This window comes from Paramormyrops kingsleyae, chromosome 15 (genome assembly GCF_048594095.1).
Source record: "Paramormyrops kingsleyae isolate MSU_618 chromosome 15, PKINGS_0.4, whole genome shotgun sequence".
NCBI lineage: Eukaryota > Metazoa > Chordata > Actinopteri > Osteoglossiformes > Mormyridae > Paramormyrops > Paramormyrops kingsleyae.
Genome location: NC_132811.1, coordinates 19,225,083 through 19,294,369, shown reverse-complemented (window position 1 = coordinate 19,294,369; position 69,287 = coordinate 19,225,083). Strand labels below are relative to the sequence as shown.

Sequence of the window (69,287 nt, the reverse complement as noted above, 5' to 3'; positions counted from 1 at the left end):
TTTCCACTGGGAACAGTACCTGGTACCTGGTCCTTTTTTAAGTACCACCTCAGCCGAGGTTCCAAGCGCGCCGAACCGTTACCAAAACGTGACGTGTAAACTCTACTGGTCACTGATTGGCCGGAGAAAATCGTCATTACTGCGTCACTGAACTTGCGACACGAGACACAACAGACCCGCTAGATTTTTAGCACAGCCAGCGAAGGTTCGGACGCACCATCAGCCTCTTTTGAAACAAACTCCTTCATCTTGCTGTTAAAAACATCCACATGCCGAGAATGAAGAACACCATTCCGTCGATATGCTCCATTGTTGTGTGTTTGTTTGTGGCGCGTTTACGATGATGTCACGGCAGTAGAGGCGGCGCAACTATAACGACACGTGAATAATCCCGCCCACTCTAAAGCGGCACTAAACTGCAGTCGAAACACAAACCGAGCCGAACTGAGCCAAACCAAGGTGAGCTGTACTGAACCGTGCTGTGCCGTACTATGCAGTGGAAAAGCGCCATTAGTGAACGGGTCGCTGAAGCACGTTAAAGGTAACATCATCACCAGTGCAGGAGGAGATTATAAGGACAGCAACATACTAGGTACTGAAGAGAAACATCAGTTACACCCAAAATCACAGAAAATTACTTAATGTGCGGCCGACATTTTTATCATCTAAGTGGTGCAAGTGAAGCATTATTGTTACAAAGTGAACCAAATTAACAATAACATGAGAGTATAACAGACACGAGATAAGATAGATACAAATTTAGTAAGAAGTCTTTATTAATTGAGTATCACACATTACTGGAACAAGTTATATTACACATGTTTTATAAAATGCAAAGACTTTGTTTTGCTTGATTTGGACTACTATACATCTAAAACCAATTTTTTTGCTATCATAATATGCATAATAATTCTGTTGGCTGGGTTTAACCTGTTTGTTTCACAGGGTGAAGAATGAAACAGCTGCTCACAGCAGTTTGGAGGGATTAATGGCATCCATGCTGCCCCCTACACTCAAAAATCTTCTGCCAAATCCATCCAGCTAGCTTTGTTTATGCATAAAATACAGTCCCCCTGGCCTGGGCCAGCCAGGTTACAGTATCAGTGGCTTCTGAAAAATCACTCAAACCTCCCTGCCCCTATCTACTGCCTTGCACGTCCGCTCCTCCATTAGGTCCCAAACGGGAACACCCCCCCCGCCCGACCGCCCCGGCTGTGGTCAGGCATCCTTACCTGCAGATGTGACACTAATGTGATGACAGAACTGACCAAGGGCGCAAGTAAGGAGCTGTGAGCTTCTGCTCTTATAGTTTTGCATGAGGAGCCATAAACCCGTTTTCCATGATGGAACCTGACACCCCCCTCCGCCCCCTTCCCCTCCTCCGCCCCGTGAGGAGTTGCTGCTGAGAATTCGTCCTGAACTATTTTTGAGTGCTGCTGCAGGCCCCCAACTCACAACTACGTCAGCAGAGGCCATTAAGAAGTGTCTTCCATGAATTTGGCTGATTCCTCTCGACAGATATTACTAGTTAACGTTAAAGTCACTAATTATACCTGTTTGCCTCTTGTATGTAGAGCTATCATTTTATAGGACAATCATGAAACCGACGAAAAAAGGTAAAGTTTGACCGAATGCAATTTTATTTTTACTAATAAAGGCTCGTCACATGCTATACATTCTGCAAGTGACATGTGTTTTATGTTTTTTGGTCATTATAGCTCTAAGTAGAAATGCTACTTAACATAAATGTCACACTCATTCGTCACCTGTCCCCTCAGTCCAAAGATAGATGCCATCGTCAACCATAACAACATTAGCCTATTCCTGAGCTATAACAGGACGCCTGTCTTATTAGACTTCCTTTGCCCCAGGGTTCGAGCAGCACTAAAAGCCCTGTATTACCTTGCCTTCTCCACTGCATTTCTCTTTTGTGACTGATTACCAAACGGACGGATGATGTTAAGGGCGGCAAAACGGCGCTTTACGTTTAGTCAAAGAAAAAGCACCACATTCATCATAAGAATATGTCCCACCGGCACCATAATCTGCATATTTTCACATAATTCCTTTTTAGCTTGGATGGTTTCATACATTTCTATGAAGGTTTCTAAATCGGTTTCGGAGACATGATATTGTTATCTGCATGGCGGGTTAGTGAGTCTTAGCAGGACCTTTGGGCTGGAGTTTGCATGAAATGACTGTAGCCCTACTGAGCTGAGACCGACTGCAGGTGACACAATCAGCTGTGAAATGTCACTCATTAATACTACTCAGTTAGTTAAAGCTCCATTTGTTATATTTCATCTAGTTTGAAAAAAAATCTATAAAACACGCATAATATTGACTATACACACAATATTATGTACATATTGGGCTCCTTATACCTCAGTATAAATTTTATTTCCTATTCATTTCATTCTTAATAGACCTTGACAGAGACGTTGACTAGAATAGTCTTGAAGAGCCATATTACAGAGTAGATCAGCAGTTGTCTAGCTGGTATCTGGATCCAGGACATTGGCATCTTTCCTCCAGTACTGCTCTGGAATAGAGCCCATCTACCCGCAGGCTGAAAATTAAACAAGTCCATCACCAAAGGGCTCATTAGGATTCCAGGAGTGGGGTGGAAATTCAAATTGAGTGCTTCATCTTGAATAGCTCATATCCAGGGCCAGGTTTGCAAGAGGGATGCTGATGAGGTGAGCTGGTTGGTGTTCTATCCTCCCACCAGGAAAACATCTCAATATCCATATCCCACCAAAGACTAAACTGCAAGGACTGCTCAGCTCTCAAGTCCTTCAGGTCAAGGGGGTAAATATGTGCAGCAATCTCCTGTGTGCGATGAGGAACACTGGAATATCTGCATCAGGAGCACTGCAATACTTGCATGCAACTCATTTCCTATAGACTTCCCTGAGCTTGTGATTCGAGACAGTTTTACAGTATATCCAGTAAGCCATCTGTCCAACCTGAAAAGCCCCAGTCCGTTTTCAGCTTGTATTCACCCAAAAGTATCCAAATTTACTTATACTGCTAACAGTTTTACCTGTTTTTAAATGGAATTTTGGTCATACTTTATCTGAATGCCATGTCTAACCTCTTCTATAAACTGCTATGTATGAAACTGAGTAGAGTTCTGTAAACACTATGACTTAATTTGCTGAGTTACATTCCCTTGCAGTAGGATTGACAGGCAAGTCCTTGGCTTCATTCGGCAAATGTTAGTTCAGTCTGATGCCTTTCGGTCTTCCACACGCAAGTAGCTGGTCAACCATTTCTGTAGCTGAACACTGCAGTACACAGCAGCAGCTTCAACTTAATGTCTGCCCACACTGGGTCAGTTTGTCTTCAGTTAGTGAACTGTGCATTCAAAGACCAAAGGCGGTAACAAAAGGCAATGCTGTCTGCTATTACAGGTTGTGTTCAGCTGTCAGGAAGTAAAGGATCACGGCGTTTATGAGACACTCGGGACCTAGAAAATCGCACCATACATTGAATCTTAAGAAGCCTCAAGGAACAAAAGTGTTCTAGCTATTCACATGTGAAATTCTTCCTTTTTCATCAGAAAACAAAGAACAAATTTGGTAGCACTTTAATAGAGACCATTTACCAACGTATTCTAACACCACCTACTGAAGCACATTTTTTTTAACAATACACGAAAATGCACAGGGCCATTTTCCATGAATTATGTGCAATGATTAATCCCCAAAGGCTAAATAACCAAGAGCACTGAGCTTCACTCTGAAATACATGATAATTGAGCACTGTTAGCAGCTGACCTTCTGCTAAGAATCTATGGGCGATCGTGTGCATGGATGGATGTTCTTTATCAATGCTGAAAGCTCCAAATGCTCCTTAAAGTTCTCATTGTTTAAAAAGAGAATCATACTCCTATTATTGCTAAACATTACACAGCCATTTCATAGAGGAAATATATGAAAAATGACAAGTGATTTAGTTCAACTGGTACTTTTGACGCGTTCAGACCAAATATCTCTCTTGAATACCAAATGACTCAGTAACTGTCCGTCTTCTTACATGATAGGGAAAATGTTTTAGTATGTCACTCTCACATAATTCTCATGCTATACATAGTCCTCTTGTTTTTTCTGTACAGCGTTGGTATGGCTCCACCATCTTATATGTGACTGTAGCATCTCCTCTGTGAAGCATAAGTGAAAGGACCAGAAGTTCTCCTCATCCATCTCTTTTATGGTAGGACCCTATAGTGTCGCGGCATGTGGGACGAAAGACAAAAAGGGGGTTTATTTAGCTAAAAGGGAGCAGGGAAACAAATGACAGTTTGAGGGGTCAAAACCAGAAGGCGAACATGGGGAGGGACACAGGCGGACAGGAGGAGTGACGTCAATGACCGGACTGGGGCTGACGAGACAGACGGGAACTTAAATACAAAGACTAACAAGGGGTAACAAGCAACAGGCGCGGCTGATTAGGGCCACTTAAGGGAGGAGGCAGGCGGACAAGATGGGCTGGACGTAACACAAAGAGCTACCTCCAGCGCTGGAGTGGGACTGAGTTCCAGCCTGGGAAGGTCACACCCCCAACTGGTTTTGTTTCCCAACCCTCATCACCAACCCCCAAACAGGACGGCCCCCCACACTGACACTGGCTATATCGCTCTCACTTGTAACTCAGTTAAGAGCTTTTAATGAAGCCACATTACCTAAAATCCATAAGAAGCAGAAAACAGAGGCAAAGTAGTACTGACTTGTACTGAATTGTAGTGAGTGCTACTGAGTGCTTATACATGGCACAGGGTAGTAGTAAGTGGTACTGGGTAGTAATGTATGGGACTGGGTAGTGGTGAGTGGTATTGAGTAGTAATACGTTACTGGATAGTAGTGAATGATACTGAGTAGTAGTAAATCATATTGAGTAGCATTGAGTGGTACTGAGTAATAGTGTGTAGTACTGATAGATATTGAAAGGTACTAAGTAGTATTGAGTAGTAATGAAAAGTAATAAGTAGTGCTGTGGTATTGGGTAATAGTAGAATCAAAGGAAGGTGCTCTTGCAGGGTGCTTTGTACAAGATTGAAAACATACTCAGTTTCTCGGTGGAGTCTGTCTTTCTGATCTTTGCAGATTTGGTGACAAGCTTAGGAAAGATTGTGGAATCACTGTGAAAGTTACTAAGCGATCCACACATTTTTTTTTCAGTTTTGTCTCACTAAATTCTGCATCGTTATATACATACGGTTGAATCTGCCTGAAGCAGTTTGTTTATGAGCAAGGAACTGATTCAAAATGTTTCACCTTTAATATAAAACTGACATTACCATTTTAAAAGATCCGTAAGATTTCAAAAACCTATAAAATGTAAAATGAGGCACTGTTGTGGTAACACAAAATAATTGCTATTTCCCTGATATATTTATTTGCATTTCTTCTAATTATTTTAATTTATGCTATTAAGTATTTAGTAGATGTACTTATTTATATGCATCATATGTTGTGGCACTGGTCAAGCTGAGTCATATTTTTTAGTCAGCCCTTGCCCTTCTGGCTGGATGTTCTGGATGTGAATGATTTGGGAAGAGGGCATAGAATTCATATCACCTTGCATCTGAGCCAGAATTTGTTATTTGCGCCCTGGGTGGGTGTCAGTGGGTGAGGTTTGGTCACGTTAATTCCTAGTGTATGTCACATCTGTCCAGCTCCTGCAAACCAAGGAGAGGAACCTCCCTCATGCTCCCTGATGTAACTGAGATGCGGTTAACAGGTGCCTGTTGTTGCCCTTTGGAAAAGTGAATGCATTTGAAATTTTGTAAGGTGATAAACTGGAACTTTGAGAGTTTCAATTTCAATTTATTTTTATTTAGTGCCTTTCACAACACAGTCACCCCAAGGCACTTACCATGTGTGTGGCAATCCAGTTATGGCAGGTGCTTAACAACCTGCCTCCATTGCTGTTGCTGGGGAACATGGGAAACTATGGTAAAACACTAAAACATACATGTAATGTCACAAATCATGCAGATTAAAAATCAAAGGCTTAGATTTGGGTATGTACGATAGGGACATGCCCCTACCTATACTGTGTCTTTCGGGGGGTCCCTACAAATTTTGAAATCAAACCTATGCACTTGTTAAAAAAATATAAAGTTTCACATTTAAAAAAATATATTATATATAAGATGTATTAAACCCGACTGAAATATATAAACATAATAACCAAATACATTTTAAATATTAATGGCATAATTAATGGAAATAAAAGCGATATGGAGTATATGAAAGTGTACAGGGCCTATGGGTTGGTTATTATTACGCATACGTCAGAGTACCCAGGTGCAGTCAGTCTAGATTAAATTATCCTTGTTTTTTAATTGACGTCCGTAACAGTTAGAAGCAAGCTGTGAGGCCATATTTATGAAGATAGGTCGAAAAGACCAGAATATGGATAAGATGCATTTTATACACACAAAAGTCAGTCATGCACATATTACAATATTGGTATTCTGTGCCGAGTGCGGCAGCGGCTCTTTATGACTCATCCCATCGTAAGTCCACCGGAGACGCGCTTCATTCAGGTGTCAACCCATTCAGGTCTGCGCAGACGCAAGATCTGAGCTCACTGCGTGACACTTGTCGCACATCTTGACTATAAAACAGCGATTCATTCTTTAAAGAAGTCCTTTCACCGATTTCTTTATAGACTATAAGAAAACGTGGAAGAAGGAAGCATCTCAGTAGATACACGCCATCTTCCAGGGACAGGCTCACTGACCCGGCGCCGCTCAGGTACTCCAAAAACTTGTTGGCTTGTTCTGAATGGTACTCCACAAATTAAGTGATGATAAGAGTGATGATCCTTCGTACGGTGTGCAGTATGCGCAGTATGGGTATCTATATGCAGATATATGTGTAGAGTGCCGTAATTTAGACTATACAATCAAAGGCTCAATTTGTCTTGCAGCAGTATTTCTTGTAAAAACTTGCCAACCATTTTCGTGAGCTTTTGCATTGTTCAGAAAAATGACCGTAATAAGCTTGGACTTTTTTCCACACTAAATAGCCTTAAAGATGTTGCTTTTATGAAAAGTGCCTCCAGAATTCAGTTTTTCCAGTTTTTAATAAATAAACAGTAATATTGCGATAATTGCTTAACTGATATAATCCATAAAAACTTTTTTATTTAATTTCCCCGTCCAGGCTGGATTTTGTAAATGCCGATCTGGCACCTAACCGTGAGTATAAAGTGCGCTAAACTGCTTCCTCCTCAGATCCCCGCTGACCTCCTGATATGAAGCTCCATCTACTTGTGTCCATCGCGGTCCTCCTAGTCGCCTTTCTGCCCCGGCATGAATGCAGAGCCATCGAGCCCCCCGGCGCCCTGCCGGCTCCTGCCCACCAGCCTGCTCTACAGCAGCAGCAGCATCTTCCGCTTCTGGTGCGTCTCGGAGAGGAGTACTTCGTCCGGCTTGGAGATGGCGGTCGCAGTCAGTCAGTCATTCCGGCAACGTCCGCCGACGCGACCGTCAGAAAGGCGCTTGATCTACAGTTAACGCAGCGCCTCCTGCAGAGCAAGGTCGACAACCTGAGCCGGTTTGTCAGCAGCCTCGCCGAGCCGGCGGAGAGAGGAAGGCGCTCTGAGGAGCCTCCCATTTCACTGGATCTAACTTTCCACCTGCTCCGAGAAGTGCTGGAAATGGCCAGAGCAGAGCAGCTGGCACAGCAAGCCCACAGCAACAGGAAAATGATGGAAATCATCGGTAAATAAGCGTGACCGACATCCATGTGCCAAAGAAAGTTTAACATCCAGCACAAACACACTATTACATACCATAGTGCTGCTGTCACTATTTTCGTTCGTCCAATTATTTATCTATTGCCTTATTTATTTTATAGCTTTGACTATAAATCTGGATTTTATTTCGCTTGGTGGTAAACAGATTGTGTGCAAAATTGCAAGAAAGCTGTCGTCAATTTGTATAACTGTTGTAACAGTGCTGAAAGTGTAGCATTTACACAGAATCAACCTATACTTTGTCTTAAAAGACCATTTATTTTAACTAGATTGTAGAAACCCCACAAAGAACCTAAATGAACAGCTCTTCCTGAAATTCAGTTCTACTGTACTTTACCTTGTTTAAGTTTAATAATAAACACGATATGAGCAACGAGTCATTTTTGTTGTGCCAGAGAATATCTACTATTTATATATTTTCAATAAAAGCTTACCTTCACATTGAGCTGTGTAGATTCTTCCCTGCTAAGCTTCCAGCATGTTAATGTTGTACGCAAGCGTTAAAAAAATCTGTTAAATAAATATTTTAATTTCATTTATATTAATACGCTGCAGTGAGCGCTGCTCTCTTGCGCTTCGTGGCCAAAACGCAAATGTGTGATCTAATGTTTAATCCCTCTTTAAAAGAAAGCACACCAGATATTAAAAAGGTAGAATGGAAGATAGGCTATTTAAGGGCCCGAAAAGGGTTCTCGTATGATTTCCTCAGTGATTACACCTATTAAAATAAATCGTAAATGACGCGACGAGGGTTAGGTGCATGCTTGTGCTTAATACCCAGGGAGTTCAGGCAGACTAATTACAGCGTAGTTAAATGTTTAAACAACTCACGTATCATTTAGGCATGACCAAAATAGTACATACAAAAAAGCCTGACATTATCTTCATATCGGCCAAACCACTGGTTATTTAAAAAAAGATAAATACCTTTTTTCTGAGTCTAGCATTACTTTCTAATATCTCGTATATCCAGATCATTTAATGTTACAGGGAGCTTGAAGACGGACGGCGGCAACAAAACACTTGAATGGAAAAATACCTGCGTGCACAAGCGGACTAAATGCAGTGCCGTGAACAGGCTGGGAAGAGCCCTTCGGCAAATTTAACTTAACGTCACGCTGATCCCGCTAAATGCTGGCTCTCATGCTTTCAGCACCTGAATATTTTAAATATAAATGCATAAATAAGAAAGTATCATAAATAAGCAATTTGAATTTCTTTTCCATTTCGTGGACTGAGTGCTCTCTTGAACCCCTACTTCTGGACTATCCATGAAATCTTAAATAAATTTGAACGATTAGAAGATACATTAACTTGAGCATGTTCTTTAATTAATATTTTTGACCTTGAAATACGTAAAATCCACCTTTCATGAACACTTATACAGGACAGGTTTAGAATGAACGTGAAGTTTATCCCCCGGAAACTCAGTGTCAGGTCCTCCTGTGTGCCACGCCCCCTCATTTACCTCGTGTGGAATCCTCTTGTTATCAGCTGTTTCTAGTTGTGTTTAATTAGTCTAATGTATTTAAGTGCTTTTTTGTGACCATTTCCCCAGTCCGGTCATTAACGTCATATCGTCGCTTCTGCCTGTCCTGTGCTCCCGAGTGTGTTTTTACCCCGAATAGACCCCGTGTTCACCCGGCTCCTGTGCCTGCTTCCCCGCTCCGTGCGAGTGTGGTGCTGATACTCAGGGTGTGAGGTGCATTCTGACAGCAGACGCGTACAAATTTGCCTCACTAGATGAAAGCAGCGTGCATACACTGGCAGATCATACAAGCTGCACACACACTGAATCAAGCCCACAGTGCAGGAGCTATGAGGTTTTAGTACCTCCAACTGAGTGAATATGTCATGTGGTAAAACCAGCTGCAAGAATTAAACCAAATGACTTTTATTCAGGGAGATGTGACACCTTCCAGCCTGTGAATTGCTGGCCGTGATGATTTACATTTGTTCATGTAGTTGACACCATAATCTGAAAGACCGGGACAGACAGTACCTGGGGCGAATGCGGGTTAAGGAGCTGGCTTGTGGGCCCAAAGGGAAAATCGCAGGATCTAAACTAGCGGCCTTCCAGTCGTGACTAGTGTCTCAACCCCCTGAGCCACGGCCCGCCCTCCTGCCTTGCTTATGAACCATATGTACAGTAAAAGGTACAGAGATACTTAGGTAAATAACTCTCCTGAGATAACCTAGGCAACAATTACATAGCTATTGTGCAATATCCTTCAGATTAGGAAGCATTAAACCGTGTTAAATGAATGCATTAATCAGCCCTATTTAGCCATTATGCTCTGAGTGTGGTGCAGGTAGTAATAACGCAGTGCTGCAGTGTACGTGAGCCTAGGTACTCCTCAGGGAATATTACAGGAAGACAGTACGGGAGCTTTATGTCGCACTGAAAAGCCACTCAGCGCTGCTCCTGCGGTCATAACACAGAGACCGGAGGTGGGAGTGCAGTCACGGTGTCCGTAGCAGATGTCAGGGCGCCTCCTGTCCGCTACCTTTCCCTCATCCCTCTGTCATCCTCTGCTTCTGCCCCCAGGTCATACACTAACACCCTGTGTGACAAAGGTCTGCGGCTGTCTATGAGCGGCATACACTTTAGTTCTGTTGTGTTGATTACAATCTGTCTGCAGTGTAGTTGATGTTAGTTGTTTTGCTAGGATGTCCGCCCAATGACTGCGTTGATTTGTTATTTTCTACATGTTATTGGCTGAGCTTGTTGTCACTCAGGAGTGTATATATAGATGGGCCCGCCCCTTTGATGCCCATAGTTGTGATTGGAGGAAATTCCCTTTTAGGCCACAGTTATTATTTACCTGTAAATACTTTATTGTATTGCCATATTATTGTAATGCCCATATATAGCATATTGTTAATTGTTGAATGATGTATGTAAGATGATGTGTAATATGTATATCTACTTTCATTTAAGAACCATGTCTTCGCACCTACTCAAATGCATGCTTAGACACACAGAGCTCATAGCAGAAGTTGATGAATCTCTGCTTGCGCATAATAAAGTGCAGTTACAATAAAACCTCGCCTCCTTGTTCTAATCGAACCACCGGCAGCAACTGTCAACCCACCGCCGGCACCTGAGATACAGCTGGCAGATTCTTGAACGCTGCACAACACCCTGAATATGCATGAAACAGCATCTCGGAAAAACGCCACCAATGGAAACAGAGGAAAGTAAAACTTTCTGATGCAGAGGGACATTCAGTGCATTTATAAATCTGCCTTTGTTACCGTGGAAATGCGGTAAATATGGGTTAGCCTGCAAGAACTGCTCCTCTGCATAGTAATACTCATCAAAGATACTAGCTTTGCCTGGGGGGGTCAGTGAGAGCCATTCTCCCCGTCCCCAATTTCATGCTGCACTCAGGGGGTCCGGAACCTGATGATTACGTTCCCAGGATCAGTCAGTCCATCTGCTCTCACTTACAGGAGGAGGTTAAATTAAGGAGCATGGAGCAAACAAGTGGATTCAAGGAGTGCTTGTTTCGCTGAGCCTCCGTGGCACCTGCACTTTATAGATCCGTTACTTCACTTCATCGGCCACTCACTGGATACCATCCACCTTTGCACTGTCTGTATTGTTCGGCACTGCGTGTCAAATCCAGACCATGATTTACTTTCAACCAACCAGTTGAGTACTCAGTGACTGTGACTCTCTATGCTGAAATGGTTGGTTGAAAGTAAATCATGGTCTGGATTTTTAGTTTCTGGACCTGAAATTGCCACCTCTGCTGCGTGTATCGTCGTTAGTTTGTCATACACGAGTGCGGCTAAATGGGTAGGCATTCCAGTGCACCCATCACACAGCCAATAAGCATCTTGAATCTTGATTTGCAGCAAATATCCAGAAGCATTGACCATATTTTGTTAATTTTCCTTCATCACTGGCATCAGCAACAGTCCCACTGCTAGACAGTGTTTTCCTTCCAACCTCCAAAGCAAAACTGATTTTTATTTTTAAAAAGTTTTATTTCAGACCAAACTTAATAGTAATAGTTGCATTACTTAGTAGTGCTCTATTCTATGTTGGACTGAATATATCAGAATTTTTTTTGAGATCTGAATTCAGCATTTATTTGTAACTCATTAGCAAGGTGATCTCTGTTTTACACTATAGCCACTATAGCACACGGAAGTGCTCAGAATTTACTCGGTACTGGTGGAAACACGAACGCCATCACATGGCGGTCTGCTGGAGCCAAAATCATCAGATGTTACACCTTCACTCTGCTTTAAAAAGGCTGTCGATTGCTTTGGGTGAATATTCCTTTGGGAGCCCTAAATACAGTACTCTAAGTTTCACAGAAAAGAAAATGCGCTGAAATATGTAAAATGTTATATTTCATTTATTGCAGTAGCTGTCCGTATTGCACATGTACAGTATATACATATATACAGTATATTGCACATGGCCACTTTCAATTCTATTCATGAAAATTTAGTTAAATTTATTATTTATGTAAAATTTCTGTTTTGTATTATTTGGTATATTTTATATGTGTGGAATGACATTTCAATACTGTATATTGTTATATTGACAATAAACCAATCTTGAATAAACCAATCTTGCATAAACTAATCTTGAATAAACCAATCTTGAGTATAAAACATAGTCAAGCATCCATCTGAAGAGGGAAATGGAAAACCCATGGGGCAAATATAGACCTCACCAGAGTGGACCCAGTTAATCTGCATCTTCTTGCATCTCACTTGGGCCAAACTGGGGCTCCTGCACTCAGAGGATGGGCTCCCCCCTCCACCCAAACCATGCCTGCTCCCTCTTCCAGCATTCTCTATATCCCCCTCCTCATCTTCTGCAAGGAATAGTGTACCCAGCAACAGTCTGACTAAAAAAAACCCAAACGCTATATCTCACTAATCATCTAGCATCAGGCTATACAATGCTGTCAGTGATGTTCAGCAGAATTCCGGGCCTTCATGATTCTGACAATCCTGACAGGTCCGAAATTCTCCGGAAGCTTGTACCTCTCTCTCTCAACGCTGACGCTGGAGTGACCCAGACCCCCGTAGCCGAGATGCACTTGATGCCGGCTCGTGTTGAGCAGCTGTGACCTTGTTCTTGTTTATTACGCCACACTGGATTAAGCTGATGCTGGAGACGAAGGCAGATCTCTGCACAATCCTGCAGAAGCGGTCTGCATTCTGCGCAAGAGAAGAAAGAGAGATTAAAGTCAACACAGCTCACAGCACCAATTATGGAAGACTGGCACCTTCATCAGTAAACATGATGCAAAAAGATCACCTTCACCACAGTATTCGTCACTATCTTAGGATATAATAATCTATACTTTATTGATCTTTACAGGGAAATTCTCTTTTCACCTGTTTTCTGTAGGTGAGAGAAAGCTGGTTGCAAGGAACAGCCATCCATAGCAGCACCCAGGGAGCTGGAGGTTAAGGTCCTTGCTCAAAGACCCACAGGTGTGCCAAGGCTGGGCTATGCCTTCTGATCAGAGGGTCAGAGGTATAGCCCATTGAGCTACATGCTGCCCCCAGCTGGATGTGGTCAGTGATGTGGCTCCTTGGTAGCAATATGATTTCAAAATGCTCGATTTAAATAGCATTCTACCAGTTACCAGGCTGGTTCCATGTAAAGACTTCTACCTGTATTACACATATATCTTTTATTAACATATATGGAATTAAGGAGGAAAAGGCTTCTTTTGTCTTGTTATATCTTCACATTTTGCACCATGTGCCAGTAGAGAATTCTTTATAATTCAGGTCTGAGACTTTTCCTGACTCACAATGGGGACGTGTCACCATTTCTTGCCATCACCATCATTTTTTTGCTCCCCCAGGATTACGTAGCATCACCTACTGGTGAAACGCCTCTCACACGTCTGTCTCCTGCCCCTCACATGGTCATAAAGATATCCCTACTGGCTGTAACTGACAGCAGCTGAGAGAACTCTGCATGGTCTATAACGATTTATTCGGATAATGCTCAAAATGCAAGAAAAGATGTAGAATGATGTAGAAAAGAAGAGATGTGTGCTGAGGAGTATGAAAGTAAATCTTAGAACGTTTCATAACAATCTAATCAGAACCGGCAGCAGCAGGTAGGTCCGTCTTTCCCCCCGGTTCCTGCTCTCCCTCCCCTTTGTTTGGGAAAGACTCCCGGCACACCTATATACGTATGCACCAGTAGGGGGCGCCTTACGCTGTTCCCTGAGATTATATTCATACTTTGCTTGTCAGCCATGACCTCAGGGTACCAGAGGAGCTTCAGCTGTGTGCTCTGAGAGGGACAGACCCTCCCTTTGTGTATTGCATGCCATGGCTGTCTGCCTTGCCCAAGGGGCAGGGGGTGTTGGTTGGGGTGTGAGCTGCAGTAGGAGATCTGACTGCTGTATTCAGTCATTGTGGCCCCCAGCACGTTGATGCAGCTGCTCAGCTCTGCCCAAGTAAGCACAGCACACACACAAGTTGAATTACATCTTCATCCAACAATATGATATAAACATAGTCCACATACACACTATATGGACAAAAGTATTGGGACACCTGGCCATTACACCTACAGGAACTTTTATGGCATCCCATTCTAAATCCATAGGCATCAATATGGAGTTGGTCCCCCCTTTCCAGCTAAAACAGCTGCCACTCTTCTGGGAAGGCTTTCCTCAAGACTTTGGAGTGTGTCTGTGGGAATTTTTGCACTTAAAGGTCTAGCACCTGCCTACCCAAAAAGAATGATTTCAAGTTTACAAGCCGCATCGTCCACTCAGATCACAGAATGCATATTTCCTCATCGTTACACTAATTGACATACTAAGTGACAGTTGGCGGTAATGCATTCTTCTTCGGGGCCCCATATTGTGGAATAGTTTACCAGCCGATGTTTGGGTCTTTAAATCTTGACTGAAGACCTATTATTTCGGTTTAGCTTGCCTGCAATTTAATACATAACACACTGTAACTATGGCTGCTGGTGCTGCTGTACATGCCATTTTTTTCTGTTATGTTTGTCCCTTAATGTGTCAGTGCATGTTCTGTCCCCCATGCTCTCTGCCCTCCTTCCCACATGGGGGGGGGGGGGGTGCACCATCTCAGCTGGAGTCCTGGTTCAGGCCTGGTGAGGACTGGAGTAGAAACAGGACTTAGCAGTCGGGTGCGGCAGTGAGATGTTACCATGAGTATCTCCCAGTGCGCCGCAGTTTCCCCCTTCCCTGCCAGTGGGGAGGCTGAAAGACTGCAGCACTCTGGAAAAATGGGCCATCATTCCATTGGACTCCTTTTGGAGAAGAGATTTTGTGAGTTCAGCAACCTGAATCTGAATAAAATTTCATTGTTATTCTGCATCTTGGAGTTACTTACTATTTTCAGGAGGATATTGTCCCCCAGTATCCTAAAGACAATAAACCCCAAAGGAACATCCACAAACCCAAAGGGGCAGGTCTAAAAAAATATTGAAACATCCAGAGAGTCATTTTGCTAAAACTTCTTTGCAGAGGTCTACAGACAATGACCCAGGGATTAGCGGATGGCATTGACTTACTGTACCCCTGCCTCGATCAGCTGCCTCTGCATGAAGACCCTTTTCCCTGGGTCTCCGAGGGAGGCCAGGAACTGTTCATACCCCATTTCAAAGGCATGAAGATGATTTTAAACTTCAGTCCATATGCATTTTCTTATCCTCTCATGTATCATCACATACTAACTGGACGGCGGTTCGTGTCACACAGCAAGCGAGGTACACTGTCCCGGCGTCCGCAACCACCAGTCCAGTGGTGGAGAGCAAGTGGCTTGTTATGAAATTCCAGAAAAATTTCAGAAACTCCATTGTGCGACAACTCTGTAGCTATCAGAGAGTAAATGCGCGCTGTCTTTATGGCTGCGCATCTTCAAAGTTCTACAGTCAAAATGTAACATTTTAAAATAAATTGAAAAAAAATCACAGCTTTAAAATAGATGGAAAATTGTGCAGGAAACAGTCATATAATGTTTTCGTAAAATGTACCTTTTCTCACTTAAAACATACAAGCTGTTCAAGTAATGTCAACGAATCTAGTTATAGTGTTGTAACCAGTGTTGTCATCTTACTTCAAAAAAGTAATTAGTTACAGTTACAAATTACTTCTGCCAAAAAGTAATTGAGTTAGTAACTCCGTTACCACACTGTAAAAGTAATTAGTTACTCAGCAACATAACTGACATTATTTTTTATGTTCTACAGCGCTATTATGTTCTATAACATCTTTAACGTCAAAGATGTTTACAATAACTGATTGAAGAATAAAAACAGTATTTTAGAACATTTGGTATTTATTTGAACTTAGCTTGCAGCCTGCCATATGATATGCCTAGAAATAAAAAACATATAAAAAATAAAAATTGAAAATAAAATTCAAGTGCAAAATTAAGACACACAAATGTAAACTTGGGTAAAAAGAAACAAAGGAAAATCTAGCCTTTAAGTACTGCAGTTACTCTGTAACTGTATATTAGGCCTACTGCACAATAAACGGAACACTATCCTACTCTTAAATATTCCGAAAAGTAACCAAATTAAATATTGAAAATAAATAATGTTAACACACTTTGCATTTAAGACCCGAAAAATCGAGCGATGCTTGTTTTAACGGAGTGTCTCCGTCTCCTTCGCTGGAGCTCACGCTAGCTGCATTTGAGCTTGGGGTCTGGTTAGCAGCAGCAACAAGTTTCGTGTTAGCATGTGTAGATGTAAGGTGCTTCATAAGGTTAGAGTTGCTTGAGGTAGACGTGGATAATATCTTTTTTCCTGGGCATAGCGTGCATGATACATATACATTATTGCCTTTAATTTCGACGAGGGAGAAGTAGTGCCGGTACTTCCAGTTCGGGAACGCTACCTTTGAATTTCCCTGGCTCGTCGCCATTGTCGCTGTCCAGTGTGTTCAGAGGTAGTGGAAGTCGGAGTGTCAGTGAGCGTGCAGTGAGACACCAGGAGCATGGCATCCGCCCACCCAGCCAATCATCATCGCATTTGCAGCGGCGTCATCATTATCTCTCGTCAGGCAGCTGATAAAACCAAAGCTTGACATCTCACGCGTCATTCAACCAAATTTTAGTAACGCGCTACTTAACATTCTCAGTAACGATAACGGCGTTGCAAGTATGGGAAAAATAATTAATTAGATTACTCCGTTACTGAAAAAATAACGCCGTTAGTAACGCCATTATACTTAAACGCCGTTACTCCCAACACTGGTTGTAACAATGTTCTCCTTATTTAAAGTTTACCATCATGGAATTATCATCTGTAAATTATAACCTATAAATGAAATGATTGAACAGGACATACATAGTGGATGTCACACACACACACACACACACAGTTGTATAATCATATCTTTTTGGGGACCACTCATCCATTTCCGTGGGAAATGTGCTAATGCTAACTGACAACCATAAACAAAGTAACCAAACAAAATACAAGTTTTTGCATTTTTAGTTTTTTCATTACAGTCACAGATTTTTATAAAATACAGTTTTCCCATATGGGGACCAGGAAACTGATCTCCATAAGGTAAAAAAAAACAGGTATTCATCACGTTGTGGGGACATTGGTCCCCACAAGGTAAGGTATACCTGGACCACGCACACACACATACACACACGCACACGCACGCACACACACGCACACGCACATGCACGCACACACACACCGAGCCCTAGTGCCAGATGAATGTCTTCAGTCATGACTGAGTTTCCTGCTCATTATTTTGAAACTCAGAATGTCCTTCCGGCTCTCAGTGATGGTTTTATATTACACATTTATATGCTCAGAAAGCAGACAGCACAAGGCAAATAGTACATTACAGTATGTAGCAGATAGTACATTACAAAGAGTGATGTTACATTACAAGGCGGGTAGTACAGACTGGGCTGGTTTTACAAGCTGGCTGCATCCTCAGATGTACATAGGATTTCAGGGGGAGACCTAAGACAGACATAAGTAGCCACTTCATGGCAAGAGTGTTATCCTTCCCTGCGGCTGTGCCTCTATTAATCCTGCCATCGTGCATCAAGCACCACGTGCCTGCACCGGTCGGTCGCTGCATTGAGACATATATTTCAACCCCTGTATTAGCTTAGTCATTTCATCTTGTCTGTATTAGCTTAGTCATTTCATCTTGTTTGTTTGACTCATCTGCCGGCCCCTGGAGGATGGGCTCCCCCTTTGGGTCTGGTTCCTCCCAAGGTTTCTTCCTCTTAGGGAGTTTTTCCTTGCCACCGTTGCCTTTGGCTTACTCAATGGGGGGTCCTTACGAGGCAGAAATGTAAAGCGCATTGAGACAATGTAATGTTGTGATAATGCGCTATATAAATAAAATTGAATTGAATTGAATTGAAAGAGTTGAAAAATCTATGACCTGACAGATTTAAAAATGGCTTGTGGATAATTGGTATTATCTCTGCAATGTGTAGTGTCTGGATCAGCATCGGTGACATAAAAATCTGAATTATTCAAGGGATATGTCCAGATTTTATAATTCGGAACATCTCTCCCAGCAATTGTGCCTTATTGATGACGGGTGTTGGTCTGTGAGAGGCTAGTTTCGGGGTATAGGTGAGGCGTGACTGCAGGTGGGTCTAGGATGGCCCATGAAGATCTCCCACCACCAAGCTGATAGAGATCTTTTAGGAGATAGAGGCTGCATTTAGAGCTCAAACGATGTAATGGATGATCTCAGCAGGATCCACCTGCCCAGTCCAGCAGCTAACTAATGAAGTCATCTTTCTTAGAAACGGCTTCCAACCAATGCAGGAGCATGCTTTCTGGGGCAGGGTCCATGCTCAGCTATAAGGCCAAAGACCAGAGGTGGAAAGTTCAGGTCCAGAAAGTAGAACTCCAGACCAAGGTATTATTTCAACCAACCAGTTGAGTTTAAAGAATCACAGTCACAGAGTACTCAACTGGTTGGTTCAAACGAAAACTTGGTCTGGATTTTGTACTTTCTGGACCTGAACTGTCCACCTCTGCCAAAGACAGCCTCTACTCCTCAGGGCCATGAGGACCAGTTATGTATGTTCAGCTTCTCAGCTTCTGGTCATGCGAGGCAGCAAAGCTGCATGTGAATTTGTGCTCTTTGTATAAATACGGTGTCGCCTGATAGCTCCCATCTCACTGGCTGTTCTCCTGCATGCGTATGTCCCTCAGAAGGTTTCCTAAGCGCCATGAAGATTGAGTGCTACCTGACACTGGCAAGAAGGCCACCTTCAGTGCCCCATGGAGTCCACAGTACCCATCTGTGGCAAATATGGATTAGAAGCCTACACAGAATAAGTTTGGATCAGCAACAACAACAACAACATCTGATAAAACTGGCAACGTTATAAGGTGACCAGAACATGTACCTACTGCCATCTAAGTTCCTGGGACAGTGGAAATTCATACAGGAAGCCATTGATGTTTTATATGAGAAATCCCAGAAAAAGTTGTGTTACTCCAAACCACATTCACACGTATTCAAATTTCCCACTGAAATGACACCTATCAGAAAAAGATTATATCGCACCTTTAGAAGAGATTGTGCATGTCATGCAGATTGTCAGCACCTTTGGTAAACATCTCAAAACAGATCTGGCAAATCAGCTGCTTCACCAAGTCATCTATGTTCTTCTCTTCCTAGCATTTGGATACTGACCGGCTGCTCATGGCACGATGGCAACTTTTACGTAGTTTATTGAAAATGTCTTTGCAGCCACACGGAGATGGTTTCATTCCCGGAGGAAACGGCGATGTCCGCAGGATTGCCCATCACGGTCTGCATTACCGTCTGCGCGGCGAGCGGCAGACTGTCAGCACTGCTTTTAGAATCCATAACGTCAAGAGTTGCTATGCTAACATGAAAATGAGGAATGGGCCGCTGGCCTCTCCCTCCTCAGGTGGACGCCTGCAAGATCCACACATTCGTCACAGTGTCAACCGGCAATATTTAAAGCCCAAAATCCCGCTGATGGATATATAGTCACTTATTAACATCAATATTATAATATCATCCAATGAAAGCAATGAAAGCAACCTATAATACTAATTTTTATTAATTTTCATGTGTATTATTGCTGCTGTTTTAGCATATCAGGATCCATATCCATCGTTATCACTGTCTTAAACAATAATCAATAAGGCTGATTAGCTGTAATAAATGTCATTGCTGCCTGTATTACAATAGAGATCCATGGACATCGAACTGTTGAGGTCCGATGAAGCTGCTTCTGCAGGTAACTATGCCTGCATGTTAATGCGAGAATTTTAGGATGGATGAGGGCGCCACCCCTCGGACGGCAGGTGAATTATCGACTCTCAGGCGGCTAAAGGCTTGGAGAACGCAGGCATCAATCCGGCTACCTCTTGCATACTAAGTGAGTGCTGTACCGTTTGCTGGCCAATCAGGTAGAACCAGGTACGGCACCAGCTGAGGTAGGAATAGTGGGGGAATGACAGAAGACAGTAATGTATAATTTCATACTGTTGCTGATGCAACAGCCAAGCAAAATACCATACTCTGTAGAATGTATAACCTGTCACAAGCATTTACATTTTTTGCCTCAGCACGAGACTTCCGTGCTACATTAAGGTTGGGCTTTGCAGAACCACAGTGTGTCCCCCCAAAGCCAGATTTCGTAACCTTAAGGATGATACAGTGGCAGAACAGTGTTACACTGGTGCAGTGGTTCTCAATCCTGTTCCTGGTGCCCACCTGCCGGAATGTTTTCATTCCAGCCCACACTGCTTTCAACCTGCCACATTCATTATTAGCTTACTAAGGACCATCTGACCCTGAATAAGGTTGGAACAAAAACACTCCAGTGGGGGTTGGGAATGATGGCCGGCTGCAGTGGAACTGGGGGGCAGCAGAAAGACCGACGTGCCAGTGCCGGTCCAGCTACAGCAGCTGCTGGTGTTCTGCTGCTCTTCCACTTCACAAATAAATAGAAAACAAATCCCTCACATGAATCACAAAGTGGTTTAATGACTGTCTGCTATCACATATTACCTTTTCAAGGTGAAATCCACACACACAGCTCCGACGATCATAAAGAGTGTGGCCTGCTCTCTCAACTGAACCGGAAACTTCTCTATCTAAAACTATATTTAATAATAGATAACTACTGTATCTCCCAGCATGCAATATGTTCAGTAAATATAAAGACATAAAGAATGAAGTAATGATACTTTTTGATAGAGATCATGCATTTTCCTCGGAAGGGGAGAGGGAGGCTGGCCTGTTTGCTGTTTCAGAAGGCCAAACTCCAGTGGAAGCACACTTCCTCGGCCTGGCAAACCACTCTTCATGCCCCATAACACGGTGCTTTTTAAATGCAGTCTTGTAAATTAATGAACAGTGACAAGCTAAAAGTAAACTACATACACGACTATCAGTGCTAATGTTATTTAAAAAGAAAAAAAAAAACAATATACACTACCTTAATTTGACACAAGTCTTTGGCAGAGGTGGTCTTTCTCACCTATCGTTGTATGAGCAAGTGTCGGTGCTCGTTATACTAGTGCTGAGTTCTAATAAGGGTTATTAATAGAAGAACAGTTATTCAGCTTCGTTACTGCAATATGTCTGGCACCAATGGGTATAATACTAAGCTGGATGCTTAATGGGATATACTTAACGTTAAGTTTATTAACATTCTCTAAATAAACCCACAGGCTAGCCGAAAATTTGTTCAAATTAGCAAGCTACTTAAAGCTATTTTCTATTTTTCTTTAAAGCAACGTGGCGTAGTAAATTATTAACATCAATAAGCAGTAATATTAACTAGGTCGGCCAACTCACATAAATTAAAGATACCAAGTAATCACCTGGAAATAGTAAGGGATCTAGTAATTTTATTGGCGCGGTAAGACATGGTAGAAGGACCTTTGCCTGGTGGGTTAGAAATGGAAGGAAGACAGTGAGCCGATTGGTAAGAAGTTTGAGCATGATTTGGACATAAAGCTGCTTCATTGGGTTCCGCTGGCTCACCCAGGAGGTTAAAGGGTTGGAGAATACGGGCATCGATCCCGCTACCTCTCGCATGCTAAGCGAGCGCTCTACCATTTGAGCTAATTCCCCACATGAGGAAACTTTGCTTTGAATAATTCTAGACTCTTTCTTTGTCCATACATGTATTAATAATAACGCATGTTTAAGCACATATATACAACTAGCAGGCCTATATTCAAATATTTTAATATCGAATTCTTAGGAAGGGGCATAGGCGTCAGTTTAGGGGGGGCGGGGAGACACGTCGCCCCAGGAGCTGAGATGGGGGGGACTACTGTATCTCCCTCAATAATATATCTCCCTCAGTGTATCGATTTCCCGGCGAGTTAGCGAGCCCAGGCAGCCAAAAAAGTAGAAAATACGGGCATCGATCCCGTTACCTCTCGCAAACTAACCAAGCACTTTACCATATGCTCCGATTTCTGCGCCAGTTGCCCAAAGCAAGGGCAGGGTTTTTTTTTTTTTAACAAATCCCTTTAATTGTGCGGCAAATGATTTTTCAAACGCCGGCTCAAGTAATCAGAAAACATACCTTATACATTTTGTTTGTGTTTATACATTTATAGAATATGAAATTAGCAGCCTAACGGTTGTTCACATAATATTAATAACAATGTATGTACATCTGTACTTCTTATTTCGGCTTTAAGAGCTTCCTAAAGACTAAATACTTAAAAATATATCTCTTCTTACATTTCTTAATTGCTTATATTCAGGCCGTGGTGTAAATTTTATAGCCGTTCTACCTTCGATAGCTCAGTTGGTAGAGCGGAGGACTGTAGAGGCTGTACTGTGATCCTTAGGTCGCTGGTTCGAATCCGGCTCGAAGGAAAATGTGTATTTTGTCAACAACGGTGCATTTTAACGCCAGTGTGACTGAGAAGATTTATACTATCAGAAAAACCCGAGGCAGCTACGGATGACAATCTCAGCTTTGTAGAAAACTCAGCGTAGTGAGATTAATAGTAAGTACCTGTGCGTCTTTCCTGATCTCTGTTTTACTGAGAGCTGCCTATAGGTATTCTACTCATGAGATTAACTTCAGAAAAACACTTCGGCGAAGCCATAAACGCAGACACAAGCCAAGAATACTAGAACTCATAAAGCAACATTTAATGATCACAATAATTAAGCTCATATGGGTTTCCTAAAAGTTTACAATGTTAAAAGCCGGTACATGAATACTGTCCGATAGGAATTCACTTTATTTGATTTAGCATTTATAATATCTTAATAGCTTCCTTATAGTTAATGAAGTGTACATTTAATATGGTATTTGAGAATTTAGCATACACCTTCTATATTTTTAAGATATTCTATGTTTTTAAGATATTATTATAACTTTGAATTGTATGCGATAAATAATCATATACAAAAATATAACTGGCAAACACCATGCATCAATAAATCTTCAAAAATGCTTTTATTTGTCTTGATACATCAGATAACAGACTTTACTCTTTATATTCTCTTATAAAGTTCGTTTTCCAGTCGTTATGTTTTAATGCTAAGTCACAACAAAATACCTCTAGGCAACCAGAAGAAACGTGAAAATACAGCCAAACGTCACCGCATGATGTCACACACGCGTCCCTATTTACAAAGATCGCCTCCCCGTGGCCACGCCCTCTCAGGTGTAGGTCCGGTGTCCGTCACCGATCAGCTGGGTCTTCTCACTCGCGTTCGTTGGCTGCATCACAATGGGCGTATCGCCATCTGAAAATAGTGTTTCCAGGAACATTCAGTTTATTCAGCTTGATAAGACAACAACAACAATAATAATAATAAAATGTTGACCCATCTTGTCCTGGACAGAGTGATATTTAACAACGTGTCTCGTTTCTATTCAGGCATATTACAGTTAAATTCACAAGTTGCAAACTCAAATTTAACACAGAAGATGGGGGCTGATCACTGTGAGGTCTACAGGTATTCAAACTTCTCCACTCACATCCCCTCCCCCTGCACCGATTTTTGGAATATAGACCTTACATTGTTTTTCATTCTCTTTTATTCTCCTATTTCTTTTTCAGCTCAAAAAGAAAAAAAAAATCTCTAGTGCGGGCTTGACAACTTTGGTCAGCTCACTGGCATGAGATTTTCCATTCGAGACAAGTCTGCACACACATTTATGTGTACGTAAGAGTAATGTATTAATAGTCTGTAGGGTTTGCAATATACCCAAACATTTTGTTGTAGCTGATTTTAGGTTTATAATGGAATAATATAGAATTATTGCTGTATGATTTCTTGCGTGTGCGTGAGAGTCTGAAAGCGTGAGTGTCACACCAGATGCGTGACAGCTGGCAGCCCTGCGAGTGACCCTTTCAGGAGAAGATCTCCTCGCCAGTGGTCCCCAGGATATTTAACTTTGAGACCCCTGGCGTAAGGTATCCAGGAGTCTGATCATCATGAGAACATTAATTGCACATAATCGCATTCCTTCCTGTCTGGTTTTCTACGACACTTCTGTCCTTCTGAGCTGTGCGAATGTTTGTGTGTGAAAACATTCAATAATATCTAAATCTCTGCTTCTAAATATTAGAACCAACAACCATGTAAAGAAGCTGGAGGCCTTAGCTTATTCCAGCACAACATCAGGTCAGTGTCAACAACAGACCCATCAAAACTGACTTGTCTTACTGGGAGACAGAGAGGATTAAAGGTAATACACATCCTGCATTTATAATACACATCCAGATGCAGATGTGCTGAACTTGGTGTGTCTGGTTTTTCACCACTAACCTGGAGCTCTACTGTTTAGGAGGCAACTGTGTGTGAATTCCACGATAAACGCAGCAGTGCGAGCGCGTGCTTGACTTCGTTAGCAGACCGTATCTCATGACTCGTTCTATTATTAATGTGTGAGGGTGGAGGACTTTTCTGACGTGGTGTACACTCTTCTGGGCATTTTTACATTTGCTGCTGCAAACATCTCTTTTCACATCTGCTCTTGGAATTAATCATAGGCAGAGTTGTGAAGGAGAGGGGTGCCGTTCCCCTCAAGCAGAACCTCGTCAGTTCTGAGGACATGAAAGGCACCGCTTGCCGCACTGACCAAAAATAACCTGCACGAAGACACGTTTTGGGAAATGACTCACACCCACGGTAATTAGTGGTTTGTGGAGATTAATGCAGACGAGGAAAAAATACACACGGTGTCACAAAGGAAAAGGCTAATATATAATGGTTATTGTTTTTGTTAATTAGCCACTGTATTTATCTAAGATTAACACATTGGGTCATGTGTATGATATACAAAATCTATAACGTCAGCATGCTGGGGGGAGGTTCAGCTAGTTGACCACAGACCTCCTACTTTTTGGTTCCTCTCCTCCACTTCCCTGTTTCATGCCCCATTTTGTATAAATTATATAGTAATGGATTGCCACACACTCTTATCAAGTGCCTTGGTGTGACTGTTATGAAGGATGCTATATGAAAATAAATCGAAATATATAATTAGCTGTCATAACTTGAGGCCTTGTTTTAAGCCATAGTGGCATGACAAGGCTGTCCTCTTTGGAAGCCTCCGTAAAATGCGATCTGGAAATGCGTCCACCCGATGGACCCTTCATAGCCCAAGATATCTCAAGATTCATTGCGCAGAGGTAAAGTAGGTGTGTCCTGGCTAGACGATAGGAGGTGCGCTTCGTGGCTCAAGAGTAAAGGCGGGAACAGCTGATGATTTGACAGTGCTTTCCATTCAACCTACGAAGAACGCATCTCTTCAAAGGTTGCGTCCTTTGATGGATTCAGCTCCAGAATTTGGACACAGCTTATGTTCTCTGTGCCCTCTGTCCCTTTGCTCTTTCTATAGACGCTCTTCCTGAAGGGGATTGACCAGTTAAAGGCAACAAGCTGGAGCTGTGGTGCTACTGGACGGCGTCGGCTAGGAGAACCCCTGAAGGGGCCCCCCAATCCCAGAATGCCGTGCCTCAGCGCCGAACCCTTCCAGCAGATTCTGCTTCCCACAGGTCACCTTACCTCGTGCGTGCCGGTCCCACTTACCCCTTTCCATGTCGGTACGGATCTGTTCCTCCAGGTCCTCCGGGGACGCGTAGCACTCTTGCTGGTCTTCCTCCCCCGGAACCCGGGGCTTGCATTTCCCGCAGCAGCAATTGCAGCAGCAGCACAGGCAGCAGCAGAAGTAGCAGCCCGTCAGCAGGCCGCAGATGGCGAAGAGACCCTGCAGACGCACAGGGACACAGGTCGGAGCTGTCAGTCCGCTGCTGGAGGGGGGCACACTGTCAGTCCGCTGCTGGGGGGGCACGCTGTCAGTCCGCTGCTGGGGGGGGCATGCTGTCAGTCCGCTGCTGGGGGGGCACGCTGTCAGTCCGCTGCTGGGGGGGGCATGCTGTCAGTCCGCTGCTGGGGGGGGGGGGGGGGGGCATGCTGTCAGTCCGCTGCTGGGGGGGGGGGGGGGGGGCATGCTGTCAGTCCGCTGCTGGGGGGGGGGGGGGGGGGCATGCTGTCAGTCCGCTGCTGGGGGGGGGGGGGGGGGGCATGCTGTCAGTCCGCTGCTGGGGGGGCACGCTGTCAGTCCGCTGCTGGGGGGGCACGCTGTCAGTCCGCTGCTGGGGGGGGCATGCTGTCAGTCCGCTGCTGGGGGGGGGGGGGGGGGGCATGCTGTCAGTCCGCTGCTGGGGGGGCCATGCTGTCAGTCCGCTGCTGGGGGGGGGGGGGGCACGCTGTCAGTCCACTGCTGGGGGGCACTCTGTCAGTCCGCTGCTGGGGGGCACTCTGTCAGTCCACTGCTGGGGGGCACTCTGTCAGTCCGCTGCTGGGGGGGCACTCTGTCAGTCCGCTGCTGGGGGGGCACTCTGTCAGTCCGCTGCTGGGGGGCACTCTGTCAGTCCGCTGCTGGGGGGCACTCTGTCAGTCCGCTACTGGGGGGCACTCTGTCAGTCCGCTGCTGGGGGGGCACTCTGTCAGTCCGCTGCTGGGGGGGCACTCTGTCAGTCCGCTGCTGGGGGGGCACGCTGTCAGTCCGCTGCTGGGGGGCACTCTGCCAGTACTGCTCAGATGCATTTTTGGTTTAATGAGGGAATGAATGGTCATTGAGGGACTCAGTGCCTCTCAACCCATTAGGTAATATAGGCAGCCGCCTATGGCACCATCTACTGTGGGGGCGCTGACTTAGCAAGCCAATTTCACTTTGTCTCAGACAGGGGGCCCCAGCAGTGAAGCTTGTCTGGGGGGGGGGCAGGGTCCACTATGACGCCCCTATGGGCTTCGACCAGCAGCATGTTTTACATCAATTTCATCAAAATCTCTACATCTGAAAATTTAGTAGCTTATTCATAATTTGTAAGACAAGTAATTTTGGTGGTTTGTGACAGGTTGAGTGCTATACTCCTGCTTAAATATGATTCAATAAACAATTTACAGATTTATGATTACAGTTAATAATCACAGACTCGCACTGGCCAAAGACCAAACCCACGGATGTAATGTCATGTCAGTGTTAAGGGTCGCGGAGCCGGCTTATCACCTTGGCCCACCAGCTTGAGAGCATGAAGTAGGTGTTGACGTTCTCCTCTCCAAACTGCTGCGCCACATACAGACCCAGGGAGCCATATTTGTCGTAGATGTTCTTTTTAGTGACGTCTGACAGCACGGAGTGAGCATTGTTCAGCTCCTTAAACTTGTCCGCGGCCTCTGGATTGTCGGGATTCTTGTCCGGGTGATATTTCAGAGCCAGTTTCCTGGAAGAGAAAGCTGGCCTTCTTAATGCAAGCAATAGAACTTCCAAAAACGTCCTGGACCTCGTTCTTAATTTCCTTTTCCTTCATGTATTAATTTCAATTAATTTAATTAGGTCTGTTACATAGCAGTTAGGCTGGGGTCTGACCTCTACAGACACTGTAGTTCAATGTTTTGAAGTTGGTACCTTGGTTTAGTGCAGAGTTTGGCAAACAGTGATGCAGCAAACACACATTTAATGTGTCATTCGCAATGCCGCACTTGATCCAGAAGGACAGGGGAGAACAACATGACATAGGTAGCTGTCACTCCCCCCTCCAGAAGAAAAGCCATCTGACAGCCATCTTACAATCAAGGCTAAAGATTCCCTTTGAACTCTGCTCTTGGCTGTGGGTCCCATCCAGCTAATGTCTCAACTGCTGGCTCTGGCCGATTGGACGGGCAGTCAGCTTGGGATTGGCTGTGGCTCTGAGGGCCCAGGGACCCAATTAGCACCTCCCGCTTACACAGCTGAGTGGAAAACGGCCTCTGAAGATGGGAGAGCCCCTCTCACCCTGTGTCTGCGGCCACTCTTTGGTGGTTAAACCCCTCCTTCAAAGAGCTAATGGCATCCCAATGAGGACCCCATGGAGAATCAGGAGAGAAACCATGGACAACAGTGGGGGAGGAAGCCGAAGATGTAAGGCCACCAAATCGCAACATCATCATCATCATTATAAGTCATTTAAAGCAGTTGTTTTTGGATATAAATGCAGTTATTTGCGATAAACAGATTATGTCAGTGTGGGTCACTGGTTTCCATTATTGCCTCACACCTTTATGGCCATGGCTTTCCAGCGCCACCTGGTGTTCATGGTCTGCATGTTCACCCCATGGTGTGCATGTCTCCTCCTGCAGTGAGAGTGCCCAGTGATGGCTTGGCAGGGTGCTTGCTGAGAAAGGATCCAGGCTCAGCACACCTCACCACAACTGTCTGCTGGACACCACACCACCCTTCGATAGCTCAGTTGGTAGAGCGGAGGACTGTAGAGGCTGTGCTGTGATCCTTAGGTCGCTGGTTCGAATCCGGCTCGAAGGAACGGAGAGCGTTGGTCGATTTTTTCCTTGAACTGATAAAGATGATGAGGGTGCTGTGTTGCTCTGCAGGATGGTGTGCCTGGGCTTGCAAGGTCAACTCTCTGGGTCGGCAAAGTGATGTCACCTTTGGGCCGCTGAGCAAGGCCCCTAATAGCGGGGGCTGACCCTGTGGGGGCTGACCCTGCTTCCTCAAAACAATGTTTGTCACATTAAATAAAAGCATCTGCTCACAAGGCGGAGGTGCAGCCTGGATGGGATGCCAGGCCACTGCAGGGCACACACACGACTATACACTAAAGGCGATTTAAAGATGGCACTTGAAAATCCAAACAATGGCATGTTAGGCAGGTTAAGAATCACGCAACCTCTCACTCGATTCTGCGTTTGGTAGTGAAATTGATGCATCTGAAGATGGCCGTCACAAAAAACACAGCCCGTGTCGCACCGTCTAAAACTGGTTGGTCTGTACGACGGCTGGTCTCCTGGGCTCCTGGACTGCTGTCATAACCAGGGAATCCAAGGAGTAATACTGTGTTTCCATGGGGACGTGCTTACTAGGCCGTCATGGACTCATGGTGGAAGTTTGGGCGAAAACAACAACGATAGCAGCAGCCGGAAGTAACACAGACGTTTTGGTCGTGTTACAGTCATGCTGTGTGGTGATAAGCAGATATATATGACTCACATATATATATGACTCTCTTAAGAAGCAGGTCATGAGGTCAATTTATTCACACTCCAGTCCAACTTCCTTATATACTGCAAAAATATTCAGAATAAGTCAAACAAAAAGTAGCTGAGGACACCCACCTGTAGGACTTCTTGATGTCTTCATAGGTGCAGCCTTTTTCCAGGCCCAGGATCTGATAGAGGGCTTCTCCTGAAGTGGACAGGGCACGCTGTCTTTGCTCAGACATGGCGTATGACAATTAACTGCAAAATCACACGCAGACAATGAGCATGTTATCAGAACACTGCCAGCACGCGTCCGAGACGAATAAGGCAGCGCGTCCCTCGGGCCTTAGTGGGGAATGTGGCCAGACGTGCGGCTTTTGCATTGAAAGCACCGCCTTAGACTTCAAAGACCCCTTTACGGGGCAGGATGGCCTATCTCAAAAGCCACTAGATTTCAGTCAGAGCACGTCGGTGCGACAGCCTTGGTGTTGGTAACTGTATCGGTGAGCCTAACAGCGGCCCTATTCATTATTGATAGGGCCAAACTAACAGCGTTTCTTAGCGTGAGGGATTATTATGCATTACATGGTTAGAGGTTTTGGTCTAAACACTCAGCCACATCCCCCAATAGACACAAACATCCAACTGAAGGTGCCAGCTGGGTCACATTAATGTGACAGACTATTCTGTACGAAATAAAACTCTAAACAGAGTCAATAGGACTTACCAATGTGCAGCAATACGTATAATCATAGAGCTCAGAGCAGTAAATACATTAAATGTATATGTACTGAAGCATCTAGATTCTAATACCTCATTCACACCAATCTTGTTTTTGTATCCTGGCTTCTTTCGTTTTCCATCAACAGAGGCGATCTCAGTATTAAGTAGCCAAGTGAGATTCGGTACCAGACAAAGGAACAGAGGAATCAGCAGTGCAAGCCTCAGAAGGGAGGAGGACTGCGGAAGAGCACCTGCAGATGGTCAGGCGGACAGGCCCCACTCTTACCTGGAACCCCCTCTGACGGGCTACGTCTTCCACCAGCTCCCAGTCAAGCCCCTCGTTCCAGTCCTTTCCGAGCCAATGCCGGCAGGTCAGTGGAGTCAGGTTGCTCCTTTTTGTGCAACAGATCTGCAGCCTAAATGAATAAAACATTAATTGAGTCACTGGCTCCGGTTTCGGAGGCCGCCAATAACGGGAGGGGCACGGCAAGCGGGCTCGCTCGGGTTTCACCGGTAACGCTCCCCGGGGCCGTTCTGGCAAACGGCTGCTTTGGGAATCCCATCCCATAATGTATCTGACGCGGCCTGGAAAACTGTGATTGGGGATCCTGCTGATTTCCGAGGAGCCGGACAGGAGCTGGGAAGCGTCTCGGCTTTTAGGCGCCGTGACGATCTGGGCCGAAGGACCGACGCTGCAGATACTCAGGGAACCTGCAGGATTATTCACCGAATACGGCTCCACACAGAAGACCCAGTCCCACCCAGGGCTTCACCGAATCTGACGAGTAACTCATTCACACTGATGTGGGATCAATGCTTTAGTTTTGGCCTTGTATCTTGCCTAGTATTTGTGAATGGATGGATGGATGGATATTCTCTGCTGCCATATAATGGTGTGCCATCAATCCATCCATCCAACCATCTTCCAACCACTCATCCTGGACATGATCAAAGGGGTATGAATCAAAATCTTCTTATTCACCAAGTGCAAAAAATACAAACATATTTGCTTTTAGTGCAATTGGTGGCATGAAGTGCATGATTAAACATTTTGTCAAAATAAAAGTGCAAAAAAACAAGATAGAAATAAAAAAAAACAATAAATAAAATAAAAGTGAAATAGATGTCCAGCCATCTATCCATCCATCCATCCATCATCCGCCATTTGTCCAGGGTCGGGTTGCGGGGGCAGCATTCAAAGCAGGGATGCCAAGACCTCCCTCTCACCAGCCACCTCCTCCAGCTCCTCAGGGGGAATCCCAAGGTGTTCCCAGGCCAGCCCAGAGATATAATCTCTCCAGTATGTTGTGGGTCTGCCCCCAGGTCTCCACCGAATGGACATGCCTGAAGCACCTCCCCAGGGAGCCGTCCAGGAGGTATCCTGGATTGATGCCCGAATCACCTCAACTGGCTCAAATGCGGAGGACGAGCGTAGATGTAGATACAGAAATTAGACAAAAGAAATAAAATTAAAATATAAAGAAAGCTATGAAAAAAATAAATAAGCATGTAAGGCAGACAGGCATCTACGCTGCACTGCATGTTTGTATAGTGTCTTATGTTCTGTGTCAACTCTGCTGGACGGAACATGCAGGGTGAGACTTTCATTGTATGGTGTAACTGACTGCTTTACCATGCATACAGCTTCGGGGTGGGTGCAAATCAGCTTATGCAGTCCGCAGGACTGTGAAGCTCGTGCAGTGGATGATTAGAAATGAAACAATGCCGGGGGCTAAAATGGAATTCTGCATCAGAGACATAAACATTCAGTAGTAGATCGTGAGCGGCACCGTGCAGGTGTCATACAGTTGCACTGCGAAAACGCAGTCAAGAGGCACCCGGGAAGATGCTTGTGCAGGGTGCGGCTTACGTAGCGTGACAGCACACATAGCCGCTGCACTAAACACCCCCCAGAAATGTGAGGGGAAAAGCCCCCTTTGCCTTGAGCTTTCTGTACTCGTAATCTGAGGTAAGCACGCAAAGACAGCAGGTGGGGGTCCACGTGAATACGCCGTCTCTTCATAGGGGGTGGTTGCCAATATTAAACTCGTAGGAACAGAAAATACGCTTGATCATAGGCAACAGGCTGAGAAACATAGTGACTCAGTGAAACGGTTTAGTTTACTCTTTTAACAAACCAAAACAGAAATACCAAAAAGGGGTAAGAACGGTTTATATTGAACGATTCAGCCTGCAGTACATTAAATCATCTTAGCAGACGGTACAAATATGCATGTTCCACTTTTGTGGAAATGGCGCCACCTGGCGGTCATAGACTTACCCTTAATATCAGTCCCAGCATAAGAATCTAGCAGGAGTCCTGCAGACAGCTTTAAGGCGCTCGTCTAGAATTATTTTTTTTTGGTGTGAACCCTTGCTGATTAACCACAGGAGTTTGTGATAATTTTCTCGCTCTTCATCATTTTTACTTCATTTAGGACCAGTGCTCCCAGTAGTGTTCCACATTGCCAGCAGGATCTACAGTTTTTATAATCTTATAAAAGATGTAAGATAATCTTATTTCGTCGGAGGGGTATGGAAACCCCAGCACGTTCCGGTGCCTCTGGCCACATGCAACACAGACAATGCGATGTGAACTAGTTTTTCTGCTTGGAATTTTCCCCAGGATGTCGTGGCTTCTGCCTGAAGGCATCTTTATATAATTCTTTTTACATTTTTTATATCTATTAGCTTTACCTAAAATAATGACTGCTAGTCATGCTCAGTAAACTCTGAACTTTTTTTGCGTTTCTGTAGTAACATTATATAGACACTTGATGGCGCAAGATAACACAGTGAACACGTTCGAAAATAGGCCTGACAGAATGTTATGGACCGGCTTCAGTTAAGCAGCAGCTCTTCCTAATGTTAATGTTTTAATGTGATCTAGTTGGACCATTTGCTCTCCACTAAAACACCCCCCGTCACTACTCACACAGAGCCAGACCAACCAGTGTGTCATCCTTACAGCATGACTGGTAGCCTACCATTCAAGCATGACTGTGTTGGTCACCGGGGCACAAACTCCGCCCTCACACACACGCACTCACTTCCCGAGGATGGGGGGATTGGGGTTGTTGGTCTTAAGGATACTTTCCCATGCACCACGCTGTTAGGAAAATAGTTTATTAGGGGAATCACGCTGCACGATTTTACGCTTGAAAGGAAATCAAACCACTTCAAAGCCAAAGTCACAATGAAAGCGAGCAGAATGTGTGAGATGTTTACATTCAAGAAGTTTGCAAACAATTCATATATAATAATTAAAAAAACATAAATACATCACTGCCCAATGACATCTTCATGATGCACGTTTAAATTAAACACCGGAGTCCAAAGTAATACGTGTGCAGATTTCCACTCTCTGTTTAATGCAGGCTGCACCCCTCCAATCTGAATACCCATCTCTTGCTCTTGCGACCTTTTCCTCAGAAATAACCTGCGTCAGAGCGTTTCCTTTGTAGTGTTTGCAAAAGTGAGATGAAACTGAAAAAAAAATTATAATAACACTAAAGCAGAGGAGAGCAGAAACATTCAGCTGCATGCGGGTCCAGCCCCGACGTGACCTCAGACACTCAGCGAAAGCAAGAACAAAGCCGTAACCTGAAAAGCGCATCCACCACTGAAGCCGGCATTTTCCAGCTTATGAAAAAATAATATACTGTTTTTTCTACTGAAGCACAGGCAGCTCTCAACTTAAAACTAACTTAAGTAAATCCGAACTTACGCAAAAAATATCCGAGATACACAGAGTTCACGGAAACGCTAACACAAAAATGCGGCATACGTCTCTAATAAATCTGCACTTCACCTATTCATTTATTTAAAATGCGCCCCTTGAATGATATGGGCAGGTGAATCTGACTTATGGAAAATTTGACTTACGTAAGCGTTTGCCGGTCACTTACTCGAGAACTGCCTGTCCGCAGACGGCCTTTGTGGATAGTTTGCTGATAACTTAATTCGTCAATTGCAAGAGCTCTTGACGCGACATAAACTTAAACATTACCCACGGAGCCTGTGGCCTGTATTACGAAGCGGGGTTACTGGCATATCGGGGTAACTTGCTGGATTTAAGGTAGTCTGGGCAAAATGTAAGTGAGCGAATATGAAGTCCATTTAAACTGTGGTACCTTAAATCTGACAAGTTACCCCGATAAACCAGTAACCCCGCTTCGTAGTACAGGCCACTGGATTTGCAAAGCTGTTTGTAAACAACGGGAGGATTACTGTTTGAGTTAGTCAGCTGCTGAGGTCACATGACTTGGAGATATGCAGTCTGAGTTAACGTCTAAGCAGAAATTCCATTAGCGTGCAGCAGTGCATGGGGCTCAAACAGAGCACATGAAATGAAAACATTCATGCACAGGGTCACATATCACTCACATCAATTCATCCATCCATGTCAGGGCAAACGATCACTAGGAACCCCAACAGACAAGACTTACTGCTGCCCAGCTCAGTCCAGGTCACCAATAGGCCAGCTGAACAAAGAAGTGCACATTTGCTCAGGAGGCTGTCTAACCAAAGTCTCTATTGTCCCAAGGAGGTTACATTTCTACACACTACAGTAAGAACACAGTCCTTCCTCTAGCAAAATAAGAGCTACCAATTAATGAGTGAAACAGCCCCCTTTTTTAAATCAATGTAAGGCACATTGGACAGAAGGTACTTGTGTTTTAGCTCCATCACCTTCACAAATGTACACTCAGCTTCATTTCTACATGAATTTCCATCAGGCCAATTATGCTTCAGGAAACCAGAGCTTGTTAATCTGTTAAGGGACAGAACAAAAGCCTGTTTGAGCTTTGAACAAAATAGCCAACGTGGCTGCAGCGAAGAGCTGGCTTCACAAAGAGGACAGGAAGTGATGTCGCTGCTTTGGGTAGAAGTGTTTGCAAAGAGAAAGACCTCGGCTGCTTCGATAGTAAATGGAGAAGAACTGAATTGGGAATCAGGGCTGACAGCGCGGCCTGTCATGCTTCCGACACCAAGCCAGGCAGCACTGGAAGGACCCTGATTCAAATGGGGAGGGTGATCAGGGTAGACAGAGAGCCATTGTCCAGGATGGGTGAATTCTGGGGCCAGGAAGAGGGGCTGGGATGTCAGGGAGGTGACAGAGTCACAGGTGGCCTCTGTGTCACAACAGGTGCTCTTTGGCGGGGGTGGGTGGCTCAGTGGGTCAGGATTCTGTGTCTGTGATCGGAAGGTTGCTGGTTTGAATCCCTGGGCCAGCAGACTGATGCCGCTGTGAGGCCCTTCAGCAAGGCCTTTAGCTCCTAATTACTAAATGGCTAATGCTGCATTCAGTGCTCCAATCTTCACTCTCACCTGTATATGCATGTGTCTCAAAAGGAGAACATGATGGGACAAGAGAAAAGACGCATTGCGAGTTTGCAACATACATGAACTCATACTGTGCAGCTGGCACTTTTCCTTTTAATTCTTCTCTGATAGACACCTGCCATCAAACTGGTGATGTTAACTTACTTCAAAATACAGCCTATAAAAAAAGAACTGGAAAATTTTACTGTCCATGGGAACGACAGCCAGCAGCATTCCAGCCACAGACATTGTTTACACTCTGATCAGTTCTTCAACCACTTTGCCATCTGCTGCTTGGTAGCGGCGTTACAGTCTGTATTATGCCTCTGATCGCGGAGACACGTGAAGGGCTTGGCGTTCCCATGGAGAAGGCGTTCTGCGCTCACGTTGTGCCACATAAGCACTAACAGTTAACAGAGTCACCGCTCGAGTACAACTGGATGACTCATGCGGGAAAGGTAATCACTAGCAATGATGCGGCCCGGCAGCAGGGCAAACCCCGCTGTGGAGGAAAGCCCTTGCCGAGGTCCGTGCAGACTCCAAACGACTGCATAAGCAAGTCTCGGAATCGCCCTCTATCTACCCAATCAGAACCTCTGTAACAATCGTCGTACGATGCCTAAGCCAATTAAATTTAGCGTGACAATACGCAGCGCGTAGCAATAGGACCACAATAACTGGAGTGCTGTGACAGCTTTCTCCGTGGTAAGTGGGTATGTTTAGGGAGTGGAACTGGTGATAGGAAATCAGCGTGGCTCGCGTCGCCATTGCGTGTTATAACTTGTTCCAGTGTGTGTGTTGCACCCTCGCCATATGTGCACGGTGTGAGCCGAGGAGTGTGTATGTGCACGGTGTGAGCCGAGGAGTGCGTGCATGTGCACGGTGTGAGCCTTGAAGTGTGTGTGCATGGTTTGAGCATCAGTGTGTGTGTGCGCGCGCGCGCACGGTGTCAGTCTGCGTGCATTGTGTGAATATCTGTGTGTGTGCGTGCATATGTATGTTTGTGTGTGTGCGCATCAGAGTGTGCGTGTACGTGTGTGTGTGTGCACGGTGTGAGCATCAGAGTGTGTGTTTGCATGGTTTGAATCTTGGTGTGCGTGTCTGCGGAGTGAAGCAGGGCTCAATCAGCGCCCGTTCCTCCGATGGTCATACGGCCGCAGACTGACAGCCGCCTGGCCGCTGCCAACCTGCCTCCGGAGGATTGGAGCCACTCTCCGGCGGCCGCGCCTCCTGTACGGATTCACAGCCAGAAAGCAGCTTAAAATGAGGAAGCGCTTTTTACAAGAGACTGAAAAACGAGCGAGGCCTCGGCGGCTATAGGCCGGGGAGTGAGCGCTGCCGCATGGATAAGCAGCCGGGACTGAAGCGGGACTGGACGAGAGCGGCGCGGGCTGCGGGTCCGTGTTTCCACGGGGAAACGCTCTAACCCCAGGACAGCGTCTCTTCATGGGGCTTAGGTCGCCAGCGCCACTTTATTCTTTTTAATTTATTTTATATGTCCATGATTTTTAAAATTATTTTTATTTTTGCTGAATTTTGATCTGGATCCAGCGTGTATTTTGTTCAATGGAAGTATGTTACCAGCTGCCGGTGCTGCCCCTGGACAGGCCGGTCCCGAAGCACGTCCTCAGCCGGAGGGGGGCCATCAGCTTCAGCTCCAGTTCGGCTCTCTTCGGTGCCCCCGATCCCCGGCAGCTGTCACAGGTAACCGGCTCATCCACGCATGTGGTTCGCGGCGTTGTGCCGTCGAAGCCCGGCCCGTCACAGTGGGCTTCAGACTGCTGCTTTCGAATACAGTTAGTTTAGATTAGACTGGAATCGATTCAACTTCATGGTCGTCGCACAAACTACAAGTAGGCTACTCAGACAACGAACTCCAGTTTGGCATCTAATTCAAATGTGCAAAATGGTGCAAAAGTGCTTGAAACAGTTGTACAGTGATAGATAGTTATAGACTTATTTAAATAACTATGGAGTATGCATGATTAGTTATGGGCGGGATCAGGTGAAAGTTAGCGGCAGTTGTGAACGGTAGGTGTTGTGTTACCATCGGTGTGTTTCATATCTGTGCTGCTTTTTGGGAGTGATGCGTAAAGGATCCAGGCTGGGGACACTTGTGCTGCAACATCAGTTTGGATTTGAGTCTGGTGCCCCCCTTTTACTGCACCTACTCCTCCCGTTAATTTATTTTCATGTATTTATTTCCTCAGCATTCCTTTTCACCATATTCTATTACTACTGTGTATTTAAACTTCGTTTGCATGTGTACACTCTGCGCTTTGTTTTACACCGTATGGACGCACTTCACACACCTCGCTGCTGCATGTACAAGAATTTCCCCCCCGAGTTCAATAAAGTGTTATCTTATCTTAACAGGAGCAGCACTGTAGCGATTTCCCGTAGCAAGTGCTACTTTTGCCTGTTTGTTGTGTGTTTCTATCTGTTCGCGTGAGATAGTGAGTAACGTTTTGTTACTTTCTGTTTACGCACGACACTGTTTATTAGTTACTTTCTTTGAAGTATGATCGAGCTTATTTAGGGGAATGAAAATATGCATATAATTAGTGATTTGTGTGTACGGTCCCGCCTGATGTGTGTTTTGTGAAGGTTTGAGCAACTTCGCAGTTCAGAAGCTGTACGCCGCATGCAGGAAATATGCAGCGAAGCAATTAGTGAAATTAACGGTCGTTCTGAAGCAATGTGTTTCGTAAAAGTGCGGGAATTTGCAGATCGGTATTAAAGGTGCCTCATGACCCTATAGCTATAAGATGTTGCTACACCGCAGTGACCTGAAAGCACCTTTCTGCAAAAAAAATAAAAAAAATAACCTAATGTGCTTTCAAAGTCACGTGAAGCTTACAACAATTATTATTTTACCATCTCTGTACTTCCCCTCACTAGTTTGTAAATTAGCTGTCACTGATAGCATTACTGGCATGCGCATGGAGGAAGTTAAATTTTACGTGCTTGCAAAATGATACTCATGAAATCGCTGCATGTTTTTTTTTATAATACATTTTTATCCTGACACGTTCCCTGTTGCTGACGTGTATGTGGGAGTCCCTGTGGGAAAACTTTCTGCTAATTTTTAAATGTGGATGCAGGGACGGTGGATTCAGGTCTGTTTGCAAGTTACAGCCCCCCTATTCTCAGAGCCTGGCTGCGTGCATGAATACGGCTCGATCGCGGGCTTCTCTGTCGGAAGAGAAAGCGGCGCTTCTGTCTTCCCCTCCGCGCTGTAGCCTGACGGTTTCTTGCACCTTCACACACAGACGCACTGCTGACATGCAGTCTGGGCGAGAAGCGAAAAGCTAAATTAAAACGTGTCCTTTCAAGGAGCTGATGGGGGGGGAGCGCGTGCTCAGATGGCCCTTCTCTTTAAAAGGTGTTTAAGGTTACCGATGCCTGCAGAGAGGTGACACGCGATCGTGTGACATAATTAATCAGTTCATTCAGGTGGGTACCTGGGTGACAAAGGGCCTTTATGTTTATTTCAGAATTCAAGAGAATTCATATGGCATTTTTATATTTTAAAAAATAGTTTATAAATATATGTGCAATAACCCAGCTCTTTACAGCTCTCACACTGGGGCCCCCGTGTGGTTTGGTGTCAGAATGATGTGATCTGTTGACCCCCCCCCCCGCTTTTGGATGATAGTGATCAGTGCGTCCTCTCTCTGCCCTGCAGGACACAGAGCCTCTTTGAGACCCCCCCCCCCCCCCCCCCTTTGCTGGTGATGTCCCCAGCTGCCTGGGGGGGGGGGCTTCTTGGGTGTGCAGCGCAGTCCGCTGCTTCCCAGGGCCGCTGTTTTGTCTCTCTGGTCGCATCAGCCTGACCGGAGACCTGCCTGTAGTGGCCATATGCTTTTGCTGTGAAGACCCTTCTGGAGGGAGGTAGCTGAAGCCACCCCTACTTATAGCTTGCTCAATGTTGGGGGGTGCCAGCGGTAAAGTTTACTGGGGGGGGGGGGAGCTTCCGGCGGATCGCTCTCCAGACCAAATTTAAGAACTTTGACTCCATTTTTCTGTATGGAGGAGTCAGAGCACAGATGAGCCAGTGCCAGGCCTGCTTTGCCATCACTTTTGTACGGGGGAGTCAGAGCACAGAGTACATGAAACATGGAAGCTCCCTGTGATTCATGTTCCGACATCTGACCATGTTGCTGTGAGCACGAGCTGCGTGTGCAGACTGCCTTTGTGACAGAGTCTCTACACATGCCGGTGACCCTGTGACCTGCCACCCTCCCACCAGAGCCTGCTGATTGGTCCTCCACAGCACTGTCCTGGATGCCTCACGTGTTTGCAGTGCAGGTGGGGGTGGTTGTAGGGAGGAGTTTACCATGGTTTAGTGGTGGTTGTGTGGCTCGTCTTAAATGGCCTTATTTGAGAGCACTGACAGCCACTGCACCCCCTCTGAGACTTTTTTGGGGGTGGGGGTTTTGTTGAGATCCGGCTTGCTGTCTGAGGGTTGGGTTTGGGTCTGGGTCGGAGCTCTGGGGCCACGTGACGAGGCTGTTTACCTCTGCTGAGCCTGTTTTGGTCGCTTCTCTTGTGCCCTTAGCTATAGGATGTGGTCAGAGGCCAGAAGAGCCGTTTGCAGGCTTGTGTTTCAAAACCTGTTTGTGTAAAACTTTCGCGTCATCAGCGGGGTTGTGCTCTGGCACACCGTCTAGCGCGCCCAATGCCCTCCGCCCAATGCCCTCCAGCCAATGCCCTCCGCCCAATGCCCTCCGCCCCATATACCGCCCAGCGAGCCTCACCCAAAAATTGGTACCAGCATTGAATGACATCACAAGTATTTTGTACTGAATTCAAAAAATGGTGTATTTTAGGGCTGGAAGATGTGCGATGTCAATACCAACATTGTATGTTAAGCACATTCAATTCTTACATTGCTGGTCAGCTAGATTAAGATCAGGCTTTTTCTTACCTTCAATTCTGTACGGACAATATAGCGCAGGGGGTGAAAGTTTTGCTGAAACAGCTGGCTTTGGTGTTTTTAATAATTATTCCTTTTCCAGATTATCTAGTATATGTTTAAAAATCAGCTTAAAGTTTACCTCTGCTGCTTTTGCATGAACACTGCGTTCGTTCTCCGAGACAATGAATCCTTTTCATCCTTGCTGTTTAAATCACTCGTAGACGGGTTTGTGAAAAACATGTTGAACTAATTTTTTTCTTTATAAATACCCCAATATTTATTACAACTAAATAATACTTGTATAATATACTGATAGTATATTATACAAAATACTTTATTTCTTGTTATGCTATCCTGATTTGTTGTATCTGTTCTTCCAACCAGATCACAATTTAAGCCTGTATCTCATGCATCCATAATTATTATTATTATTGTTGTTGTTTTTTTTACCTTGTTAATCATTGTCGTCTGAGCAGCTTTTTTCAAGACGGTGGTTGGATTGTGTTTCAGAGGCAGGTAATTTGTATAACCGATTGACAAAAAAAGCCTTTCAAATCCTACCCCAAAGTACCAAAGAAGTACCCAGGTGGTTTGGCACTTTCCATACTGTGACATTTGGTACTGAACCGGAAGTCAGTGGAAAAGGGAAAGTACCAGAAGTACAGTACTTTGTGTGGTGGAAAAGCAACGTCTGTCTCTCACTTTGTCGATATCCTCTGGCCCTTGAGTGTGGGGCTGTTTTGTCCTCAAACAAGCCCCTCCTCCCTCAGACACCCCCCAAAACACTGTGGGATAATTCAGCTTTCCTTGGTCTGGCGTTTATGTTGAAGTTGCACATACATCAAACACGCACTATGTCCTTGTAGCCTCCCCCATCTGCGATCAGGAGCATCTGTCTTAGGGGGCAGGTGTGACCTTTGTGTGACCCCCTAACCCCCCCCCCACACCTACACACACACATACACATAGTATGTCAGCAATGTGCTTTGCACACTTCACAGGGCACCTCTGAATTTGGGAAGCTTCTCTGTAAACCCCCCACAGTTTACAAACAAGCTGTGGAAAGTGGGGGCTGGGGGTGGTGTGGTTACGGGAGACCCCTCCCAGGATGAGATTGGTGGCCACCCCTGCAGTGGGACTGGTCACAGGTTGGTTTTCAGGTTGGTGAAGTGTGTTTGAGGACACTGTGAGAGTGAGGTATGGCAGCCGGAGAGTGCGTTCCCGTGTGTGTCATCTCTCTGCTGCAGGCTGCTGTTTCAGACCCACATCCCTGTGTTTCAGACCCACATCCCTGTGTTTCAGACCCACATCCCTGTGTTTCAGACCCACATCCCTGTGTTTCAGGAGACGCCCGTTTGACTTGGGCAGCACTAAGCGGAAATTCGATGGCCTCTCTGTGCCTGTACCTGTTGGTGTAACCCCTCAGATTTCATGAGTGCCACTTGAGGAACGGGACACCTGTATGTGTGGCACCGGAACTTAATTTTAACCTGGTGAAGAAAAAATCCTAAATTAGATGTCATGTGTGTTTCATAGCATCAGTCACTGATGCCTGGCGGCTATGAGACTCTGTATTTCTGACTCTACTAGGTGGAGTCAGGGTCAGGGTTCACAGTGAGGCCACGTTTGTGTGACACAATCTGTATGGGGGGGGGGGGGGGGGGGGTTACTGTGAGCCCCTGAACTGCCAAACCAGAGCCAAATGCCCCTCTGGGATCTTCTGGGGTCGTGTAACCTTATGCAGAACGACACTCTGGTACACAGCTGAACTATCAGCAGCACTTGGTCAAAGGTCCTACAGATGGATGATGGCTGTTTTTCAATTCAGTTAATTTTTCATATTGTTCCTTTCCCGACAGAGTCCCCCAAAGCTCTTTACATGGGTGTGTTAAGATACATTCCTTAATCGTTTATACAGAATAATTCAAAAACAGGGTTATCGTGGAGCAGACTGATTGAAAGGGTTCCTGGGTCTTATTCTCATCTTTGCTGGCTTTGTGCTGCCCCCTACCAGTGAGGGCTGTGATGACGGTCAGGATGGTGCCCCCCCTGGTGGAATGGCATGCTCACGCTGGCGTGTTGTGGGGTCATGCCCACACCAGGATTTCTCGAAGGCATTCAGTGGCATTTCTGCCTCTCAGACAAAGGTGCCGTGTTCCGCTGGGTGGCCGGAGCCTGCTGCGCTTGGCGAGGAGTGTGAGTGTGATTTTGTTGCGAGTGAATTCCAGATCCAATTGTTTGACATGTCTGCAGCTGCGACTGGACAATAGCAGCTATTTTGGTGAGGACTGACATTGGTCCAGAGGCAGATCCTGGCAAGGAGATGGACGATTGCCCAGGAGAGCGTCGTCTGCGGGGGCACCAACTTAGCAAAGCAACACCCCCTCCCCCCTCCCCCAGCAGTATCCAACGCCAGGACCTCCCCTGGCACTCCCTGTTTGAATGAAATTGGCCCGTGAAGTTTGCTGGAGGTGAAGGTAGGAGTTCTACCTATGACGCCATATCAGTGCACTGCATGGGCTTCGACTGACAACACACTGCTCCTGTAACCAGGAGGCTTGTGGTTCAAGCCCCCGTAGATGCTTGGTCGTTTGACTGATGAGATTACTGTGTGCCTGATATCCATCCATCCATCCATTCGTTTATCCATCATCCATCTATTCATGCATTGATCCATCCATTCATCCGTCCATTTAGATGCTTTGTCATTTGGCTGATGTGCTTGATATCCATCCATCATTGATCCATCATCGATTGATCCATCCATCCATCCATCAAAGATCTCCTCTGTAGCTGTGAGTTGACCAGCTCCCCATATCCCCCCCAGAGGTGAAGGGTGCCCCCCCCCCCCTCCCCTGACAGAGACCCGTGTGTTGGTTACCCCACCCCTGCCTCCCGTGACGAGCTTCTGCGTCAGGCCTTGTGATATCGCTATTTGTAGCTACACGCCTCCGCAGATACCGGTCATGATGTCAGCTTGTTTTGGGGCGGGGGGGGGGATTGGCCAACGCCTGCTATGGACTGAACATCCCCCATGCCCACCCCAGCTGCCGTATGCCCGAGGCTTCTGCCAGGACTGTGCTGTGGAGCGTTCTCTCCGCGCAGGCGGGCGCCGCAGCCCACGCACGCCCACACGCCTCAGCCGTGATTCTCAGGTCGAGCGTGAGCGCTTACAGAAAGCCGTACGGTCTGATCCACTCCCCTCGTCATAGACGCTGAGGCGTGACACTATTTTCTGCCGCATGCCGCAGACCCCTGCCTGCACATCCAGCCATGTCACAGTGTTTGTGGTGCTGTTTGCTGGTTGCCATGGTGAGATGGGCTGTTTTGGGAGGGGGGGGGGGTGTAAGAATGAGGCTCGCTGGGGGTCCGGGGAGTTTCGCAGTCAGATGACAGGACAGCTGCACAACAACCCCCCCCCCCTACCAAAACCAAACTGCTTGTCGTCATTTATCAGACACTGGGCTGTGGGACACACACATGCATGTGCGTGCGCACACGGGTGCACTCATACACACTCATACACACACATATACACACACACGTACTGAGCCTATGCTCCTCAGTGCTGAGGAAGGCCAATGGGGGTTGTGCTGCTCTGGTCACTTGTCGTACTTCTCAGATGGATCTCTTGGAAGGTAGGACTGTGTGTGTGTGTGTGTGTGTGTGTGTGTGAGAGAGAGAGAGAGAGAGAGAGAGAGAGAGACAGTCACACCTGAGAAATCTTCCTTCCTCTTCCTCTCTGTTCTCCACGCATATGCAGCTGGGTCTATTGATTGTTTCTGCCATGTTTACACTGTGCTTCCCATTATGTCTAAGAAGGGAAGATACCGGCTCAGGTCCGGAACCGATGACCTAGCACTGGTGTTTGTCCGTGTTGCTGTAAGCATGACCTGTAACACCAAACTAACACACTTGATGACTGTTTCACATGATGACTTGAGACCGTGGCGTATAAAAACAAGATTAACATTATCCAAAGCACAAAGCTGTGTTTAAGGACGGCGCAGGGATTTGAGAGACAGTGTCTGGGGACGGTGCAGGATGCGAGCAATGGTGGGCGGGTTTGAGGACGGCATGGGGATGTGAAACACTGCGCCTGGACACAGTGCGAGACACGAGAGACAGCAGGTGGGTTTGAAGATGGCATGGGGATGTGAGACACTGCGCCTGGACACAGTGCGAGACACGAGAGACAGCAGGTGGGTTTGAAGATGACGCGGGGATGTGAAACACTGTGTCTGGGGCCGGTGCTGGACGTCAGAGACAGCGGGCGGGTTTGAGGATGGCATGGGGATGTGAAACACTGCGTCTGGACACAGTGCGAGAGACGAGAGACAGCAGGTGGGTTTGAAGATGCCGCTGGGATGTGAAACACTGTGTCTGGGGCCGGTGCTGGACGTCAGAGACAGTAGGTGGATTTCAGGACGGTGTGGGGATGTGAGACACTGCATCTGGGGCCAGTGCTGGATGTGAGAGACAGCAGGCGGGTTTGAAGAATGTGTCTGGGGACAGTGTGGGATGGCGAGCGGGTATCTTGGCTGACGAATGCTGCTTCGGTTGCTGATCCTATCAGGTGTGGATACATGACGTTTCACCAGCAGCTCCCTGTTCCTACATCCTGTCTCGGTCATGTGCATAGATGGAGGTCGGCCCTCCCCTGAAAGGGCTGCAAACACGTGAGGCATCCAGGACAGTGCTGTGGAGGACCAATCAGCACACAGAGCTGGACAAAAGGGGCGGTTTCAGACTGCATCTCCGCTTCTGACGTGTGACCGTACGCTGAGGCATAACCCGTGCAGTTTAAACAGTATCGATATACATTTCTATTTATGTAGCAGATGCTTTTATCCAAAGTGACGCACGTTTGAGAAAGGAGGGTCAGGCAGTGCCTTGCTCCAGGGCCCAGTGACATCACTGTGCTGACGCTGGGATTCGAAACAGCGACCTTCCGATCACAGGGTCTTAACTAGATGGCACCAATCTGAAACCAGCTATGAGTTATGGGTTCATACCAGCAAAAAATGCTAGATCAGATATCGGGTGGTATGAAACGGATCCGATTTTCCGTCAGGGATTGGCCTACCCTGAAAAACCGTGAAAATGCTTGTTGCCTAGGAGCGGGACATACTGTAAATAGAAGTGAGGGTCACATGATGGTTAGCGGTTCAGTAACGTATGTGCGTCAGAACTGTCCTGTGGCTGTGTGGAAATGCAGTAACCTGTTCACATTTACATGCTTGTTCCGCATGAACTGACCATGAACAGTTGAATGAACACATTCTTGAAACTTGGTGAAAGATCGCAGAAACTCACAGGTGATGCGTGAGCCGAAAATGATTTGGATCACATGAAATTTATATAATGTATACTGTGCATAATAATTCATAATGTAAGTGCTTACTGGCGAGCATCTTTGTCTCAGCAACCAGCCTCACTGGTGTGTTACCCATCTATGTAACTGTGGAATCTTTCTTCTTAACAAATTTGTTGTAAAAATTGTAAAAATTAATTTTGCATTTTTATTAATGAGTCCAAAATGTAGTTCTTCCACTGCATACTTACAGGGGCATTATGTAGACTAAGGTTTGTATATTATATAATGTACAACACTGTTAGTTTTGACACGTAATAAATAGACTTTTTATATTATCATTCAGGCAAGCAGAGCGTTATGGGTTGAGGTTAGTGGTGTCTATTAATCGCCTGTTTTCACATCCGCCGGCCCCTAACCTTTGCGAGTATGAAGGAGGTATTATTGTACTTTACGCTTAAGGAAGAAAAAAGCAAAACTGCAGTGAAACGTATGTAAGGCAAGTGCTGATTTTTCTTAAGTCTCAACACAGTAAAATTTATACAGACTAGATGTCTTTTGACCTGTACTTAATTTTAATTACAGACGCTCCTCTACTTACGAATTTTCAACCTATGAACTTTCAGACATACGAACAAATTCTGTCCGTTGGGCTCCCGTTTCCTGTCCGCAAAATCAGTTTTTTTTTTTCTGCGCGCCAATTCTGTCTAGTACAACCTCTGCCGACTACTTCCACAGCACAGCAGTGTAGCGTACATACTCCCAGCATCCTAGTTCTTTGTACTTGCGTACTGTACACCCTTAAAATGATGTTGAATAATGACTTACGAACATTTCAAATTACGAACAGTCGTTCGGAACGTATCTCATTCGTAAGTAGAGGAGCGTCTGTAAGTTTTATTTGGGCTCCATTGTATATTTTGTACTGGCAGAAATGGTTATTTGGGGTGTACAGTGATATTTTTACCATTGATCTCTTTATTTTATTTAATTTGGGAACCGACTGCACAATTTGCACTTTAGGAAAATATTTCTGTTCAATTTTGTGAAAGTTGTTACTGAATAAAACAAAGAAGCAGACTTGTGTAACTGCCGGTGGATTCCGTCCTGTAGCACAGCTTTGGTTTGAGTAACATGACCATCATATTTAACTATTCTTAGCATATTCCAAAAGCAGCTACAGCAGAACACGCAGATAGTTTGGCAAGTTAGTACTAATGTATTGATATAAATATTTAATGCTAAGTAGTTGATAAAGGGGATTGGATCGGTATCGGCAGATACTCAGAATTTTAATATTGGTATTGGGATCGGAACAGAAAAAAATGATATTGTGCCATCTGTAGTCTACACTCCCCAGCTCCGGGGACTGACACTGCATCTATTAGGATGTAGGGTCTTTTTATTTATTTAATGTTAACCCCCCCCCCCCCGCTGCCATTCTTTTTTTGCAGAGACGTGGGGCGATCTCGTACGACAGCTCTGATCAGACGGCGCTCTACATCCGTATGCTAGGTAAGTATCTCTGCTGGCACCGGAGGGGGGGCGGGCAGGCCACCGAGTGCGGGCACCTGACGACACAGTGTGAGTCCCCCCCCCCCCGTGCAGGGGTGACGTTAGGCATCTCTGACCACCGCTGCCGTTGAACTAGTCCTGCCACGGGTTGGTCTGCACCCAGAGCGGGATCTTCTCGGGGGATTTAGCAGACCACCGGCTTCACCACTGGCTCACTCCCCCCCCCCCACCCCCCAACCCTACCCTCCAACTTCATGGAGGTGGGTTGGGGCTGATGAAGCTGACAGGCGTTTTTTAAACCTGTAATTACATGTTGTATAATCACTAAACTAGATCCGCCAGTCATTATTTCGCCAGTATTTGGTATAACGGAGACATAAGTAATATTAGTCAGAGTTTTAAGGGTGACTTACTGCTCTTATGACTTTAAGTACTAGTTTGATGCAGGAATACTTTCAGCACTTAAAGAGGCGGCACAGGGCCCATGCGGTTTTGCGATTCCCTCTGGTGGAGAGGAGCTACCTGGTAGCTCTCAGTTTAGCACAAGTAACATTTAGTGCCTTATTTTGAATAGTCTCATTATCCAAGAATCCACAGTGAAATTTTATCATGCTTAGTAATCAGTTTGCTCTGCAGCTAATGATGAATGTGGAGTTAGTAAATTTCTAAAAGATCAGAGTTATTTAAACTGCAAATAAAAAGGAATATGGTGCAGCTGGTGGGTTGTTAACATTGTGAGAAATGGTGTACTGGTACAGGAGGGAGGGGGATTGTTATTGTCCTTAATGGCTGAGATGCCGCCATATTTAAAAAACAGACCCGTCAAACGTGGAGGGAAATCAAATTGCGTTTTATTTCCTCTTCCTTGCTGTAAAGTGTACAGTGATACAGGCAGTGTGGAGACGTCTCTAACTTTTAACAGTCTGTCCTCATGACAGACACACAGAAACACTCTCACATGCACTCGTACACTTTCACGCACGCACACACACACACACACACACTGTTGCTTAGCAGCCGTGACAGGACTGGCCGTGTCGTTCAGTGACACTGACTCACAGTGTCGACGGCATGGTGACAAACGGCACAGTGTCTCCTGTGGCTGTACGGTGTTGTCGTGAAATTACGGTTACGAAAAATGGTCAGACATTTCCAGTGTGACAGCGGTGGTGACTGGTGACATGAGCACACTCATAGTGGGCAGGTTGACCCACCTGGTCAGAACTGCATTGGCACCTTAGGAACTCTATTACCAAGATTAATGGGGGGGGGGGGGGGGGGTCTGTTTGCAACCTCTGTGCATTGCTTGCACGCTCAGCTCTGCAGTAACTGATCTGTCTCCATCTGACTTCTTTAATGACACACTTCTGTTCTGTTATATGACGTTAATCAAACAGTTCGGCCGACTTGTAATTCGCAGTTTTGGTATTTTGATAGGGGCTTGTGTAATATTCAGACAGCTGTTTACAAGTAAGTAATATTCCAGGAGGAACCTGTGTGACTTTCTGATGCTTACTGACTTTATTAAGTGTCACTCTCTGGTATCGCACCGTCCAGATTGGCTATTAACCAGCTGTGTCCTGAGTGCACTGCACTGTGTCATTGGCACTGTATGAATGCTTCACTGTGTCACTGTGCGAGTGTGACCCCTGGCTTCACCCCACTCTGCCCCCCTACTGGCTCACTAAAGCTCTGCACTGTCCGCCATCGCCCGGCTTGCGTTGCCCTAAAACAAAGCGCTCTTTGTCGCTGTTCTTTTGAGGACCTTGTTGTTGGTGCCCTCTAGGAGATGTGAGAGTGAGGAGCTGCATCAGCCTCGAACCTGAGCGAAGGGGCTCTCACCCGTACCTGTGTGTTGATTTCCGAATTTTGCACTGTAAGTATGTTGAGCTCCTGTAGCCACATCCAGCTCGTCATGTGCTGTTAAAACTGTGGTCTTTCTAACAAACTGCATGCCTGTTCCCTGGACAGAGCACATGTCTGATACTAATACTGCAGCAGAGAAGCACACTGAGGAGTAGTTATTAGTGATGGGCAAATGAAGCTTCATGAACCATTTGCTGTATTTTTTGACTCCACTAGATGGTGCTCTGGTTTTGGTATGGGGGCGTGCTTTGAACAGAGAGCACCGTCTACTGAAAATACAGCAAATGGTTCATAAAGCTTCATTTGCCCATCACCAGTAATTAGCACTGGTAGTTTTAAGGAACCTCGTGGACATTCACTCACCAGCTTGTGGCCCCTTGACAAAGGGGTAGGGTGACTATATGTCACATTTCTGATAGACTGTACACAAGGCTGGAGGGTCTGGCCTCTCAATCTGATTCATCTTTTGTGGGTATTAAATTTAGAAAAGCAGAAAGGATGTGAATAATTATCATTATTTACAGACATTTCTGGTGCGATATAGCATTTTATCCTCAATTTACAGTCATCTGGTGGTGTTGAAATGGAAAACGGCTGTGTATCGTTGTCATAAAAACAATACTGAGTAGGGCAGGAAAAATAAAGCTTAATGCTGTTGTAGTTGAGGAGCTAGCATCCCCTAGTTATGGGCAAATGAAGCTTCATGAACCATTTGTTATATTTTCTGACTCCCACTAGATGGTGCTCTCTTCATAAAAGGGCTCAATGCATGCCCCAAAGCAATCAAAGAGCAACATCCAGTGGATCAAAAAAAAAGCTTCATTTGCCCATCACTAGTATCCCCCACCCTTATTAGAATGTCTCTTATTAATTAATTAACATGTGCATCCATATGAGTCACGCCGTCTGGATGCACTCTGACTGCCCCCTGGTGGCCGTCTCCACAGCCCGGCACGATCCCGCCGCTCCTGCTTCTGCCTACAGTGTCCGGCGGCTGCTCAGCTTCCAGCGGTACCTGCACTCCTCCCGCCGCCTCCGCTGTGGCAGCGCCCCCCCTCACATCCTTGACGATGACTACGTGGGCCAAGCAAAGGTCAGCCACAGACCGCTGGCCCAAAAGCCAGTGAGAGATGGTGTCTCCTGCTGAACCTCAGGCCTGTTCTTGGAATTATCTGTCTGACAGTTTGCTTTGGTTTGCTTTTGGCTGATCGACAAAATTCTTACAGTGTATGCTACAGAGAACTGGGAGCTGGAATTTCGACATTTTCCTCTTTGACAGATTAACAAATGGTAAGTTTATACAGCTTCTCTCTCTAGTTCAGCAGTGTACAAATGCTGTTTTCAATAATTCATACAAATTACATTCATTTATCCCCATATCTTTCACTGATACCATTTAGTGGTCCTGAATTTCAGCTTTGCACCACAATTCCTTGCATTAATTGTGAGAAAATGTAGTTTGATTGTATATGCAGAATACAATACAAGCCATTTTTATCACGTGACATGAGCAACCTGTTTTGTCAGTAATGTGAGTCGTGTGATGAATATGTACTTCATAATTCAGTCGCTTGGTTGTAATGCTGGGAATTTTGTTAATCACGTTGACTGAAAGGGGGTGTGGGTGTGTGCTGGTGTGTTTGTGTGTGTCTGGATGAGAGTCGTGTCTAAATCTGTGCTGGAAAAATGACACAAGCCTAACTTTAGACTCCGAAGTCTAGGACAGTACTTGTGTAACACACCTTTGCACAAATCTTTGCTTTTGAAAATTCAATGAAAAGTCAATATTGCCCTCTGCTGGCTGTTTTTATCAGTCTGTTCAGCTGTTCAGATTAGAAAACAGCTTTTGAAGCTGATCTTTGTAAGGCAGTCTAGAGTTTCAGAACTCCAAACAAAATAACAGTCCCTTCAGATTAAAAAAAAAAGCCAAGGCTTTGATATTAGTGTTGACCAATTGAAGCAGCAGGAATTCTGTGTACTGTCTCTAAAATGGCAACATTGTATCTCATTTCTCTTGCTGTCACCCCCCCCCCCCCCCCCACTTTGTTTCAGGAAACAGCCTCGTCACCCTGACATTTCATTTATTTCATCATTATGGACTAATTGAGCTCTTCCAATTAGACATGGTAAAACTTCGTAGATTTTTAGGTAATTTCTTCCCGTCTGATTTGATTATTGTTGATGAAGTATTTTATCTGTGTATACGCAGACCTAGAATTTGAGTAGGAATCTGAAAAATTGAGTTGTATATTTGTGAATTTGTGTGACTGTTATTGCCTGGGTGGTAGATGCAGTCATGCAAAGCAGCTCATGCATGGCCAGTCTGAAGAACATATTTGTTTGGTGGTGCTGGAGGAAACTTACATGTGTGTCTTGACAGTTATGGTTCAGGAGGACTACCACAGCCAGAACCCCTACCACAATGCTCTTCATGCTGCTGACGTAACCCAGGCTATGTACTGTTACCTGCAGGAGCCCAAGGTGAGACTCGTGGGCGGGGCATTCTTCTTTGTGTCAGTGGAAAGCGATGAAATGTCTTCTCTTCCCGGAAAACCCAAGAAAACTCCAATAACGAGTTTCTGTAACTGTTACCTTCTGACGTTGGTGGTTGACTGTCTGATTTTGCTGGTGCGTGTTAAGAGGAACTCTGATGTTGTCTGTATAGCTCTCAACGTCCCTCTCTGCCTGTGACATCTTGCTGGGTCTCCTGGCAGCTGCCACTCACGACCTGGACCATCCAGGAGTCAACCAGCCTTTCCTCATCAAAACCAACCACCACTTAGCCGCATTATACAAGGTGTGTTCTCTGCGTCAGCTGGCAGCTACACAATGCTGGTACCAACTCCTCTTTGAAGTCCTAAAAGTGACATCACACCAATCAGTCCTAAAAGCCATACAGGGTATTTAACATGACGCGTCACAATTAAATGTCTCAGGGTCAGCAGTCCTGGGGCTTGATTATCATTTGCATCAGCAGAACTCCAGAAGTAGAGGTAAAGTCTGCACTTGTCGCATGACTGAGGACTGAACAGAACTGTCTGGTTCCTTCACCATTTGTAGAATACCTCAGTTCTGGAGAATCATCACTGGAGGTCTGCAGTCGGCCTACTCCGCGAATCTGGGCTGTTTTCACACCTGCCTGCTGAAGATGGGTCGGTACTGTGCCACACGTGGTCACTGCTTTTTCATGCGTGGATGTTACGCGATCAGTGCTGGTGAAGCAGCATTCCATTGAGGTTGTGTGTTTCAGACTGAACATGGAGAAACAGCTGGGATCCCTGATCCTGGCCACAGATATCAGCAGACAGAATGAGTACCTAACGAAGTTCAGGGAGCACTTGGAGAAGGACGACCTGTGCATGGCTAACTCCAGCCACCGGCACTTTGTCCTGCAGGCGAGTTCAGCGTTGACAGACGCCGCTCTCCGGAACATGCCGTGTGGTATTTCTGATCGGCCGCTTCCACCACTGAGTTGTGTTTCTCCTGCTGACCTGCAGATGGCTCTCAAGTGTGCCGACATCTGCAACCCCTGCAGACCGTGGGAACTGAGCAAACAGTGGAGCGAGAAGGTGACTGAGGAGTTCTTCCATCAAGGTATGTCTGTTACCTCTCTGATCGAATCTCCAGCCGGCCACTACTAAGTATAGATGTGTGAAAAGGTGTTTCGCCTCTGGCTTGATTTTCTACATTTTTCTTTTTGAAACTTGAATGTTATAACACTTCCAGTCAAATGTTTTTTTCACACCTTTTACCATTTCCAACTTTCATAAACTGCAGATTTTTATTCTTGTTAAGCATTGGAAAATGTCAAAACAATTTTGCTTCATAACATGGAAAGAGTTTGTAACTGTTTGTCTAACATCCTCTTCACTGGTTCTGTGGTGATGGCATAGTCAAATTCTAGGCTGTCCTTTAACTTTAAAATCCCATGAAACAGGGCAGTATTTAATGTCCCTTGTAGAACGAATGCCTGGAATTTTCTCTACCGTTATAACTGCTAGAGGAGGTTACTTTGAGTCAGATACATTTTCTTTCTAATAAAGGTGCTCAAATGACGAACATGCTTTGTTAGCAAAGAATATTGAGTGTATTTTTAGTTTTGAGTAACGTGGAAATGTAGAAAAACGTTTGACTGGTAGTGTAGGCTGTCCAAAAATGAACATTAAACATGAAATAGGGCAAAGAATGGGCACATAAAATCTTCTTTACTGAAGTGGTATAAAACCCAGTTTACTGCTGTACCTCATAACTAACTTTTGATTAAAATTTGGTCATTGGAAAAACCCTGATAAAATGGGAGTAACGTAGTACTGCAGCTTTTATGAGAGAACTCCAGTGAGAACTGCCTTCACGAGAAACACCATGTGACTCTCCCTGCTGAACCTCTTCTCGTTGGGTAATAGGTGAGATTGAAAAGAGACACAGCCTGGAAGTCAGCCCCCTGTGCGACAGCCAGACCAACACCGTCGGCAGTATTCAGACGGGTAAGCTGGTCCAGTCCTGCCGGACCCTAAGCGCGTGAAACAGCCTCCCTGTGATCAGCATGAAACATTTGCAAACTGTAAAAGCACTACCTTCCTCCTCCAGTTCCACTTTGAGACTTGTTGTCAAGCTAACTGACGGGGGGGTATCCTGCCCTTACAGGCTTCATGACGTACGTGGTGGAGCCGCTGTTCGCTGAGTGGGCCCGCTTCTCTGACACGCGCCTCTCCCGGACCATGCTGGGATACCTGGCCCTGAACAAGGCCGGCTGGAGCGGTGCGCTCCAGGAGCTGGGGGGGGGCCTGGATGAGGGTACCGAGGCGTCCGCCGAAGAGCCCGACTCCACAGCATTACCTCAGGGAAGTCAAAGGTCATGACCCCCCCCAGAGCAGAGGGAGAGGGGGTGAGGGATTATACTGTTCTTGCTGCAGACAGCCCGTGGCCCCCCCTGTTTGAGTTGCACATCTCCCACCCTGACAAACCACTGATTTGAGGAAAAAAAATTAACCCATTATTTTCTGAACATAGAGCAATACATAGATACCTCATCTCACTTCCGCTGTGCCCTCAGTCAGCTTGTTTTATTTATTTATTTGGTTTTGTTCCTTCATGCTGTTCTGGCCTGACTAATCTCACACGCTGAAATTTAATGGAGACCGAGAGGAAATTTCTGTAGCGAAAGTGCCATTTTATTTTTAATTGCTTTTGGAGGTGGTTTTGAAAAGTATTCAGAGAAAAGGCTCACAGAGGCTTGAAGGAATCTGCTGATGCTTTTTAAACAAAGGGCCCAATCTTTCTGCTGCCTCTGACTGTTTACAGTGTGTGTGTGTGTGTGTGTGTGTGTGTGTGTGTGTGCGTGCGAGAGAAACGTGATAAAAAGGGATCATGCCTTTATGCACAAGCCCACAGAACCACTAGGGAACTCTGACCCACGGAGATGGAACAAACCGCAGATCGCAGCTCCGACACGACAGCCAGTGGGACAGCGTCTCTGTGACGAAGCGCCATGATGACAGAGCCCAGGAGGGGGGGGGGGGGGGGTGAGGTTATGGGAGAACGCGCATGGGACCCCCACCAGCTGAAAACAGGCGTTTCTCAGGGACGTTTGCTTGTGGATGTGACCTTTGACCTGGGCTGCTTTTGGAGCCGGTGACCGAAGGCACCAGAAGCTCACCGCGAATGTGTGCGATGACACGGTGACGCCATGGCACAGCCACGACCGCCCTAACTATGCACAAAGCTAAGTGACCAAACTAGCGCCTAACTTCACGACGTGCATCTCGACTCTTAACCGTCTTCTCGTGAGCCTTCGTTGTGGAGCAGCAAACATTCCATATGGCCATCCGGTACCGTTGGTTCTGTACAGTAATGCGGCGTTCTGGGTCTCTACTTGGTCTTTCACATAACTGGTGCTTTATTTCATTTCAGCTAATTTGTATTTTTTTCCCCTCTTAAGTGCTGTAAGACTGTTTTGATGAAACTGTTTACAATTTGTTGTTACAGCCATTCGGGGGGGGGGGGGGGGGGGAGGGAGACTTCAGCATCAAGCTGTTTTGAAAAACTTTACTGTATTGACCTTTTGATACATGCCTGTTGCAGTCCCATTTTGATTAATAAAACAAATTAAACTAATCCCATAGTTAATGTGGTGTAAACAGCTGCTCCAGAGGGGTATCATTATAAAATCTTACACACGTAAAGTCAAAAGGGTCCATCTGCTTTTGCCAATATCTCTGTAGCACTTCGTATGACTGCACCATGTGTCAGTAGCAGGCGAAATCACTTTTTTATACGGTAATTCTGAAGTTAAATACTTAAATAAACCAAAAGACATTACCGTAATATACAACTTTACTAAACACGATTATCCAGTTTTCTTCCATTACATTTGAATCAATGTCTCCTTATCACAAGTCACACAGCGGTCCAGTTTATCTGTACCAGTAATGAAGGACCAGTTCAAATGAACCTTAAACTAATCCCTGGAAAATTACTAAACAAGTAAAAGCAATTCGAGGAAAAGTTTAAACTTACAAAAAAGAACTGAAATAGGTTCTTTAAGATTCAAATGAAGTTTGGACTTCATGTCACTTAAGGATAGCAGCTCAAAGTACTGAATGAGATGCAGGGAGATGCGGTGTGACCAGGCCAGTGGTGTTTCCTGTCACTAAACACGGCGGCACCTCATACAGATGACGCACGTGACACTACGTCCCACTCACCAATATGATCAGTTATTCGTGTTCAATCAATATAAGCAGACATTCAGATTCCATCAGGCTAAAAACTAAAATCAAAATGGCACATAAAATGTATCCGTGAGCAGCTAATAATAAATAATTAAGTATAATAACTATTCAAACAATATTTTGCATATATATCCCACTGTCCTATTGTAACAGATGACACTCCCCAGCATTTCCTCTAAGCACCACCAGAGGGGGCTTTAGAGAAAATGGTCACATTAAACCATCCAGCTGAGCGTTTAGGTAAGACTGTTCTTTGGTGTGAGCTTATGGCTGTAGGGGCTCAGGGGAAACACTCCCAATCTCGGCTGGATGGTTTAATGTGATAAATGTGTTAAAGGGGTGCAATTCAAGGGAAATAGGAAGGAATGGCCTTAAAATGACAGCAAACTACCGAATGGTCAATGTTGTGAGGGCTCCATGGTTTGGCAGGTCACACGTTCACCGCGGGACATCGTGACGACCGGAGGCGCAGCCCTGCCTCATCTGGCCTATAGGAGATTCCTCTGGGGAGTCGACTTGAGCATGTGCTGTCCGAACTGGGGAAGAAGCGACACCCACTGTGAGTGATACGAACAGGCAGTGGACGCGGACTGGCGGGTCCCAGCAGGGCTTCGTACTTACCATGGGGGTCTCACCACGGTCAGCTTTAGTGTTGTGGCCCACAGACTGGCCGTCCCCCTCGGCCCGGCTCTCGTTCCCATAGCGATATGCAAATTTGCGTCTGAGGGCATCCGCAATGAGAGCAGCGGGATCAGTGGGGTCACTGGGTTTGGTGTCGCCCCCCTCTGGGCGCCTAGAGCACAGCAGATAGCAGGTCAGCGTGATACTGAGACTGCTCGAGCCTGCAAGAGGGCTCGGGGTGAGCTGTTCTTCCGGAAGGATCTGACAGTGCCCAAACAGAGGACCCTGGGTGCACTTCCTACCTCACTGCACGCAGCTTCACCTTCCCCATGTCCTTCAGTACTTCCAGCATGCTGGGCATCTCTGGAGGCCCCCGGGGCTCCGGCTGTGGCCCCACAGCCGCATTCTTACCACGGCGCTCTCTGATGAGGTCAATGGCTGAAGAGTTTGGCTGCAGGCTGGGCAGAGGTGGTGGAGGGGGAGGGGGAGGTCCAGGTCCAGGTCCAGGTCCAGGTCCAGTGGGTGTTGGTACTAAAGTGAGGAGGGTGGGGGTACAGACATGTGAGTGACACCTCAGAGCACTTCAGTCCCAGACAAATACTTCAGGTGATGAGATTTGTGGAGTTCAATGTTCAACTTCAGGTTTGTAAGGAAAGAAAAACCAGAGAATCTCGCTAACGGACAAGTATGGATCCTTTACCCTGCAGAACGAGCTCCGGATTTCCCCACCAACATTACAAACTAGGCTTTGGGTTCAACACTGCCATACCCTAGCGAACCCAGCTAATCACTACCGACAGGTAGCCAGCTGACCCTCTGGGTAGCGTGCTGGGACTTGTGTGGTTCTCCCCAGACATTTTGTGAGCATGTGACCTACCAGCCTGGGCGCTCTGCTCCTGGGCCAGGACGATCTGAGCGATCTGTTCCCTGAGTTTGGCCAGCTCATTCTCCAGGGCGCTGATCTTCTGGATGGTCTCCCTGCTGCCAGGCGACGGCTCCCTGTGGTCCGTCTCCTCTACATGCAGCGACCTCCGTTTCCTGGAGGACCTCCTTCGGGGCTGCCGCTGGTGGGAGCAAACTATGAATCCCGGGCGAGATCCGGGCCTGCAGAGAAGAGCCATGAAGACCGCTAGCAACACACAGGTAACGGGAAGGAGCAGAGGGAACAGCGCCTACCTGAGGCCTGTCGAGGCATCGTCCTCTCCGTCTATCGAGGCAACGTCGGCCAGAGATGCGATGAGCTCACTGCGCCGACGTGAGCTGCCCAGCGCCCGGGCACCTTCCATGAAAGGCTGCAGCTGGAAGGTGGAGGCAGGGGTGTAAACAGGCGGCCTCAGAGGTAGCTACGGGTGCAGGCCATTACCCAGCAAATGACAAATCCTGAAAAAGCAGCCCTGTGACATTAAGGTCAGAACTATTTAGCGTCCCATTCCATTACTGACATTTATGGCGGCTCGGAACGTGGCCTCTGGAGACTGGCATGCCAGAGTCGCGTCTGGGTTCAGTGTCGCAGCAGCCAGCTGGCCACTCTGAATCCAGCGGTTTCACTAGAGGGGGCCTGGATTCTGACACTAGCTGCCCTGAAACTGCTGCCCCGTCGGGTTTAACGCTGTCATGCTCCGCAGACACACTGAGCCACGACATCTGGTCGCGGGAGGAATGGAGAACCACGCAAGCACAGTACAGGAAGGGAAAAGGCTGATAAGCTCTTGTACAACCGGGAGTACAAAAAATAATGCTGCTTTAAAACGGCAGGAAGGACATCAGAATGAACAGCAAGCAAGAAAAACAGTCAAATCCAAACTTCGTGGCACCGCAACTGAGCACCAGGTTTCGCTCTGACTGGCTGCGAGTTCTGGCTCTTTTCTTTCCCAAAAAACTCCAATTTTTATGGCTTCTAACTCAGCATTTTTAATCACATACCTAATAAATGCCTCATTAAACAAAGGCATTTTTGGAATTAATAAATTAGGAGCAATTAAGTTAAACTAAAGTTTTAAACCATTTAACTAAGTTAATAAAGTTTCTCTATAAATCAGCATTCACACGTCAGGAATGAGACGAATACACTCAATGAACATTTATCAGTATTAAAATGAACCAAGTGTCTTACACACAAAACGAGGTTAGTGGAAGGTGAGGGGGGGTGTCAGTCCTATGTCAACACGCAGCCACATCCATGACACATCAAAGAGGGGACTGACCTAGAGCGGCCAATCGTGGGTCCCGGTAAAGGATGGCGGGAAGGCAAAGGGGAGGAGGCAGATAGACGAGGACCCTAGGCTCTCGAGGTGAGAGAGAGACGTTAAAGGGAGCACATTTTGAAAAGAGCGTGCTGGTCACCTGCCAGTATGTCACCCGAGCAGCTTCACAGCAAACACAGTGCCACCGTGTCATTTCATGTGACACGCTACACGGCATGCTGGCAGGCAGAACAGGCGGAACACAGAAATCTTTCCTTACAGTCGTTATAACTGGGCCAGTGGCCAGAGGAAGAAGGAGGTTCGCAGGGGATAAGCTGGTAGAAACATTTATAATCACCGCAGCCACCAGGAAGACAGCAGGAGGAGCTACAGGCCAAAGGCCAGGCCCAGGAAGGCCTCATGGATCAGTCCTGCGAAAATCCCACACAGTGCTTACGGGGGAACCCCTCAACAGTGTGTCCTACCTGAAATCGGACTCGGGGGCACGGGGCCAGAGGAAGGCGTGTTCCAATTCTTCTTACGATGCTCCGAGCGGACCCGTACGGCCTCACTGACCCAAAGACCTCAAAGACATCAAATAAGACTCCAGATCTCACCAAGGTACACTCAGGTTTACACCCTTACACAAGATTAGGGTCTAAGGCAGATTCTCAGGGACAGCATAACCGCTAAGGATCCGAACATTCATCCATCTTCTATCCACTTATCCTGGACAGGGTAGAAGGCCAGCCTGGAGTCTATCCCAGGCAGCACAGGACACAAGGATGGGGTATACCCTGTATGGCATGGGATCTGGACTCAAGAGTGTAAAGCATGCCAGCTTGACTGCACAGCAAGGCACTAATTTAGGGGAGGCACTGGTCAGGGGAGAGCTATAGCTTGGGAAAAAGTAACAACAAACCTTTATGTTAGCCTTGTGCTACAATGTGAGCGAACAGTAAGAGCAGACAGAGCTTTTATCCAAAATGACGTACATTTGAGAAATCAGGCTCAGACAGAAACTTGAGCAATTGGTGCTCAGGGGCCCAATGATGAAATCACTCTAACCATGGGATTTGAACCAGCGCCCTTCTGATCACAAGCACAGCATCCTTACCCACTGAGCCACACACATCTCTCATACCAATACTAGTTTAAATAAAAATCTGTTCTATAACCAGTAATCTGCATCATTTAATGATCTAACTGGGGCATTACATTGATTAGCAGTGCATAATTACTTACTAGGTCCATCTCAACTGCTGTTCAGATGCTGTTCACTCTAGCAATGCCTGCGAGTTGGACGGCTCCATGGAGACCCACCCAGACACATGGTCAACCTCCAGCAGCCCTGCTCCGCAGTGCTGGCGCAGGCCTTGCTGCCCTCACTACCTGCGGGGGCAGGACAAAGAGCCGAAAGGATAATCTGAGTCAACCTGTTCACTGCAGAATCTACTGGCTCATCGGTATGGTACCGGAACCAGCATCCATCGACACCAGGGAGGGGAACATGGGCTGCACAGCCTGCCAGAATGTCCATCATAAATAGGGTCCATTTATGGATCGACTGCCAGCTTTGGAGCAGGCACCTTTTTAATTACAGGGGAGCAGTGTTGGACAGAATACAATGCCCTAGAATAACATCAGGCACGGTCCCAAGTCCGAACCCTCGGGCTCCTGCAAAAATCGGTCCCATTCTGTAATGGCGGGAACAGCCACTCGTTTCCGGTTAAAGTCAGACGGCTCGGTGACTCGGACACTTCATTCGTGTCAACTGACAACAAACGAGATGAACTCACCGGGTACAATATTTAATTAGCTTTGATTAAAAAGTCATCATTGTTTCGCTGGTCACCGCGGACTAGCAGCACGAACACATACTGTAGTGAAGGCGGTCACCGCGGAATTGTGTAAAAGTGCCAAAGAATGTATAAAACGCGTATAAACCGTGTAAAATAGCCGATTACCTAACCGGCTGACGTTTCTTAATTAACTATTCTGAAAACGATTTGCGGTACACTACAAGTAACCACTAGCGACGAGCTTCGTAAGTATGGTTGTAAAGCTCTGATTTAAATATATATGTTCCTAGCGACATAAAATAGTTTCGTATAACTTTAGGCAACTTACAGGACTCAATTCTCGGCGAAGTAAATCCCAAGTTCGCGGAGTAAAGCGCATTCGGCTACGGTACAAGGCGTATTGATTGACATTGTCATTGACCAATGACAATTTGCCTGGTAAAATTGTAGACCAATCACCACTGAGACACCGGCCGACGGCGTATGCACGACACCGCTATCATCCAATAGAGTTCAAGAGTCACAGCACGTATCGACTCTTGTCGGGCACCCTGCTGTCTGTGACCCGTGGGAGTCTCAAGAGCAAGATGACAATAAGAAGTCGCCAGGTGGCGTGTTGGATGGCGAAGCCATTTACTGATGTTTGTCTCCAGAGCAGACTCACGAACCAATCGACGAATAGCTAGCATATACGCCCCTAAATGAAGTTTAGTTTCAATCCGGTTTCAGTCCAGCTCACGAACAGGAAAGGGTGGTGTAATGCAGGTTGTGTTGTCAGACATCGAAATTATGCGATACTTAGTTCAAATGAAAGATTAACGTTAATTAGCAGATACAAATATGACTACAAGATTTACATCTCACTGAAGTGACCCTGACGTAGAGATTTGATCTCCAGTGCACCAAAGAAATACTTTAATCTTCTTGGTGCCGTTTTCGCTGAAAACACTATGTAAAGGCTCCATAATATACTTTAAATTAATAGTTACATAATTAAATTGTATCCCTAGAAGCAAAATTAGCTGCTAATTGATTCTGTTAGGTAGTGCGGCAAGAAACTTAAAAACTTGTCATATTACATTCCGGCATATAACAGGTATACCTTGTACCATTCTGGGTTTATTCAATTACCCACGTTAGCAAATGAGTTTTACTTTGCAATGCACACAAGCAAAAATCGACATTACTTAAATTACCCACAAAAAGCAAAACCAGCGTGCTGCAATGTTTGTTTGCGAACGCTCGGGTGCGCTAAAGGTCATTACGTCATTGCTCGTGCTCGTCAATAAAACCCCGCCTGAATGGCTGTTTATGAATGCGGTGTCCTGGTATATCAGCCAATCAGCAACGCCGGTCAAAGGATACGCGGCCGTAATGGGGACGGGGGGACAGTTAGCTGGATAGCCACATAGCCAAATAGTGACAGTCTGAGTCCTGCCAGTTAAATTACGTACGGGTGGTCTCGTCAGTGTGGCGGACTGCTCCACACCCACAGCCGCTTGGACGTGAGCCGACCAGGTCGCTGTGTGCAGAGCTCGTCGGAAGAACGAAGTGTGGCGTGAGGTAGGTCGCAGTCCTGGGTCTTAGCAGAGGTTATGAGGCCAGCGGCACAGGGCGGTCAGCAGGCCCTGTTTCACCGGTCGGTTTGCCCGTTAGTCATCTATCGAAACTGGTCGGAGTTGCTGTCACTTTGGTAGGAGCTGTCGTTTTTCAAGGACGGTGTTGACCGGTAGAAAATGAGAAGCCGAGGCCGGAAAGCGTTTATTGTGATCGGTCTCGGTCCGAGTCCATGTGTTTGGGTTCCTCACTGTATGACTGTGTGTGGGGGTTGGTCATTTACAAAGTGTCCGAGTATGTGGTTCAACACACCACATGGTGGAACAGAGTCCGCATGACGGTCCACGTCTTCATTGCTTCCTGCCCTTGGACATCTTGGTCTGCTGCAGAGACAGTGGGACAGGCAGCTGACAGGTCCTGGCGTCTGACGCCGGACCCCCTCACTCATGCCTCCATGCTGTAAATTACCCGCAAAGGTCATCCAGTTTCTTAGCTGAGAGTTAACCGGTGACCATCTCCGGGCACAGAAGTGTCAGTCCGGTGATCATACTCAATATTGTATTTATTTATTTATTTTAAGCAAACCTGAGTGTCAGTATCTGCGGCATGGGGTCTGTAAACGCTGAAGCTGAAGGCTTGGTGTGTGAAGCCGCAGTCTTTGCTTCGGTGGGACATAATAGACATATACCATCACTGCAGGGTAGAAATATTGGCAACTAACAGGATGTTGGTGGCCCCTGCACTCAGCCTGTGTGCCATGCCTTCAGCCCGGGGCGTGGGTGTCCGTGGCGCACCATGAGCGGGGAGCCGGATGCCCTGACCGTGGTTAACCAGCTGCGGGACCTCGCCGCAGACCCCCTTAACAGGAGGGCCATCGTCCAGGATCAGGGCTGCCTGCCGGGTCTCATTCTCTTCCTGGACCATCCCAATCCGCAGGTCGTCTACTCTGCCCTGCTGGTGAGTCCCTGCGCCATGCGGCTCTTCTCTTCCCTCGATTTCCTTCTGTTATACCCTCCTTATGAATGGCTGTGCTCCAAGACGGTGTTTGATTGTATTGTGCTGTTTACCTCACTTGTATGTCACTTTATACATATTTAGCATATGTTGTTGTCCAAATGGAAATGTATGTTGTGATGTGTGGCTCAGGAGGTTAAGGTGTGTCTGTGATTGGAAGGTCTCCGGTTCAAGTCCCAGGGTTGGCAGAGTGTCACCGCTGGGCCCTTGGGCAAGGCCCTTAACCACAGCTTCTCCAGGGACCAGCGGACCCTGCTTTCTCAGTTGTACATAGATTTTTATAAAAGCGTGTATTAAAATAAATAAATCTAAAATATAAGCATAGTGTTTTTGGCTGTATCAGTATCAGGGGTTTAAATAATGACTGTGCTGTTGCAAAGTTTTTACAGATGGTTGGATCTGTATACTGTGACTGATTGAGACAATTGCACTTAATGATTGTGTGAATTATCACTTGCACTTGCTTTGCTTTCTGCTAAAAGTGACATGGCCAAGTTTTGTTTAGTGAGAATTGAAGTATCTGTACAAGATGCGGTCACTCTGCCTTGAAAATATCTTACAGGAATCTTGTGTTCATTTTCATGTAACCCCAAAAAAACAACGTTTCAAAGACGCATAGTTTGTAAATTTGGTGTTCCCTTGTGAAGCAGCTCACCCGTTTGGAACAGTTTTTCTTTCTGTGCACCGTGCTGGCTAGACGCAGTTCACTGTGTTTACTTCCCAAGGAGTTGCCCCTGTTTCCAGCAGAAGTTTAATGCTGCGTCAGCAGGGGTCGCCTGACATCTGCAAAGCCGGGCTGGAGTCCCTGAGTGTGCAGTAGGCTGTGTGTGTTGCATGTCTGTGTGTTTCAGACCACGTGATTTACACACCCCAGGCGGGTGGCATCTAACCCCGCCTCGGTGCCTCTGGCAGGCTGTGATTGGAAAATGAATTTTTAATGGGTGGACTGTTTTAGATGTAATGTGTTTGTGTGTGTGTGTCTCTCTCTCGCTCTCTGTCTCGTGTGCACAGCACGCACACATAGATCACTGGGATGCTCCTTGTCCCGCAGTCTGATGGTTTTGTTACTGGGGGCGGGGTCAGATCAGATGCAGCAGTATGGGTGGAGCCTGTGTGACCATGTGACCACTGCCCTTCGCAGGCGGTGCGCTACCTGGCAGAATGCCGAGCCAACAGGGAGAAAATGAAGGGCGAGCTGGGAATGATGCTGAGCCTACAAAACGTCATGCAGAAGTGAGTAAGGGCTGACCCTGCCTGCGCAGGCTGCGCATGTGTGTCTGACAGCAAAAGTAAACAGGGGCCGAGATTATTCAGCGTTTTTGTTTATTTGCTCCTTTATTTTGTCTTGTAACGAACGGTGAGTTTATTTTTCATTGTAATTTGAGTCCGCAGTGTCTCAGCTTTGAGTTACATGGTCGTTATGCATTACTATGGTATGAATAGTGCCTCACTGAAGGAATGGGGCTTTACCCAGCTGATCATACCCCTCACAGAGAGGGAGGGGCCAGACTCAGTGCAGTGTACCGCCTGTGTTATTAGCTAGAGCTGTGTTTCCCAATCCGGTCCTTGGCAACCCACAGTTGGTCCACATTTTTGCTCCATCCGAGCTCCATGCCAGACGGTCTTCCGGTAGAACTGGGTGGGAGCAAAAACATGAACTGTCTGTGGGTCCGGACTGGCAAACACTGACCCAGAGCATGTCATACATGAGGTGTGCACCCTTCCTTAACACGATCCTCATAGGCAGCATGGGGGCGAGTTTCCTTCACTTTGGGTTTGGACATGGTTCAGCAGATGGTTTTGTTATGACGCAGTCCTCCATTCTCTCACACCCCCACACACCCCCCCCCCCCCCCCCCCCCCCCCATAATGGTGTATGGCTCAGTGGGTTAGGACACTGTACCTATGATCAGAAGGTCCCAGGTTCAAATCCCAGGGTTGGAAGAGTAATGTAATCACTAGACCCTTGAGCAAGACCCTTAACCCCAGTAAATGTGATGTCAGTGCTCTGAGGCTCGTGATGGATGACCATCCACGCTGTGTCCCTCATGCTCCCTCTGTAAATAATGCTGGTGGCCTCCTCTTCCTCAGGACCACCACGCCCGGCGAGACCAAGCTGCTGGCCTCTGAGATCTACGAGATCCTGCAGGCGTACGGCGACGCTGAGGCCGAGCGGGCCGAGAGCGGAGCCTCCTGTCGCCGCAAGGCCCACTTCTTCCTGGGTACCAACAACAAGCGTGCCAAGACCGTGGTCCTGCAGATCGACGGCCTGGACGACTCCGTAGGTGGCTGCTGCTCTCCACGTGGAGTTCAGACCCCTAGCTACATCTATTTAATTACTTTTTTTAAAATAAATGTAATTAAATGACTGTGCTTGCGATGCAAGCGACCTTAAGCATCCACCGATGGAATCCCTCACATGTGATGTGGCACTGGAGGGGGGTGCTGTTGCAGCCACGCCTCCATCTTGACTGACTGCCATCTTTCATAGAGCCGGAGGAGCATGTGTGAGGAAGCCCTACTGAAGATCCGCGGCGTCATCAGCTTCACTTTCCAGATGGCCGTCAAGCGATGTGTCGTCAGGATACGCTCCGACCTGAAGGCCGAGGTGAGTCCGGAGGGGGAGGGGGGTCTGCGGAGGAAGGAGGAGACTCATTCGGGTGTGTCTGGCATCTGCAGGCGCTGGGCGTCGCCATCGCATCCACAAAGTTGATGAAAGCCAAGCAGGTGGTGAAAGATGACGACGGCGATGAGGTGAGTGTGGCCGCTGCAGATTTACAGACCGTTTTAGCATTGGTGCCCCCACACCTGAAACCGCCAAAAAAACGTCAGAGAAAAATGGCTGAACCTCAGCAGCTGTCCTGAGCTGCGGCCTCTCGTGGTGTTTAGGTGATGGTCCCCTTCCAGGAGGACCCCCTGGAGGAGGAGGTGGAGCAGAATACGGACCTCCCAGAGTACCTCCCCGAGGAGGAGAGCCCCTCCAAAGGGCTGGACAAGGCGGTGTCCCGCGTGGGCTCCCTGCAGGATGGTGTGGGCTGGCTCAGCACCGCTGCTAACTTCCTGTCCCGGTCCTTCTACTGGTAACCGGCGCCGGGGCAGCCCAGGTGCCGGATGGCCTCGGCGACGAGGGAGCGTGACCACGGCCCAGAAAGAGCTGAACAAGCACAAGCCCCGCACCATACGCCTGCACCCTGCCCGCACGCACGCCCTCACACTCATCCCCATGTGCCGCAGCCAATGAGAGACTCCGGACTGCACTCAGACACGCCCTCTTTGGGGCGGGGCTGCAGAAGAGTCCATTTTCACGGCTGGTGTTCGGCCCCCCCCCCTTCCTGGGCCGTGGGGTCGAGCTCTGACTCCACCCGAGTGTTTGGACTGCCGTCATCACAGGTGGTGAGGAGGAGCTGTGCTTTTTTTGTCACCGCTGTCTGGTGACGCCCGACTCGCTGGGGGGCGTCGCTTTACCCGCTATGCAGTGTGCTTTGACCGTCGCTCGGCGCCACCTCTGAGTCTCCGCCGTTTCCATAACCGCCCACACCCCTCTGTGTCAGCCGACCCCAGCCGTGCCGCTCTCTCCAGGTGTCTGTCCGCTATGCCGCCATCTTCTGCCAGCCAGCAGGTGGCTCACCGGTTAATGCTCTAGACTAAAAGGTAGGAACATGCAGCTGTAGAGAAGTGTCTCACACGCTCTGTATCCCCGCTGGTGTAGCTCGGATGATCTCACTAACACATTGTCCTGTTTAAAGTTGTCTGAATAACATTGGCAGGATAGCATTAAGTCCCCCGCTGCTGTCTGTCTGCTGGTCCCCGCTCCACCCTCCCCACCTGGCTTCCCTCACACAATGTGAGAAGCAGCATTTTTGGGTCCCAGACACCTACCCCCCATTACCTTACCTTTTATTCATCCCTCCCATGCCAAACTGATATCCAGATGTATTATTGTAAAAACAGTTATTGTAATATAATGTAAAAAAATAAAAATGTAAATCGGGCAGCACTACAGCATCGAATGATAAACGATGCTCTCAGCTCTGTATCCATGATGACCCAGCCAGTGATATTAACGATTAGCCCATTACAGACTGACATGTCAAAGGTGCTGCCTCTGGGAATGTCGCCCCATGTGGGGACAGAAGAGGGGATCACCTGGGATCACCTGACCCCTCCACAGCCTTCTGCTAGGCTTACTAGGGTAACCCAAAAGTGTGTAAGATGCATGCTGATGTGTGTGAGGGCCCCCTAGTGGTGGAACAGGGTTGCAGCGTGGGTTTATTTTTTTGGAGTTTGTGCCATGACTGTCTCCAATCCGTCTATCTGTCTTCCAAGCGTTTATCCCAGACAGGCAGCGTAGGGTACCCAAGTATAAATATCATCATTTATTTGTGTTTTTTAGGAATGAGATGCTATTTTCCTTTCTGTTACTCTTTTATTGGTGCTGAGTTTATACTGGAGGAGGTTTGTTTGGTCCTGTAATTACTGTAAAAAGCCTCAGTAATGTGTGTGCTATTAGGACACTAAACCATGCATAAACCTCTAAGTATTCGGAACACTCAGTATGGCAGGAAACCCTTAACTAACCGTCAGCGCCACGCTCACCTGTTTTATCGACATTTTTATGCAGTTGGGTTACTTACGAATCCAAGACGGTGTAAAGTAATGGCACCACGTAAATAAAGGTTGAAATCGGAGCTGTACGCTTCATGTCCTTCTGGCTCACTGTCCGTGGAGAGGCTGCTTCGGAAAGGTCCCCAGCCAATAGCTGCTGCTTCTAATTTGTCACTTTTGTTTGTGGGCGTTTTAACATCCTGCTTCAATAATCCTCAAAGAAGCATCGATTCCAGCTCATTTCAGAGGCCGTGGGGTGAGGAATGTCACAATGCTGCTTGCGCATCCTGTGGCTTCGCAGCGTTGGGGTCCTGTCGAACAGCCTGCACACGCTGCCTGCCTTTTTACGAGAGGCTTTTGGACGGGGGGGGGGGGGGGGGGCTGTGCTCTGACACAAACGTGAAGCGCTTTGCTTTCCTGAAGCTCAGCCAGCTGGAGGGGGCTCCTTTCTGGCAGAGACCCTCCTATTGTTCAGTACCTGCTCTGAATCACTGGAAAGAACTAATGTGACGGTTTTCTCTAGTGGGGGCTGTCTGTGCGGAGGTGTCACCCAAGCTGCAGGTGCAGTCAGGCCTGGGGGGCCGGGTTCACACAAAGGAGGGGGGTCCCTGCTTCCTGTCTTTTCAGACTCCCGCTGTGCCAGATGAGCTCAGCAGAGCTAATGTGAGGAACGGACATGCCCTCATTAATGAGAGCATTAGCCGACGCCCCCTAGTGGGGGAAGGGGAGGGTCGCCCACAAATGACCTTTTCCGCCAGAGGGGTGGGTCTTCGGCTGCAACCATCCCACCTCATCACTTCCAGAGCGACCACTGTCCCCTGTGGGTGACACTCCCCCCTGCCCCCCCAGACCTGTGTTACCATGGAGATGAGACTGCAGTGGCAGAAAGCAAGGCATTGACTGGGTCCTCTGTCTCTCGGTGAGGCTCTGGTCCTGGTGAATGTCTCAGCGGTCCAGTGGATCGGAGTTATTTGCTGGTTCATGGTTATGTACAATGATAACTAAATGTCAGTTACAAGTTAAAATGGAAATTCATGATCATTTTGACCATTATATAAATATATTTGGAGGTTAGACAACCTTAACTGGATACATATAGTGATACTGTTAATGGGTCCTGGATCTTGTTTCCTAATTAATGTAGTTCTGTTTTTAACAACAGAGGAGGGTCACCTAACCTAGCCTTTGCATCTTTAGTTTAACACGAAATTTAATAACGTCTTGCATCTCTTGGTCAGTGGGTGGCGCTGTTCCATTGAGACTGTATTGCAAATCGATTATTTTCAGTTTTCCCCGGTAGTTAGTTTAATAATTACTGATTCTGATTGGCCAGAGGCTTCACACCTGGCTCACAGGTAAAGGAAGGCTGTAAATTCAACAGGGTTCAGACCTTGAAGACCATGATTTGAATAGCTCTGAGCTAGTGGATGGATTATTTTGCTGAGTTCTCAGACTGAGATCTTAACAAGGTTTAACAGGTTGAGTTTATCTATGCGTATGTTCATTAATTTCGATTGTGTAAGTAATAGAATCATAGAGACGATGGAGCTAATGTTCCAGTGATAACTTCTTAAGTTCGCTGTGGTTCGATTGTTAACTTCAGATTAATCATTTTGAATCAGCGGCTGCAAAATTTGCAGGATTTTTGCAATTGAGCCAAAAACTAACGTATAAGTTTTATTGTCATTTAATCTGACATCCATTGTAATCTGTAGACATTCATAGCTCAGTCTCCCCGAATTTTGTTTAACATGAGTTATTATGCAGTGATATAATTAGGTCAAGTTGCGCGAGTCCGTTTACATGAAGCATCTGTGAACCAGACGCCACGGTGGGAATCTCT

General features: G+C 46.5%; 5 protein-coding genes and 3 non-coding genes across 23 annotated transcripts; 5 read left to right on the top strand and 3 right to left on the bottom strand.

Annotated features, from left to right (window-relative positions):
• Positions 1-6,597: 6,597 nt before the first annotated feature.
• On the top strand, positions 6,598-8,059 carry LOC111834905 (corticoliberin-like). Its single transcript, XM_023794736.2, has 2 exons — positions 6,598-6,767; positions 7,250-8,059. The coding sequence occupies exon 2, from the start codon at positions 7,270-7,272 to the stop codon at positions 7,744-7,746; it is 477 nt and encodes a 158-aa protein (XP_023650504.1). The 5' UTR covers positions 6,598-6,767; positions 7,250-7,269; the 3' UTR covers positions 7,747-8,059.
• Positions 8,060-21,805: 13,746 nt separating this feature from the next.
• Positions 21,806-21,878, bottom strand: trnaa-agc (transfer RNA alanine (anticodon AGC)). Its single transcript has one exon. It is a non-coding gene; the product is annotated as a tRNA-Ala (tRNA).
• A 676-nt stretch (positions 21,879-22,554) lies between these two features.
• On the top strand, positions 22,555-22,640 carry trnay-gua (transfer RNA tyrosine (anticodon GUA)). The gene is given in 2 exon segments: positions 22,555-22,591; positions 22,605-22,640. It is a non-coding gene; the product is annotated as a tRNA-Tyr (tRNA).
• Positions 22,641-23,213: 573 nt separating this feature from the next.
• dnajc5b (DnaJ (Hsp40) homolog, subfamily C, member 5 beta) lies at positions 23,214-34,746 on the bottom strand. 4 transcript variants are annotated; one of them, XM_023794735.2, is made up of 6 exons: positions 34,683-34,746; positions 30,277-30,406; positions 29,403-29,525; positions 27,304-27,517; positions 25,821-25,998; positions 23,214-23,525 (listed from the first exon to the last, which is right to left on the bottom strand). In XM_023794735.2, the coding sequence occupies exons 3-6, from the start codon at positions 29,507-29,509 to the stop codon at positions 23,440-23,442; spliced, it is 585 nt and encodes a 194-aa protein (XP_023650503.1). In that variant the 5' UTR covers positions 29,510-29,525; positions 30,277-30,406; positions 34,683-34,746; the 3' UTR covers positions 23,214-23,439. The 4 variants fall into 4 exon arrangements, with proteins under 4 accessions (XP_023650503.1, XP_023650500.1, XP_023650501.1 ...); XM_023794732.2 differs by lacking the exon at positions 34,683-34,746 and adding an exon at positions 33,876-34,168; XM_023794733.2 differs by lacking the exon at positions 34,683-34,746 and adding an exon at positions 33,899-34,168.
• On the top strand, positions 28,508-28,593 carry trnay-gua (transfer RNA tyrosine (anticodon GUA)). Its single transcript is given in 2 exon segments — positions 28,508-28,544; positions 28,558-28,593. It is a non-coding gene; the product is annotated as a tRNA-Tyr (tRNA).
• A 1,259-nt stretch (positions 34,747-36,005) lies between the features above and the next one.
• Positions 36,006-54,900, top strand: pde7a (phosphodiesterase 7A). 8 transcript variants are annotated; one of them, XM_072699666.1, is made up of 14 exons: positions 36,006-37,019; positions 47,005-47,065; positions 48,503-48,535; positions 48,855-48,941; positions 49,879-50,024; positions 50,158-50,221; positions 50,984-51,079; positions 51,312-51,412; positions 51,597-51,728; positions 51,992-52,083; positions 52,182-52,320; positions 52,423-52,525; positions 53,335-53,415; positions 53,576-54,899. In XM_072699666.1, exons 1-14 carry the CDS (start codon positions 36,882-36,884, stop codon positions 53,788-53,790), a joined length of 1,488 nt encoding a protein of 495 aa, XP_072555767.1. In that variant the 5' UTR covers positions 36,006-36,881; the 3' UTR covers positions 53,791-54,899. The 8 variants fall into 8 exon arrangements, with proteins under 8 accessions (XP_072555767.1, XP_072555766.1, XP_072555765.1 ...); XM_072699665.1 differs by having other exon boundaries at positions 48,852-48,941; XM_072699664.1 differs by having other exon boundaries at positions 48,828-48,941.
• Positions 54,901-55,246: 346 nt separating this feature from the next.
• On the bottom strand, positions 55,247-60,744 carry mtfr1 (mitochondrial fission regulator 1). Of its 3 annotated transcripts, none has more exons than XM_023794612.2 (8): positions 60,597-60,744; positions 59,712-59,858; positions 58,952-59,050; positions 57,460-57,581; positions 57,161-57,387; positions 56,586-56,814; positions 56,284-56,455; positions 55,247-56,198 (listed from the first exon to the last, which is right to left on the bottom strand). In XM_023794612.2, the coding sequence occupies exons 2-8, from the start codon at positions 59,718-59,720 to the stop codon at positions 56,151-56,153; spliced, it is 906 nt and encodes a 301-aa protein (XP_023650380.2). In that variant the 5' UTR covers positions 59,721-59,858; positions 60,597-60,744; the 3' UTR covers positions 55,247-56,150. The 3 variants fall into 3 exon arrangements, with proteins under 3 accessions (XP_023650380.2, XP_023650381.2, XP_023650382.2); XM_023794613.2 differs by lacking the exon at positions 60,597-60,744 and adding an exon at positions 60,266-60,560; XM_023794614.2 differs by lacking the exons at positions 58,952-59,050; positions 59,712-59,858; positions 60,597-60,744 and adding an exon at positions 58,488-58,568.
• An 841-nt stretch (positions 60,745-61,585) lies between these two features.
• On the top strand, positions 61,586-67,527 carry armc1 (armadillo repeat containing 1). Of its 4 annotated transcripts, none has more exons than XM_023794717.2 (7): positions 61,586-61,831; positions 62,593-62,782; positions 63,981-64,072; positions 64,931-65,120; positions 65,331-65,447; positions 65,519-65,593; positions 65,747-67,527. In XM_023794717.2, exons 2-7 carry the CDS (start codon positions 62,621-62,623, stop codon positions 65,921-65,923), a joined length of 813 nt encoding a protein of 270 aa, XP_023650485.1. In that variant the 5' UTR covers positions 61,586-61,831; positions 62,593-62,620; the 3' UTR covers positions 65,924-67,527. The 4 variants fall into 4 exon arrangements, with proteins under 4 accessions (XP_023650485.1, XP_023650484.1, XP_023650483.1 ...); XM_023794716.2 differs by having other exon boundaries at positions 61,587-61,831; positions 62,573-62,782; positions 65,729-67,527; XM_023794715.2 differs by having other exon boundaries at positions 61,587-61,831; positions 62,525-62,782; positions 65,729-67,527.
• Positions 67,528-69,287: the final 1,760 nt, after the last annotated feature.

Coding starts and splice junctions, on each gene's coding strand:
- mtfr1 (XM_023794612.2), bottom strand. Junction 57,582..58,951: donor GCCCCCGAGTCCGATTTCAG/GTAGGACACACT, acceptor TCCACCTTCCAG/CTGCAGCCTTTCATGGAAGG. Junction 56,815..57,160: donor GGAGCAGAGCGCCCAGGCTG/GTAGGTCACATG, acceptor TCCTCACTTTAG/TACCAACACCCACTGGACCT.
- dnajc5b (XM_023794735.2), bottom strand. CDS start 29,509: ATGTCTGAGCAAAGACAGCGTGCCCTGTCCACTTCAGGAGAAGCCCTC. Junction 27,518..29,402: donor GACATCAAGAAGTCCTACAG/GTGGGTGTCCTC, acceptor TTTCTCTTCCAG/GAAACTGGCTCTGAAATATC. Junction 25,999..27,303: donor TCTCAAGCTGGTGGGCCAAG/GTGATAAGCCGG, acceptor GTGCGTCTGCAG/GGTCTCTTCGCCATCTGCGG.
- armc1 (XM_023794716.2), top strand. CDS start 62,621: ATGAGCGGGGAGCCGGATGCCCTGACCGTGGTTAACCAGCTGCGGGAC. Junction 62,783..63,980: donor TCGTCTACTCTGCCCTGCTG/GTGAGTCCCTGC, acceptor TGCCCTTCGCAG/GCGGTGCGCTACCTGGCAGA. Junction 65,121..65,330: donor TCGACGGCCTGGACGACTCC/GTAGGTGGCTGC, acceptor CATCTTTCATAG/AGCCGGAGGAGCATGTGTGA.
- pde7a (XM_072699664.1), top strand. CDS start 36,882: ATGGAAGTATGTTACCAGCTGCCGGTGCTGCCCCTGGACAGGCCGGTC. Junction 37,020..47,004: donor ATCCCCGGCAGCTGTCACAG/GTAACCGGCTCA, acceptor CTTTTTTTGCAG/AGACGTGGGGCGATCTCGTA. Junction 53,416..53,575: donor CGTCGGCAGTATTCAGACGG/GTAAGCTGGTCC, acceptor CTGCCCTTACAG/GCTTCATGACGTACGTGGTG.
- LOC111834905 (XM_023794736.2), top strand. CDS start 7,270: ATGAAGCTCCATCTACTTGTGTCCATCGCGGTCCTCCTAGTCGCCTTT.